The 60,948-nt window shown below is 41.2% G+C and overlaps 1 long non-coding RNA gene across 1 annotated transcript; it reads left to right on the forward strand.

Annotated features, from left to right (window-relative positions):
• Positions 1-17,517: 17,517 nt before the first annotated feature.
• On the forward strand, positions 17,518-54,790 carry LOC132400317 (uncharacterized). The gene is made up of 3 exons (XR_009514222.1): positions 17,518-17,632; positions 52,937-52,988; positions 54,605-54,790. It is a non-coding gene; the product is annotated as an uncharacterized LOC132400317 (long non-coding RNA).
• Positions 54,791-60,948: the final 6,158 nt, after the last annotated feature.

The raw sequence follows: 60,948 nt of genomic DNA on the forward strand, positions 1-60,948 counted from the left end.
AGCCCTGATAAATCACTTTCAAAAACAGAACAACACAGGAAAATAGGAGCAGGAGTAGGCCATTCAGCCCTGCAACTATTCTCTGTGATGATGGCTGATCCACACTGTTCTCAATGCTCCTTTTGTCCCAGTTCCCATAATGTGTCAAATATTTATTGATCTCCACCTTCAGCAAATTGAATGATCTGATCTTCAGCAACACAGAATTCCAGAGATTCACTATCCTCTGAAAGAAGTTTCCACGCACCTCATTTTTTTAATGTCTGGCCCCTTACTCTGTAGCTTTGCCTTCTTGTTTATAACTTATTTATTTATGTCTCTCCAATTTCCTTCACAATGGCTGGATGAACTCTTTTAGACAGTGCATCCTGGATACCACCCCGTTATATTTCTTGCCTGGCCCATGGATCCTTTGGTTCTTGTGCTGTTTAATTTGGGAACAGCTTCTGGATTCATCATGACCTTGGACACTTCTATCAAATGAACTCTGAATCCTTTCTAGTTCGAGGAGCAATACCAAAAGTATTGAAGAAGGTTTTAGCAGCAAGTAAGGGTAGAGTAATGTGGTGCTGGAAATAAGAGTCCTAATGGTGACACAGATAAGTAGTTCAATGCTTACCTCTGGCTTAATTATGACAGCAAGTCTGTGAGCAGTTGAATTGCCTTTCAGGTTATTGTCACCAGAGAGGTGCAGTCTGTGGCTAAGAGTGTGATGTGGTTCAAAAATGAAGGCTTAATATCTCACAGTATTTCACTGGGGAAAGCTTCTGTCCAACTGTAATGAATGTCAGACAAACAGCCTTGTAATTTAGATATGGCAAAAGTGTCAGGAGAGGTAGTGATGAAGAGGTATGTAATGGTGAAGACATCTTTTTTTGAGAGAGAAATCTGAAGTTTTTGAAAATTTTGTTTTCAAAAGTCTGAGATTATGTACAAAAGAGCACTGAGTGGAATCCTCATGAGAAGAAAATCTATAGCTGCTGATTCTCCATGTATAAGAATGGAGCCCCAAGATGGTGGGTGATGACAAGACACTGTGGAGAGGAATGAAATGATTAACCAGAACATGATAACCGAGTGATTATATTTCAGGATCAGAAGCCTAGACTAGTTAGCAAGGAATATCAGAGTTTAAATCCCTTTATCACAGCTGCAGAATCAAAATTCAAGCTATTAAACAAATCTGGAAATAAAAAAAATTCTTGTTTTAATAATTGCTTTGTGGAACAGTGATATTACTGTTAAAATCTGATGGGTTCTGGATGGTTTTGAGCCTATTGCTCATGCCTGGAGCTGCACTCATCCAGGCAGGTGCAAAGCATTCTATCACACTTCTATCTTGTGCCAGGTAGATTGTGGAAAAGCCTTGGGATGTCTAAAAGGGAATCACTTGCCACAGAATGTCCAATCTTTGAACTGGACTGAACACCAAAAATAAAACTTAACAGATCAAGAGGCTAGTGTGGAAAGAAAAAAAAATATTAATGTTTCAGGTTGAAGACTCTTTATCAGTTATGCTTTTGCAGGCACAATATTTAAGTGCCTGGTCAATGGTAACCCTCTGAATGTTAATGGTTGCATCATCAATGATGGTAATTCCATTGAATGTCAAGACAAAAGGCAAGGTGACTAGACATATTCTTCAAGGAAATGCAAATTGCCGGATGCCTATATGGCACATTCCTTACTTGCAATTTATTTGTCCATGCCGGAATGTTGTTTAGATCTTGCCACACATGGACATGGATTGCTTCCTTGCTGAGGGGTTACAGATGGAGCTGAACATTGTGCAATTGTGCATTAGAAAACATTCAACTTCTTTACTTGCATTTACTGGAAAATCAACATGGCAAGAACAGGGAACGTGGTCTTCTCCCATTAAACCAGGAATCCTTATAGTTTCTTTTCAATTGTAAACTTCCTTTTTTGAAGGTTCTCCACATGCTTTACAACTGGAATGTGAACAGGAAATGATAATCCATCTAGATCACCAGTGAAGCAGCTGAAGGTGAGTGGCCTGAAATTATCTCAGATATTTACCAGCCAGCATAAATGTCTTCCATGGGGCAAAATATGATTTCAACTCTTATATACAGTACTTTCTGAATTGATTTCTCCATGTTGTTACTCCCTATGCACATCAAAAGGTTCTTAAGTGTTATAGTCAAACCAGAGAGTGCAGCACGTTCAGGAACCGAAGTATACACTTGAGAACTGATTGGAATCCTCTCTCAGTGAGAGGTGTCCGCATACCCTATTCTCGGTATTGCCAATTTTCCAGTGAATGCTTGTTTTGTGCTGGTTCCTCAGCTCTATGCTCTGCCAAGGAAAATATACTCCTTTTTATTATACACTCATAGTTGTGTGGAACTACCAGTACTGGGATTAACAGCCTTTCATTTTCAGTTTAAAATTTATTCCATTTTGATAGGTATGGTACATTATTAAGTAGATGCACATTTAAACTGGATTTTCTTTGTAGCCATTGGCCTTCATCATAAATCCTATTTCAAACATGGCATAGCAAAAGGTGTTATTAATGGTGTTTGGGAGTAACCCAACAACACATTCTAATGAGGTATGATGTCTCCTGTTGTAGTGACTATTTCTTTGTGTAGTTGAATCTTTGCAAAAAGTTTGGGCATGGATTTCATTGACAAACTTTTAAGTGTTGAGCTCTATCAAGGGAGCTCTTGCTTCTGATCTGCACAATTAATGTGAAGAGAATTGGTAATGGATCCTTTTACAGAGCAACAACATTTAAAATCTTACTTTTGCACACTGTTCTGCCAATTCTTACCCATTGCAAAAGATCCCTGGAGTGAATTAAATATGAGCATGCAGTAGTAGGCTATTCAGTTCTTTGTACTTGCTCCTCAAGTCAATAAAAGTATAATCCATTTTTTATCTTAATACCATTTTCATGGTCTATCACCATTTCCTTTACATAAGAACATAGGAAATAGGAGCAGGAGTTGGCCATCCAGCCCATCGAGACTGTCCTGCCATTCAATAAGATCATGGCTAATCTGTCCGTAAGCTTAGCTCCATCTAACTGCTTTTTCCCCATAACCCTTAATTCCTCTACAATGTAAAAATCTAACTGTATCTTAAATACATTTAGTAAAGAAGCCTCAACTGCTTCCCTGGGCAGAGAATTCCACAGATTCACCACTCTCTGGGAAAAATAGTTTCTCCTCATCTTAGTCTTAAATCTTCTCCCCTGAACTTTGAGGCAATGTCCCCTAGTTCTAGTCTCACCTACCAATGGAAACAACTTTCCTACTTCTATTTTATCTATCCCTTTCAAAATTTTGTATGTTTCTATAAGATCCCCTCTCATTCTTCTGAATTCCAGAGAGTATAGTCCCAGGTGACTCAATCTCTCCTCATAGGTTAACCCCTTCATCTCTGGAATTAACCTGGTGAACCTCCTCTGCACTGCCTCCAAAGCCAGTATATCCTTCCTCATGGAGACCAGAACTGCACACAGTGCTCCAGGTGTGGCCTCAACAGTACCCTGTATAGTTGCAGCATGACCTCCCTGCTTTTGAATTCAATCCCTCTAGCAATGAAGGCCAATATTCCATTTGCCTTCTTAATAACCTGTTGTACCGGCAAGCCAACTTTTTGTGATTCATGAACAAGCACTCCCAAGTCCCTCTGCACAACAGCATGCTGCAATCTTTCACCATTTAAATAATAATCTGCTCCTCTATTATTCCTTCCAAAGTGAATGATCTCGCATTTACCAACATTGTATTCCATCTGCCAGACCTTGGCCCACTCATTTAACCTATCTAAATCCCTCTACAGCCTCGCCACCTCCTCTGTACAATTTGCTTTTCCACTCAGTTTAGTGTCATCAGCAAATTTCGCTATGCTACACGCAGTGCCCTCTTCCAAATCATCAAAGTAAATAGCAAACAGCTGCGGGCCCAGCACTGACCCCTGTGGCACCCCACTCACCATTGACTGCCAACCGGAGAAACACCTATTTATACCAACTCTCTGCCTTCTATCGGTTAAACAATCCACTATCCATGGCAATACACTTCCTCAGACTCTATGCATCCATATCTTATTTATAAGTCTCTTGTGCGGCACCTTATCGAATGCCTTCTGGAAATCCAAGTATATGACATCCACTGGTTCCCCTCTATCTACTGCACTCATTATGTCCTCAAAAACCTCCAGTAAGTTTGTCAAACAGGACCTGCCCTTTCTGAATCCATGCTGCATCTGTCTAATGGAACCATTCCTTTCTAAATGTTTCGCTATTTCTTCCTTAATGACAGCTTCAAGCATTTCCATAAAATAGCACACAGAATCCAAAATCTATTTTGAATGCAATATATGAAGGAGTAAATAATTCTAAAGATTCATCATCATTTGAATGAAAACATTTCTGCTCATTTCAGTCATAACTTGACAACGCCTTCTTTTAAGACAATGATCTTTCATTCAAGACTCATCCGCCAAAGTAAGCACCATTGCTACATCCATTTTGTCGAAGAACTGTTTTCTACTTCAATTAGGTCACTTTTCATTTTCCAAAATTTAAGATAATACTGTCATTGTTCCAAATAAAAAGCAACAGGCATCCAAGTTTTGGTGCTCCAATGCCCTGGAGTATCAATTCCCTGCAGTATTTTTAGCTGTCCCTGTTTCTTTATGATTCAGACTGCCAATTATTGCCTGCCATGGCATTGTAGTTTGTCTGTGTTTGAGTGTGAATTAATTCTAGACCTTACTCTGCACATGGGTTCACCACAATCCTTTAGCTCTCTCGTTACGGTACGATCAAGCCATCATGAACCCAGCAGAGTATGAATGTCTGTGAACTGCATTGGCCTACCAGGAAGTAATTGTAGGCAGATATTAAAACATGCTTCAGGAGATCCTCACACTCTCAAGAGACTCTCATGGGTAGAATCCAAGTTTGGCTGCAGCAGCTGTCAGTTCTGGGCATGCTCAAGCTGGAGACTGTCAATACTTGAGAGGGATCACTGCACTTACCTCACTCCTTACTAAGCACTTGTCTGGGCCTCTTTACTCTTGGAGAAGAATTTGCACATCTGTTCCAGTACAGACCTATTCAGAGACTTTGAGGAGGGTATTATATCATCCTGCTGGAAGTCGTGGATCTGTGATAAAGCTGCTCAACTTGCACCAGCAGAATTGGTCTGTGGCTGATTATTCCATAAAATTTCATACCTTAGCTGTGGGGGGGGGTTTGGAATATGGAAGCAGTAACCGTTTTATTCCATAAGGGATTGAGTGACAAGCTAAAGGATACCCTTATGACCTGAGACCCAGTGAAGGATCTGGAGTCTTATGGACCTGGTGATAACTGATTAATGTAATAAATGATTAATGCACCTATGTCCATCTTTAGATAAGTAGATCAAATGTGGTTTTATCATGGTCAGAGATCTTATAACAGAGCATTACAGGACAGGAACAGGTTCTTTGGCCCTCAATGCTATGCTGAACTAAGCTAGTAATCAAATGCCCAAGAAAACCAATCCCTTCTGTTGACACAATGTCCATATCTTTCCATTTCCTGCACATTTATATACCTTTCTAAGAACCTCTTGAATCCCCCATCATATTTTCCTCCAGCACCACTCAAAACAGTGCATTTCAGGCACCCATGATCCTCTGCGTAATTAAAAAAAAAACTTGCCCCACACATATCCTTTGAATTACCGATCTTATTTAAATGCTATTGGACATTTCAACCCTGGCGAAAAGGACGTCTACTCTATCTACCCTCTCTCATAATAATATAAACCTCTACTAGATCTGCTCTCAGCCTCTATCACTCCAGAAAAAAACCACACGTTTGTCCAACCTCTCCAATATAGTGTAGTATGACACCATTACTTCTGCACGCAAATCCTTGTAAAATAAAGGCCAGCATCATAGCACTTGCTTTCTAAACTATCTGCTGCATCTGCTTATCAAATTAGAGTGACCTGTGCATGAGGACTCAAAATTCTTTTAAATGTCATATTCCCCCATCTCCCATCATTTAATTCTACTGAAGCGAATAACTTACAAATTTTCAGATTTTACTCCATTTGTCACGTGGACATCCATTCATTCAGCATGTCTTGAAGCCAAGTACTTGGATGATTTCTACAGAGCTGGTCACCACACTACATAGAGGATGTGGTAGCATTAGGAAGAGTGCAGAAGAAATTCAACAGGCTGCTGCAGGGAATGAACAAGCATTGGATATGCTGGGTTTATTCTCCCTCGAGTTTGGGAGGCTGAGGGTTGACCTTATGGAGGCTAATGAAGGCATATATAAATTAAATAGCTAGAGTCTTTTTGCTAGGGTAGGTTAGCCTTAAGGTTTAAGGTTGGGGAGTAGATTTTTCACACAGAGGATGGTGGTAATCTGGAATGAGCTGCCAGAGGAAATGACTGAGGCAAATGTATTTAAAAGGCCTTTGGGCAAGCAAGTTGAATTAGTATAGATAGGCTTCATGGTTGGCATAGATGAGTTGGCTGAAGGATGTGTTTATGTTGTTACTGATTCAAGCAACAATAAATATATGAGTTAGGCAGGGGTTTATATAACAAATAACACGTTTATTAAACACTGAAAACAAACCTCCCAAAAGTAAACAAATCACTAACGTAACTGGAAATCAGCTGCTGTGCGGCAGCTTAAACAGTTCTTAAAGCAATGAAGCTTAAACAGTTCTTAAAGCGATATTGCAAAAACAGTTCTTCAAAGTAGTATTGCAAAAGTTCAAAATGCTCACAGTCCATTTAAGGAAGAGACTTTTTAAGACGATTTAAATTCTCTTTCACGTCGTGTTGCTTTGGTTCCCAAATCGAACTTTTCCCATGAAGAATTTTATGGAGATGAAATGTATGGCTTAAAGGCACTGACCTTTCCTTTAACACGAGAACAGTCAACGAATTCCTTCCGAATGTGGATCAAACAAGGTCGAACCTGTTTCACCTTCGAAATCGACTTCCCTCGATCTTTTAACTCCCGAACTCCGAACTTCACTCTCCACTGATTCTCAACTAGCAGTATTATAAAGAAACTGCTGGCAATGACCTTTTAAACTTTAGGCATTAGATAAAACTTCATCTTTCAACTAAACTGCATCATAACATTAAATCACGCAGTGACATGAAGCCAACATGGCAAATCCAGCCATAAACTGCCCCTCCTCACAGGGAGGAGTCCTCCTTTTATACCCTGTAAAAAAAACCTGTCACATGACCTCTACTGGCGGGAAAATGACATCACTCCACCATCACAAGACCATTACCTCAAGTCCAGTATAACTTCAACCCCAGTCATGGGGGTGTCATGGGTACATAACACCTCCCTCCAAAAAAACATTTTTGGTCTGACAAGAACAAAAATTTTAACAATTATTCACAAGAACAACAAATATATAAATTTCATAACATACATAATATACAATAAAGTATCATCATATAACATCTTACAACTCACAATACATTAGGAGTGTTACAATTGAAAAGAAAACCACTCCAAAAGAAATTTACATTGTACATTCAACATCGAGATAGACAATCAGCAACCACATTATTTTTACCTTTAATATGAGTTATCACAATATTGTACTCTTGTAACATCAAACTCCAATTTAATAACTTTCTGTATTTGTTTTTCATCTTACTCAGAAACACTAACGGACTATGATCAGTATAAACAATAAGTGGTTTTTGAGTTGTACCAACATATACCTCAAAATATTCTAAAGCTAAAACAAGAGATAACAAATCCTTCTCTATTGTCGAATAATTTCTTTGAAGCTTACTAAATTTCTTAGAAAAGTAAGCTACTGGATGATCAACCTCATCACACTTATTCCTTTGCATTAATACTGCTCCCACAGCCTCATCACTAGCATCTACAGCTAATGAAAAAGGTTTTTCAAAGTCAGGTGCCTTAAGCACAGTTTGTTGACATATCATTGTTTTCAATTTTTCAAATGCTTCTTGACAAGGGACTGTCCACACAAACTTCACATTCTTCTTCAAGAGGTTAGTTAATGGAAGGGCAACATTAGCAAAATTCTTACAAAATATTTGATAATATCCTACCATTCCCAAGAATCTTCTGAGAGTTTTTTTCCCTATTGGAGTGGGAATCTCTAAAATTGCCCGAACTTTTGCCTTAATAGGAGCTACCTTACCTTAACCCACAACATAACCAAGGTAAGTCACAGTGGCATGGCCAAATTCACTCTTAGCTAAATTAATAGTTAAGTTAGCTTTTGAAAGCCTTTCAAACAATTTCTCCACTGCAATAATGTGTGCTTCCCAAGTATCATTTCCTGTTACTAAATCATCAATATAAGCATCTGTATCTTTCAATCCCTGAATCACAGAGTTAATCATTCTCTGGAAAGTACCTGGGGCATTCTTCATCCCAAATGGAAGAACATTATATTCATATAACCCAGATGGAGTTACAAATGCAGAAATCTCTCTACCTCTGTCCGTTAATGGAACACATCAATACCCTTTCAATAAATCAATCTTTGTAAGGAACTTTGCTTTTCCAACTTTATCTACACAATCATCTACTCTAGGAATTGGATATGCATCCGTTTTCATTACAGCATTCACCTTCCTATAGTCCATACAAAACCTAATACTACCGTCTGGCTTTGGCCCCATAACACAGGGTGAACTCCAATTCGGGTTAGAAGGTCTAATAATATTATTCTCTAACATATATTTAATTTCTTTCTCAACAAGTTCACATTTTTCTATGTTCATCCTATATGGGTGTTGTTTAATAGGTTTGGCATCTCCATCTACATCATGTGAAGCTATAGTAGTCCTTCTCGGAACATCTGGAAACAAATCCTTATATTTAAAAATTAATTCCTTCATCTGCTGTTTCTGCTCTAGCTATAAATGTGCTAGTTTCTCATCAATATTTTTCAGAATGGTTGAATTTGGTAACCTAACAGAAACAATGTTGGATTTAGAATGAAATTCAGATGAATCATCTGTCATGTTCCTAGTTAAATCAAACTCATTCTCACTTACCTCAACAGTCACAGTATCAGATTGTTTCTCAAAATATGGTTTAATCATATTTATATGGCAAAGTTGTGTTGACCTTCTACGATCTGGAGTTTTTATCACGTAATCCACATAATTGATTTTAGACACAATTTCATAAGGACCATGAAATCTAGCTTGTAAAGGATTCGTTTGCACTGGGAAAAGAACCAACACCTTATCTCCAGGCTTAAACATCCTTGTCCTAGCTTCTTTATCATACCAAATTTTCATTTTCTCCTGAGCCAATTTTAAATTTTCCTTGGCTAAGCTACAAGCTTTATGTAACCTGTCCTGAAATTTCAAAACATAGTCCAACAAATTAGTGTGTATTTCCTTACTAATCCACTGTTCTTTTAATAAAGCTAAAGGTCCTCTAACTCTATGCCCAAATACAAGTTCAAATGGACTGAAACCTAAAGATTCTAGTACCAATTCCCTTACTTCAAATAAAAGTAAGTTTATACCCTCATCCCAATCACTTTCATTTTCCACACAATATGTCCTAATCATATTCTTGAGGGTAGAATGAAAACTCTCCAAGGCACTTTGCAATTCTGGATGGTATGCAGACAAAGTGATTTGCATAGCTCCCAATTTATAAACTATCTGTTGAAACAATCCAGACATAAAATTACTGCCCTGATCAGTTTGTATCTCCTTAGGTAATCCAAAATAAGTAAAGAATTTTATAAGAGCCTTTGTCACAGTTTTAGCTTTTATATTCCTAAGTGGTACTGCCTCTGGAAACCTAGACAAAGTACAGATGATAGTCAACAAATACTGATAACCAGTTTTTGTCTTTGGTAATGGACCAACACAATCTACAATAACTTTAGAAAACGGTTCCCCAAATGCTGGAATAATTTGTAATGGAGCTACTGGTGTAACTTGATTTGGTTTACCCACAATTTTGCAAGTATGGCACATTTTACAAAACATCGCCACATCTTTTCTTAAACTAGACCAGTAAAAATGTTTTAAAATCTTGTCCACAGTTTTCCTTACCCCTTGATGTCCACCTAAAGGCACACTATGAACTAAAGTCAAAATCTCATTTCGATAAACTTTAGGGACAACTACCTGGTAAACAATATTCCATTCCTCACTTGCAAGAATTGTAGGTGATCTCCACTTCCTCATCAGCACTCCTTTTTCCAAGTAATATCTTACTGGCACCTTCTCAATTTCACTACCTAGTAGAGCTTGTTCTCTTAATTTTATAATCTCAGGGTTTCTATCCTGCTCTGCTATCATCTCCTTCCGAGACAGAGATATATCTTCATAGTCAGACTTACTCCGAATCTTGTTCAAACAACAAAGGTAAGAAAGTCTCTGTCACATCCTCAAGACTCAAATCCTGAGTTGAACAGTCATGAGTAACACCCTCATTCTGTACATCAAACTTTTTAGCCATAGCTCTAGTCACAACACAGGAAGAATCTGTGTTAGAATTCATCTCTGGTTCCTCTGACTCCATTGTCAAATGCACTTCAGGAAAAACTTGTCCACCTGCCAAGTCATTACCTAACAATAAAGAAATACCCTTCACAGGTAAGCTATGCTGTAATCCTACTTTAACAAATCCTGTAACTAACCCCGACTTTAAATTTACTTTATGCAAAAGTACAGGCATAAAATCACTCCCAACACCTCTTATATAATTTACCTCACCAGAATCAGACTCTTCATTAAACTTCAATACACTGTCTAACATCAATGACTGAGAAGCGCCAGTATCCCTAAGAACTTTTATATGCACCAGAGTAGATCCTTCTTTCAAGTATACAAACCCTTCAGTTATAAAATAATCATATCCTTTTCTAACTTGGTCAGACTCTAACAAAACCTCATTTGCGTTTATCGAACCCTGTAATTTTACAGGTGCTTCAGTATGTTGTACACAAGCATCTGGAACTGCTTCCTTCTCTTTCTTTTTCAATCTGAAACAGTTAGCTATTACATGGCCAGGCTTCTTACAATAGTCACAAATAAGACCAAACTGTCTTTCCTTCACAGGTTTTCCTTCCTCCTTACCTTTCTCATTAACTTCTGATTTAATTGCTAATTTACCTTGAGTCTCCGTGTTATTTTTCCTTTTAAAAATTCTGCCCTGAGGAAATTTATTCTTATGGATTAAAACATACTCATCAGCTAATCTAGCACAGTCCTGCAATTTATCAGTATCCCTCTCATTTAAGTAGGTCCTTACTTCAACAGGAAGGCTTCTTTTAAATTCCTCCATTAAAATCAGCTCCTTCAATGTCTCATAGGCCCCATTTACATTTTTAGAAGAAACCCATCTCTCAAAACACACAGCTTTGTCATAGGCAAATTCCACATAAGTTTTTTCCATAGACTTCTTCAAACTTCTGAATCTTTCTCTATACGCTTCTGGGACTAATTCGTATGCTTATAAAATATGCATTTTCACAATATCATAATCAAGTGCTTGCACAGCAGTTAAAGCTGTATAGACTTGTTGTGCTTTGCCTTTAATTACACTCTGTAACAACACTGACCATTTATCTTTTGGCCACTCTGAAATCTGAGCAATCGTTTCAAAATGTTGGAAATATCTTTACACCTCTGTTTAACTAAATGGTAGGACCAATTTAATTTCTGGACTAGCAACAAACGGTTTTCTAGAACCAGAAGACTGATTCCCAGACCTTAATTCCATCATTGCATATTCAAAATCCCTTTTTTTCTGATCAGCTTCTAGCCTACAATGCTCCAACTGCATTTGTTCAATTTGCAACTGCATCTCTATATTACTCATTCATCAAAATCACCTAAATCCACATAGTGTGACGTGATTTTTCTTTGTATTACAGCCTTTGATGTAGTCTTCAAAATACCTTTAAGTTGCAATCTACTAGCTATCTCAGACACCTCAGTTTGCTTCGCCTTCGCTAACAACTCCACGCCTGGTGAAGCCAGAAACTCATCAATATTCATTGTTGCCAAATACCACTCACAAGCCAATCAAACAAAAGAACCAAGTATTCCCCTTTTCCAAAACACCGACCCAAAAGTTAGCAAGCATTTAAATTCAAACGATCCAATCCCAGACGAGCCCCCATATTTATGTTACGGATTCAAGCAACAATAAATATATGAGTTTGGCAGGGGTTTATATAACAAATAACGCGTTTATTAAACACTGAAAACAAACCCCCAAAAGTAAACAAATCACTAACGTATTCGGAAATCAGCTGCTGTGTGGCAGTTTAAACAGTTCTTAAAGCGATGTTGCAAAAACAGTTCTTCAAAGTAGTATTGCAAAAGTTCAAAATGCTCATAGTCCATTTAAAGGAGAGAGTTTTTAAGACGGTTTAAATTCTCTTTCACGTCGTGTTGCTTCGGTTCCCAAATCGAACTTTTCCCATGAAGAATTTTACAGAGATGAAATGAATGGCTTAAAGGCACTGACCTTTCCTTTAACACGAGAACAGTCAACAAATTCCTTCCAAATGAGGATCAAACAAGGTTGAACCTGTTTCACCGTCGAAATCGACTTCTCTCGATCTTTTAACTCCCGAACTCCGATCTTCACTCTCCACCGATTCTCAACTAGCAGTGTTATAAAGAAACTGCTGGCAATGACCTTTTAAACTTTAAGCATTAGATAAAACTTCATCTTTCAACTAAACTGCCTCATAACGTTAAATCACGCAGTGGCATGAAGCTAACATGGCAAATCCAGCCATGAACTGCCCCTCCTTACAGGGAGGGTCCTCCTTTTATACCCTGTAAAAAAAAACTGTCACATTACCTCTACTGGCGGGAAAATGACATCACTCCACCATCACAAGACCATTACCTCAAGTCCAGTATAACTTCAACCCCAGTCACTGGACAAGGGTACCACTGTCACGTGTCACGGGTATGTAACAATGTTTTCTATAGTTCTATAACTATGACATTACTAATAACATTAACGATCTTTAAGGCCACTTTTATTTTTGCTTTCCTCGGAAATTTATTTCTACGTCAATAAAGCTTGAAAACCAGAAGTGCCAGAAATCTGAAATAAAAGTAAATAATCCTGGAAACTCTCAGGATTCTCTGCAGAGAACCTTTGATGCCATACTGAAACTGAAAATAATTCAACAATATTGTTGCCCTGCTTGCATTACCATAAAATTCTCCCTTTAACATTGTCAATGATTATCTGAAGCGCTTACTCAGCCAAAGTGATTTGTGCTATCCTTAGCAAAATTTTTCTTGATTACATTATGCTCCACATGTTTCATGGATGTTAATGATATGCTTTTTGGCATTCCCATTGCTTTGGGATCCAGTTTGCCTCCCCCAGCAGCATGAACATTGTTTGAGATTATTATTCCAGGAAGTTACTTGTATAAATACATTATCAAATTGTTAGTGCAGCAGTGGATGAGATATAAGAGGAAATCATGGATAACTCATCATCAGGGACCCAACATTGCGATTGGCTGAGATCAGTTAAAGTTAATTAAAGTTTATACCTCTTAAAGTGGAGATGCATTGTGGCTGCAGCAGGCTAATTCAAATATGTACTGAACTTTTGGAATGTTGAAGATATCCAAAAAAGCATTTGGGACCGTGTTACCCTGCATTCAATTTTGATTAGGAAATTATTTAGAATCTGTTTGTACACAGTTATAGAGATTACTGACTGCTCTATGAGCAATGTCAGAGAGTGGTTAAACAGGTGTTCCTGCTCTCTGATATTGTTAGATGGATAGGACAAAGTATACATAAGTTCATAAGTTCTTTAGGTATAAATCCGCTAAACAAAGATGCAACCCGACTGTGTTGTTCAAGAAAGGAGGACAAAAAATAGGAATGACAGATCAGGTATTAGGCAGAAAACACATGATAGAGAAGGGGAGATGTTTTCAGGCTGAAAATAGGTGATTAAAATGATACTGCAGGATTTGGGGATGGCACACAAGAGGTTCTGCAGATACTAGAAATACCGAGTAATACACACAAAATGCTGAAGGAACTCAGCAGATCAGCAGCATCTATGGAGAGGAATAGAGTTGCTTTCTCTGGTGAGACCCTTCATCAGGACTGGAAAGGAAGGGAAGATGCCTGAATAAGAAAATGGGGGGAGGGAAAGGCGTATAAATTGGAAGGTGATAGTTGAAGCTAGTTGAGGTGGTAGGTAGGGTTGAGAAGTAGGGAATGAAGTGAGAAGATGGGAGGTGATAGGTGTAAAAGCTAAAGGGCTAAAGAAAACAGAATCTGATAGGAGAGGAGAGTGGACCATGGGAGAAAGGGGAGTAGGAGGGGTACCGGGGGAGATAATTGGCAGATGAGGAGAAGAGGGAAGAGGCCAGAGGCAAGAGTGGGGAATTGAAGAAGAAGGAAAGGGGAGGGAGAAAACCTCCCAAAAGTTGGAAAACGTGATATGCCTTCGTGATAGAGGCTACCCAGACAGGGTAGCTCCTCCAACCTGAGAGTGGCCTCATTGTGGCAGTAGAGGAGGCCTTAGATGGCAAGTTGAAAAGGGAATGTACAGAGGAATTAAAGTAGTTGACTATTGGGAAATGCTACATGTTGCAGATGGAGCAAAGGTACTCAAGAAATTGGTACCTCAATCTACACTGATGGCCACAGTGTGCCACCAGATACAGTAGATGACCCTGACAGATTTGCAAGTGAAGTACTGATTCCCCATTTGGAGACAAGGGAAAATCTGCAGATGCTGGAAATCCAGGCAACATACACAAAATGTTGGAGGAACTAAGCAGGCCAGGCAACATCTATGGAAAAAAATACAATGGTCTTGGGACCCTGAGTTGTGGTGAGGGAGGAGCTGAATGGTCAGGCGTAACACTTGCGGGAATAAGTGCCAGGCAGGAGGTCAGTGGGTAGGGGCAAATGGACAAGGGAATTACAAGGAGTGCAATCCCTGTGGGAGAGAGGTGAAGATATATTTTGTGGTAGGGTTCTGTTGAAGATGACAAAAGTTGTGAAGAATGATCTGCTGGATGTGGAGGCTCATTGTCTGGTAAGTAAAGAGGAGGAAATCTATCCCTGTTAAGGCAACAGGAAGATGGAATGAGGATCGATGTCCAGGAACCCTATTTGTTTACAGTCTTTGCCAATGATTTGGAAAAAGGGATTAAGTTTATAATATCTAAGTTTACTGATGATGCAAAGCTATGTGGCAACATGAGATGTGACAAGGCTTCTATGAGGCTTCAGGAATAAGGTAGTGAAACAACGTATGCAGCAAAGATTTGCCATATAGATCCCTGGGATGGCAGGACTAATGTTTAAGCAAACTGATTATATTGCTGTGAGTTTTGTCATTGACACTTACAAAATTCTTGTGGAGATTGTCAGAACAGAAGCAGTGATGAAGCTTCCATTAGGTGTGGTGCCTAGAACAAGGAATCACTTTCTCAAATACTGGACAGAGGAGAGAAGAGAGTTCTTTAGGTCAGGGATTTCATGAACTGTGACAGAAGTTAGAATAACAGTCAGGGTCAAGGATTTCCAAAAGTGTCATGTGGGTCAGGGGATTCCTGAACTGAGACTCAACTTGGATTGTGGATTGTCCACTTCCTGCATATGGAGTACAATTTGGGATTTGCTTTGTCTGACCTGGATCATTTAAGTGGTTCTGGAATTTCCTGCTGTGGAACTGGATCAGGGATATCCTGAGAATGGATTATGGATCAGGCAATCCTGATCAGTATCTCAGCATATGGAGTGCTGCTCTTTAATTCCCAGTACTGTGACTGAGCAGGGGCTCTGGGGTCTGGGATTTCCTGACTTCATGCTGGGTGCAAACAGAATGTGTGCTGGGATTTCCTTACTCTGAGCTTGATTGAAATGGCTTTCTGGATTGAACATAAAATTTTAGTTAATCATTACCTGTCTGAATTTTTGGCCAAGGATTTAATTTCAAGTGACCAAACATGGTATTTAGTTCCTGGATTTCCAAAATTGTAGCTGGAGTGGGATTGGGGCCATGATCACATGAACAGTGACTAAGCAAAAACTGTTTGCCATGAATTTCAGTATATGTGACTGTATGGAGAATTTTGGTCAGAAATTTTTTACCCAATGTGGATTAGGGAATTATAAATGGACATTGAATATGGAATTTCGGTCACCTTTTTAACCGGTGACTCAGTATGAAAAGAGGGTTCAGGATTTCTTGCGTGTTTTACAAGGATGTGATGTAGGCCAAGAAATTCTTGAATTTTGGTCTGACATTTTATGTAGGTCATGACCTCCTGAAGTGTGACTAAGTAAGGAATGTTTGCCACGGATTTTGTTGCTAAGGATGGAATTTGGGCCTGGGATGCCCTTCCCATTTACTACACACAGAGTGGGAATTAGACAATTCCTGGAGCTTGACTCAGCATGGAATGTGCATCGGCGCCTTGCTAAACTGACACTGAGAGAAGAAAGTGGGTCAGCACTTTCATGAACTGTAACCATGGGGGGATTTTGGTCCGGGATTACCTGCACAGTGGCTATATAGAACATTAGTCAGTAATTTCCTTACCAGTCGCTGAAAATCAAATGAGAATTCCTGAACTGTGAGTGAACATTGAAACCTGGTCAGGATTTTCCTGAACTTGGATTTGGTAGGAATGTTGGCCAGGGGTTATCTTTCCAATGACTAGGCAGGAATACTTGACAGTGATTGAGAACAGAATATGAAATCCTTGAAATGTGGCTTGGATGTCCCTTGACTTGTGCCAGAGTGCTGAACGAAGATCTGGAATTTCCTGTCTAGAACTGAGTGTGGATGGTGAAATCTCATTCCATGAAAACAATATCCTGTTCCGGTCTATGCTTCCAGATGAAAGTGTAGGCCCTGTCCTATAAGATGTCTATTTTCAGTCTTTACTGAGGGTGCTAATAAGAGAACGTCGAGGTTTTTGAGCTCAGTAAGTGAAAACATTCACATTATTCACTGTTGGGTTTGGCCATAAGATTCCCATTGCTGTAGGCCCCTAATTTCATACTGAGGGGGGCCTGAGTTTGATTTGTTTGTGGGGCCCTTCTCTCATTAGTTTTCTTTTCTTTCTTTCTACCTTTCTGTCTTCCTTTCTCTCTTTATTTTTCTTTCTCTCCTTTTCCTTCATGAAATTAAACCTAAGAATGAAAAATGAGATCACGTTTCCTCCGAACATCTACAGTTCTCTCAATGTTACGGCTTATTCACTGGGAAATTACTTCCTTGATTCAACTCCACTTGTTAAAAAACCTCTGCACCTTTTACTGAACTAAACAGAGGTATACTCAAAATTACCACTTTCATCATTACATTTTTTTTAGATGGAGTAAGCAAGTTTAGCCATTTATAAATCCGAGTACATTCCAACCCACTTGTTACTAATGTGAATCATTGACTACAGTTGAAGGAAAAGGCATGAAAATAGCTGGGGCAGCAGATGGCACCTCTAGTAAAGCTGGATCTTCACAATCAAACCTCAGGTACTGTCTGTGGTGAGGTGATATATCCACCCTGTGACTGGTTATGTCTCCTCCAAGTTCTCTGTTTTTCTCCCACATCACAAAGACTTCCAAATTGGTAAGTTAATTGACCCTGGTATATGTAAGTGGCAGAATCTGGGGGAAATGATGGGCATATGAGAAGAATAAGAAAAAATTGGCATAGGATTAGCCTAATTAGTGTTTGCTAGTTGTTATGGACTCAGTGGAGTGAAGGGTTGCTCCTAAGTTTGACTCTATAACTTACTCAAAGTTTAATGTTCACATAATAATAAACAATATGAAGTGGTTTTAACCCTGAGGTGTGAAAAGGAACACATTAACTTAATAACTTCAACATATGTAAAGATCTTTGGAATGTATAAAGCCAACTGATTCAATTTTAAAGCTTCAATCTTGCTGCACAAATTGAGTCCTCAGGCCTTCTGGGTCTACAGTCAGACTGGCAGGGTTCTGGCCGTACGTACAAACAGTAGTTGATGGATGGCAGAACAAAGCATTCAGAATGAGCCTCCTTCTGTAATGCTTTCCACAGTGAATGAGGTTGTCTATGGAAACTGCCAACTATGGCACCAAAGCAGTACAGAAAAATACATAAACATTCTGATCTTCTGGAAAATATTAGGAAGGTAATCTGCTTAACTCCTCGCTCCTATATGGAATGGAATCCAGACCACATCAGGGCACCTCTCCAGTCCTGCATTACCACTTTCCAAAGGGGAGAAACTAAAGGACTTCTTCAAAATATGAAATGAATTGACTCCTGATGTCAGTGTTTGCCAATACATTAAAGGTGTGGCCCTGACCTGCAAAATTCTTAGCAAAAGAGGTTTACATCATAGCTGGCTTTTTGTGTCTTTCAGACTACTTCTCAGATTTTCCTAATTTGTATCACTTTGTGTTGATTTTCTTTTCCTCCAAGATTTAAAGTTCCTCTTTTTCTGAAGTAAATTCTTTATTTTGGCCTGAACCTTCCAGGCACTCCACTAACCGCAGACTGGAGAGTGGTCAAGTGATCTGTCTTTGGGCTGGTGCCAATGTCACTCCAAACAGCTACGAGGAGGAATGTAGGAACTGCATGTTAACTATTCTCATCTCCTCACTACTCTCCTTTCACTCTGGGATCCAGCATGCTGCTCAGGGGGAAAGCAGAAGTCAAGGCTTGTGTTTTTACATAACAATGTAATTGGTATGAAGTGGGTACCATCTGTGAAATCATGAGAACAAACCAGTGGTCCAGGATTCTGCCACATCACATGAGGAAAAATTTTATTTTACAATGTTGTATGACTACAGGATACATAGAGACACGGAGAGCATTTTATTGCTGACGTTTATGTCTTCTTATTTCGCACTGAGTGCTCACCAGAAGTAGATGGGAGCCTCTATAACCCATGCAAATTAGAGTTTGAAAGTGTCAATCAAGTCTTTTATTTTAATTGTTGATTTTTGGTACATTACAGTGCTGCTCATCCAGAACTGCCTTTGAGAAGCTGGTTGTGAACCACTTCTTGAGTCACTGCAGTCTTTTTGGTGATATCCACAAAGCTGTTAAGCAGGGAGTACCAGAATTAAGACCCAGTAGCAATGAAGGCTTGGTGACGCACCCCATGTGCTTGTTTCTCATGTGTTGTTGTTAGCGCATATTCTGGAGTCAGGGTATATAGCAAATATGAAGAGCTGAATGTGGATTGTAAATTGCATTTAAGATGCAGCTCTGAGCAACAGTCTTCCTGGAGCTGCAGACTGGGTTGATAGCAAACCTGGAAACATCTTTTCACTTGATGTCTACATATGCATGAATGCAGCTAGAGGGGAACAATGACTCAGGTCGTAAGAGCAACACCTTATTTTCCATCTGTGTAGCCTGCAACCTGATGGTATGAACATTGATTTCTCAACTATCCAGTTATTGGCCCCCCACTACGCTTCTTCACCATTCTCCATTTCTCTCACCTTATATCCCTACCCACCCATCGCCTTCCTCTGTTGCTCTTCCCCCTTCCTTTTCTTCCTCAGTCTTCTGTCCTCACCTATCAAATTCCCCTTCTCCAGCCCTCTATCTCTTACACCGATCAACATCCTAGCTCTTTACTTCACCCCCTCCATCTCTCCTGGGTTCACATATCAGGAGGTAGAGGAAGTAAAAGAACTTTACTTCAAGGTTGAACAATAGTTTGTGTCTCACTGTCATCAAGTTCTTGCTCAGATGAGAAAAAAACTTAATTCTACCTCTAGATGTATTTTCCTCAATATGCACTATTATTGCTATGTTTATTTTTGTTCATTTTGTTGTGTAAATTATAAATAATCTGTGTTAATTTAAGTTTTTTTAATTCTGTTTGCCATATTTGTAATGTACTGTGCTATTGCTGCAAAAAGCTAATTTTCATGGCATCTACTGTATTCCTTGGATATGTACTCCCATGACAACAATCTTTGACTTGGGTAACTCTGCATGGAAACTGGCACACCAGTTCACCAGGTCTGTATTGACCATCAAGCACTAATCCCGTTTTATTCTTATCAACTCCATCTAGATTCTACTGCTTACCTACACATTAATGGCAATTTACAGGTGGACAACTAATCTTCAGGCCCACCTGTCTTTGAAATGAGGGGAAACTGGAGTATCCAGAGGAATACTCCTTGGGAGTCACTGGGGAAATGTGCAAACTCCACACAGACAGCACCAAAAATTAGGATTTAACCTGGGTTTTTGAAGTTACGCAGTGCCTGCTCTACAAGCTATGCCATCGTTCTAATTATTGTTGCAGCTGGATAGACTTGGTGATCCTGCGTAATGTCATTTGTTTTTTTTTGGCACTGGAAGTCCAGATGATACAGGGAACAGAAATGAAATGGAGGTGTCATGCCATAACCCTGGGCATAGAGCTATGTAGTACACTTTACATGGTCACAAATTAGTAAGATATAGAAGAGACAGGATCATTCTAGATTGCTAAATTCATTCTTTATTGTCATATGAACTGAGGTACGGTGAAGAACTTGTCCTGCATGGTGCATATACAAATCAATTCAGTATAACAACACGTTGAGGTTGTGCAAAGTAAAACAACAGAATATAGCAAAATAAAGTATTGCAGTACAGAGAAGTGCAGTGCAGGTAGACAGTAGAGGGTAAGATCACAATTAGGTAGATTGTGAGGTCAGAAGTCTATCTTATTATACTAGGGAACCACTCAATCGTCCTAGAACAGCAGAATAAAAGTTACCCTTGACCTGGGCTTTTGTATCTTCTCCCTGATGGGAGAGGGGAGAATAGATGGGTGAAGATCTTTGTTGGCTGCTCTACTAAGGCAGGGAGAACTTCAGAGAAAGTCCATGGGGGTGGGGGGGGGGGTGCTGTTCTTCATGACGTGCTGAGCCACGTTCACAATTCTCTGTAGTTTTTTGTGGTCACAGGAAGAACAGTTGCCATATCAAGCAATAAAGCATCTTGATAGGATGCAAATTATGCTGCTTCAATTAAAAAATAGTAATGGATAAAGGGGATGTGCCAAATTTCTTTAACTAATGGAGGAAGCAGAGGCACTAGTGAGGTTTCTCAGCCATTGCATCAATGTGGGTGGACCAGGACAGGCTATTGCTAACACGAGGCTACTGCTGATGTTCTCTCCTGGAAATTTGAAGTTCTCAGTCCTCTCAAGCTTATTTAATGAAATTGAAGAAAATGTTGTTATCATAATATCACACTACGAGGATCTCTGTCTCCTTTGTGTACTCTGGCTCATCATTGCAATCCCAAGTCAATATGCATGCAGTTTTTGACAATGTGGAATATCTGCATTCGATGCTGAGCTGTAAGGGTACAAGAGAGTGAAATGCAATGGGTGCTTTTGGCAGAGAGAGTGTTGATGACCCCCCTTCTGCAACAGTAGTCAGCAAAATAGGAGTTGTTGCAAATACCTGCAGTTCAAGCTCAAAAAGCCTCAATGCATGCAGCTTATGCCATAATGAATGTATGTCCTCTCACAAACATTACCTCTGTTTTTGTATCACTGGATACTGCCTGGCCTGCTGGGAACTTCCAGCAATTTCTGTACTTATATTCACAAACCAGTCCTTATGCTGCTCCAAGTCTCTGAGGTCCTGTGTCCATAGCAGAAGGCATGATACTGCAGCAAAGATAATTCCCACAGTGCTTCGCACTTGTCTCTCAAATGGAGAAACCTAACAACTTTGCAGCATTAGGCTACTGCTGAGAGTTGTCTCTCTCCTCCACATCCTCTAACATCTCCTTTTCTGTGTACTTGCTGCTATTTCTCCCAGTTGTGCCGTCTTTCCACAGAAATCCCTATAGATGCATCAGCTCTGGGATTAATTGGTTTACAAGGACTTTATGAATCTATGACAGGAAATTCTTCAATATCTGGCCAGCATATCTCTTTTAGTAGACTTTATTAAGTTCAGAACAATTCTCAAAAAAAAATCAAAGGTTTTGAGCAGTGTCAATCAATGATCCAAAAGCATGAGAAGAGATAGCTCACTCAAGTTTGCTGATTGAGTACATAAGGCATCGATTCATGGCAGTTTGTTCTTTTGAGGACTGGCCAATTAGTGATCAAGATTGATTGGCAAGAACAAATTAAAATAAGGCAGTAGCAAGTAGACGTACATTTTTGGAATGGCCATAGCTGGAATAGAGTGTTAGAGTGAAGATTTTGAGGCCTTAAGTCTTTGAAGCTTCAGTGAGGAGAGCTTGGGTGAGAAAAGGTGAAAAAGTTGTAGGTAGTTTCTTTCCTTCTTCATATTTTCTCAGTTACTACAGTGCAGGTGCCAGGCAGATTGGTTGCATGCTCCTCTTGTGGGACGTGGGAAGGCAGGGAGATATATAAATAGTTACACCCAAGGTAAATATGGAAAAAGATCGGTCTGCTCTGCAGGTAATGATTATAAATTGATAAAAAAACAATTTTGATAGCATCGGAAAGGATCTGCAAGTGTGGATTGGGATAGCTGTTTTCTGGCAAAGGTGTACTTGGTAAGTGACAAGCCTTCAAATGTGAAATTTTGAGAGTACAAAGCTTGCATGTGCCTGTAAGAATGAAAGGCAAAGATAACAGGTTTAGAGAACCTAGTTTTTCCAAGAGATATTGAGCCCCTGCTTACTTAAAAAAAAAAGGTGCATTGCAGGTATAGGCAGTTAGGAACAACTGAGGTACTTATGTGGAATAAGAAGTGCAAGAAAACACTTAAGAAAGAATTCAGGAGGGCTAAAAGAAGGCCTGAGATTGCCCTAGCAGAAAAGGTGAAGGAGAATCCTAAGGGATTTTACAAATATGTTAAGTGCAAAAGGATTGCAAATGACAAAATTGGTTCTCTGCAAAGTCAGAATGGTAATCTGTCTGGGCAGCCAAAAGGGATGAGAGAAATCTTGAATGGATTTTTCATGGATTGTATATAGATAACAGAGGAGAAGGTGCTTGCTGTCTTGAGGCAAATTAGGGTTGATAAATCCCAGGGCCTGACCAGGTGTTGTCTTGAACCCTGTGGGAGGCAAGTTCAGAAATTGCAGGGAGAACTAGCAAGATACTTAAATCATCATTAGTGCCAGGTGAGGTACCAGGGGATTGGAGGATAGCTAATGTTGTTCTGCTGTTTAAGAAAGGCTCTAAAAGTTAACCAAGAAGTGATAGGCTAGTGAGTCTGACATCAGTAGTGGGAAAGATACTGGAAGGTATTTTAAAGGACTGAATATATGAGTTTTGGATAGCCATGGACTGATTAAGGATAGTTAGCATGACTTTGTGTATGTTAGGACCAATGGGATCTGGGAAAACATGTCCATAATTCATTGAAAGTGGCGGCATAGGCCGATAGGGCCATAAAGGAAGCTTTGGCATATTGGCCTTTATAAATCAAATTTCTGAGTACAGTGGTAAAACACAGCAATGCTGGAGGATCTCAGCAGGCCAGGCAGCATCTGTGGTAAAAAGTAAACAGCTGTCGTTTGGGCTGAGACCTTTCATCAGGAGAATACAGGAGATGGGATGTTATGTTGAAGTTGTACAGGATGTTGGTGAGGCCTAATTTGGAGAGTTTTGTGCAGTTTTGGTCACCTACCAACAGGAAAGATGTAGAAAAAGTAAGTTCGAAAGAGTACAGAAAAAATTGACAAGGTTGTTGCCAGTACTGGAGGATCTGTGTTAAGAGGAAAGATTAAATAGTTTAGGACTTTATTCTTTGGAATGTAAAAGATTGAGGGGAGATTTGATAGAAGTATACAACATCTTGAGGGGTACAGATATTTGAAATGCAAGCAGACTTTTTCCACTGATGTTGGGTGGGACTACAAACAGAGGTCATGTGCTAAGGATGACAGGTGAAAAGTTTAAGGAGAACATGAGGCATAACTTCTTCACTCAGAGTTGTGTGAGTATGGAATGAGTGCAACTGGTGCATGCAAGCTCAATTTCAATGTTTAAGAGAAATTTGGGTAGGTACATGGAGGGTAGGGGTGTGGAGGGCTATGTTCCATTGCAGACTGATGGGAGTAGACTGTTTGAATGGTTCAGCATGGACTAAAGGGCCTGCTTCTGTTTGGTCCATTTCTATGACTTTTTCAGTGTCTGTATGTCATGGCAACAGCCTGACTAACTTTAAAAATCAATCAACATCTAACCCGCAAGCAATTTTTCCTCAATTTAAAAAGAACAAGCAGGGGAGATTTCCGGCTGGTGAATATGGACTGACAGAGGGTAATAGGAGGAGGATGGTGCTCCAGTATGGCAGCACTGCCGTCAGACAGTGACACACATTGATGGATGATATAAGCCGCTGATTTGTCATGTTTCTGTGTCCTCACTGCAATCTATTCAGTAGTGCAACAATGGATACTGAGCAGGTATGATTCATAACCAAAATCTGAAAAGTTTTTCCAATGTTTCCATTTCTTTTCTCTCAATTTTGGAGTTGTTAATTATTTTTTCCTGAATTCAGTCACATTTTAAATTTTCATAAAATCACGTTTCAGGATCTGAAGAAACTTTTGAATCTTTTCCTTTTTCCCAACGACCCAGAATAGGCTTGCCGCAATGTCTTACAGCAACCACAGACAACACCCAGTTTTAGGACAAATACCTAAAAAAAAAACTTAAGATTCAATTATATCAGAGCTTTCACTTGACATCTCTGTAAAATATAGTTTAGATACTGAGTATTGCAATTAAGCACTGTCAAAGAGCTTATTTTCTTTAAATTGGTTGTATTGTGGAATTCACTCTCTGAACCATATCCTTCTAAATACACAGTATTTCTTCACCATTGACACCAACATACAGTATGCTGACGTATAGCTCTTCACGTAGAACTGCTCATCTAAATTTGTGCAGCTTTGTTCTCCTCCTGGGCACACCACTCACCATTCTCTTCCCTCTGATGCTGGAACTCCAACACTTCAGAGCTGCATTCTGCTGGCGAGCTAGCATAGAGTTAGCAAAACATCCTACACCCTCCTCTGAGTCTCTCTAACCTCATCTTTATAATGTTAATCCCAGCAAACAGGTTGCTATTGAAAATGGAGAAACCAGCCATGAAGACCATCACTGTATTGCCTAATGAGGCAATCTCTATGCTTCAGGACTGTTTTGAACAGTCTAACTGGCCGATTTTCAAGCAGGCAGTCACAAGCAGAGAAGACACAGACCTCAAGGAATATGCCTCATCCACCGTTGGCCACACCAGTAAGATGCTGGTAGCTCTAGAACCATTATCTTTCAGCCCAACCTGAAGTCTTGGCTGAACACAAAGTTGCACCCCCTGGGATGCTGTCCTCAAATCTAGTGACAGAACAGTTCTCAGAACACCCAGGAGAAGTGTCATCTTAGGCATCAAAAGGAAAAAGACTACCTACAAAAAAAACAGGAACACCTGTCCAATAATGATCATCAGAATAAGTGGTTGTGCATCAAGAGCATTAAAAACTATGTAAAGAAAAACAATGTCAACTATACCAGGGAGGCGTCCCTCCCTAATGTTCTAAACAATTTCTATGGAGCCTTTGAGGCATGTAGCACAACATTGGCCGTGAAAGCTATCTCCTAGGTGAGTAACCACTGTCTGTAACAGCAGCAGATGTGAGAAGGACTCTGCAGATATCAAACTCCGTGAGGGAGAAAGGCCAGGCAAGATCCCAGGCCAAGTACTCAGGGAGTGTCTACTTTCTGAAGAGGCTGACAGTAGCTGGAACTATACTCATATCACTCTACAGATGCACAGAAGAGGGCTTCCTAACAAGCTGCATCACTGTGGGATGAACACTGTACTGCAGCATACAGGAAGACTCTAAAACAGATAGTCAGAACTGCCTAATGAATCTCTGGCACCAGCATACCTACCATTAAGGAAGTACATTCAAAAAGGTGCCTGAAAAAGGCCAGTAACATCATGGAGGATCTCATGGACCTTGCTCATGTCCCACTCCCATTAGAGAGGAGGCTACATAGCATCTATGCTTGGACCAACAGACTGAAAAATGGTTACTTTTACCAAGCAGTAAGGCTGATCAACACCTCCACCTACCCCTTCACACCTCTATCTACCACTACACCATCATTTTCAGGTTCAGTCAGTTTATGTACAGACACTCCTATGCCTTGTGTCATTTTATAGACAGACAATCAATCAGTATATGTAAGGTATCTTATATTTATTGAGTTCTTTATCTTACTGTTTTTTGTGCTGCATTGGATCTGGAGTAACAATTATTTCATTCTCCTTTACACCTGTTAACAGGAAATGACATTAATCAATCTTGAATGTTGAAAGGAAGATGTTGATAAAATTAATAGATTAAATATTAGGCAGATGAGATTCACTGTGTCTTTTAATGATGAACATTTTACCTACTCCATTAGGTCAAGTCCCAATACGTAGAAACACGCATATTGTCCTTATTTTCTCTCCTCAAATTTTTTGGACCTAAGTTACCTTTCTGAAATTTTCACCACTTTTCAGGAAGGAAATTTCTCATTTACAGGCACGTTAAGGTGAATCACATTCCCTAAATCTCATTCATTGAGGAGTAGATAGGGAAACAGATCCTGGAAAGGTGTAATAATAATAGGGTTGGCATGGTGGGAGGTTTTAATTTCCCAGATATCAATTGGCATCTCCCTAGAGCGAGGGGTTTAGATGGGGTGGAGTTTGTTAGGTGTGTTCAGGAAGGTTTCTTTGCACAATACGTAGACAAGCCTACAAGAGGAGAGGCTGTACTTGATCTGGTATTGGAAAATGAACCTGGTCAGGTGTCAGATCTCACAGTGGGAGACCATTTTGGAGATAGTGATCACAATTCTGTCTCCTTTACCATGGCATTGGAGAGGGATATGAACAGATAAGGTTAGGAAAGTGTTTAATTGGAGTAAGGGGAAATATGAGGCTATCAGGCAGGAACTCAGAATCATAAATTGGGAACACATTTGCTCAGGGCAACATGGCAAATATTCAGGGGATATTTGTGTGGTATTCTGCATTGGCACATTCCAATGAGACAGGGAAAGGGTGGTAGGGTGCAGTAACTGTGGAGTACAAAAGCTGTTGTAAATCTAGTCAAGACCTAAAGAAAAACTTACAAAAGGTTCAAAAAACTAGGTAACGATAGAGATCTAGAAGACTATAAGTCTAGCAGGTGAGAGCTTAAGAATGAAATTAGGAGAGCAAGAAGGGGCCATGAGAAGGCCTTGGTGGATAGGATTAAGGTAAACTCCAAGGCATTCTGCAAGACTGTGAAGAGCACAAGGATAAGACGTGAAAGAATAAGACCAATCAAGTGTGGCAGTGGAAAAGTGTGTATAGAACTAGAGGAGATAGCAAAGGCACTTAATGAATATTTTGCTTCAGTATTCACTATGGAAAAGGATCTTGGTGATTGTAGTGATGCCTTGCAAAGGACGCAAAAGCTTGGGCATGTAGATATTAAAAAAGAGGTTGTGCTGGAGCTTTTGGAAAGCATCAAGTTGGATAAGTCACCAGGACCGGATGGGATATACTCCAGGCTACTCTGGGAGGCAAAGGAGGAGATTGCAGAGCCTCTGGCGATGATCTTTGCATCATCAATGGGGATGGGAGAGGTTCCAGAGGATTGGAGGGTTGTAGATGTTGTTCCCTTAATCACGAAAGGGAGTAGAGATAGCCCAGGAAATTATAGACCAGAGAGACTTACTTCAGTGGTTGTTAAGTTGATGGAGAAGACCCTGAAAGGCAGGATTTATGAATATTTGGAGAGGTATAATTTGATTAGGTCAGCATGGCTTTGTCAAGGGCAGGTCGTACATTACGAGCTTGATTGAGTTTTTTGAGGATGTGAGTAAACACATTGATGAAAGTAGAGCAGAAGATGTAGTGTATATGGATTTTAGCAAGGCATTTTATAAGATACCCTATCCAAGGCTTATTGAGAAAGTAAGGAGGCATGGGATCCAAGGGGACATTCCTTTGTGGATCCAGAACTGACTTGCCCACAGAAGGCAAAGAGTGGTTGTAAACGGGTCATATTCTGTATGGAGGTTGGTGACCAGTGATGTGCCTCAGGGATCTCTTCTGGGACCCTTACTCTTTGTGATTTTTATAAATGACCTGGATGAGGAAGTGGAGGGATGGGTTAATAAGTTTGCTGATTACACAAAGGTTGGAGATGTTGTGGATAGTGTGGAGGGCTGTCAGTTTATAGCGGGACATTGATAAGATGAAAATCTGGGCTGACAAGTGGCAGTTGGAGCTCTAGCCTGATAAGTGTGAAGTGGTTCATTTTGATAGGTCAAATATGATGGCAGAATATATTATTAATGGTAAGACTCTTGGCAGTGTGGAGGATCAGTGGGATCTAGGGGTCTGAGTCATAGGACTCTCAAAGCTGCTGCACAGGTTGACTCTGTGGTTATGAAGGCATACGGTGCATTGACCTCCATCAATCATTGGATTGAGTCTAGGAGCCGAGAGGTAATGTTGCAGCTATACAGGACCCTGGTCAGACCCCACCAGGAATAATGTGCTCAGTTCTGGTTGCCTCACTGTAGGAAGGACGGGGAAACCATAGAAAGGGTGCAGAGGAGATTTACAAGGATGTTGCCTGGATTGGGGAGCATGCCTAATGAGAATAGGTTGAGTAAACTTGGCCTTTTCTTCTTGGGCCAACAGAGGATGAGAGGTAACATGATAGAAGTGTGTAAGATGATGAGAGGCATTGATTGTATGGATAGTCAGAGGCTTTTTCCTGGACTGAAATCGTTGCCACAAGAGGACACAGGTTTAAGGTGCTGGAGAGTAGGTACAGAGGAAATGTCAGGGGTAAGTTTTTTACTCAGAGAGTGGTGAGTGCGTGGAATGGCCGGCAAGAGTGGTGGAGGCGGATATGATAGGGTCTTTTAAGAGACTTTTGGATAGGTACATGGGACTTAGAAAAATAGAGGGCTGTGGGTAAGCCTAGTAATTTCTAAGGTAGGGACATGTTCAGCAGAACTTTGTGGGCCGAAGGGCCTGTATTGTGCTGACGGTTTTTTATGTTTCTATGTTCCTTGATGAAGCCAAGCAGAAGCAGGATCCAGAAAAGAGGAAGAAGTAACTAAATATATGGATGAGAGTAGTGTGACTGATGTGTATACAGGGATTTGAATAATGGCTTTGACTAGTTCTCACGTGGAAAGATGGAACAACAAGTCAGAACCCACGATTCCAGAAGTTAGTAAATCGAATCTAAAATTATCTGAGTGCAATTTGTAATTGGAAAAAGAGAGTGACAGTGAAGGGTTACTTGTGCAATCAGAAGACAATGATGAGTGGTGTACCAAAATGATTGGTACAGGGACCAATGTTAGGTGTCTAAATTAATGTATTGAATGTGAACATGAGAGGCAAGTTTGCAGATAACCCAAACATTGATGGTGTTAATGATAGTGAGGAAGTTAATCTTAGTCTGCAAATTAATATTTTTTATGCTAGTAATATGAACAAATGGTAGCTTACCCTATAAAGTACAAGGTGCTGCATCTGGGAGATCTAATAAGTCAAGGACATAATGTAGGTCCCTAGTATTAAGGGAATGAAAGGACCTTGATAGATAAGTGAATAACCGAATGTGGCAGCACAGGTAGATAGATTGATGAAAATGGCTTACCAGGTAGCTGCCTTAATTAGCCAAGCATGGACTTTAAGAACATGGAGGCCTTGGTACAACATCACAAAGTATTAGTTTAGTTGCAGCTGGAATAGTGCCTGCAGTTCTGCTCACTACACTTAAGAAGGATGTATAATGGCACTGGAAAATTGCAGAGGAGAAACACCAGATCCTGTCTCGGATGGAATGTTTCACCAATGAAGGGAGACTGGATTTGTTTTCTTAGGAGCAGAGTAGACTGATAGAGGAATCTGATAGATTCCTTATATAACATTATGAAACTTAAATCAGGTAGATAGTAAAAGCTGTTCCCTGTGGCAGAGGCCTTATGACCAGAGGACGTACACTCAATGGTCACTTTATTTGGTACAGGTGTGGAACCCAGTGTAATCTTCTGCTCCTGTAAGACCACAAGACAGAGGAGCAGAATTAGGCCAGTCAGCCCATTGAGTCTGCTTGGTCATTCTATCATGGCTGATCCCAGATCCCACTCAACTCCATGCACCTGCCTTCTGACTGTATCCTTTGGTGCCTTGACCAATCAAGAAATGATCAAATTCCGCATTCAATATATGCACAAATTTGGCTTCCACCGCAGTCTGTGGCACAGATTTACTACTCTCTGGCTAAAAATACTCCTCCTTACCTTGGTTCTAAAGGGTTGCCCCTCAATTTGGAGGCTGTGCCTTCCAGTTCTGCATACCCCCACCATAGAAAATATCCTCTCCACATCCACGCTGTCTAGTCCTTTCAACATTCAGTATGTTTCAATGAGATTCCTATGCATTCTTCTAAATTCCAGTGAGTACAGGTCCAAAGCTGCCAAACACTCTTCATATTTTAACCCCTTCATTCCCATAATCATCCTTGTGAGCCTCACCTGGACTCTCACCAATGACATTGAGGTTGATACAGATTATCCACATCAAAGTTCGATGTGGTGTGCATTCAGCAATGCTGTCTGCACGGCGCTGTTGTAGGATGTGGTTATTTCTGTTCCAGTGATCTTCCTGACAGCTGGAACCAGTCTGCTCATTCTCCTCTGACCTCTCTCATTATCAAGCCATCTTCACCCACAGAGCTGCCGCTCACAGGATGCTTTTTGTTTTCTTCACACCATTCTCTGTAAACTCTAAAGTCTAGTGCATGAAAATTGCAGGAGATCAGCAGTTTCTGGAATACTCAAACCAGCTTGTCTGGCACCGACAATCATTCCATGGTCAAAGTCACTTATATCACATTTCTTCCCAATTCTGATGTTTGGTCTGAACAACTACTGAATCTCTGTCCATGTCTGCATACTTTATGCATTGAGTTGCTGCCAGATGATTGGCTGATTAGCTATTTGCAGTAATGAGCAGGTGCAGAGGTGCACTTAATAAAGTGGCGCTGTGTGTAGGTTTAAGGTGAGGCCTAAGAATTCAGAGAAAGATACTGTTTTTTCAATCTGGAACACACTGCCTGAGAAGGTGGTGGAGGCAGGCGCTCTCATAACATTTAAAAATCAGCTTGAATTACTAGGGCACACTGAGGGTTAGTATAGGATCTGATGCACGGCATGGAAATAAAGTGGACCGAAGTGCCTGTTTTGCAATCTGACTCTGACCTCACTGCAGAAAACATCAAATCTGTGTAGCGAGCTCCCTCTGAGGGCTGCAGCAGGTTCCATACCTGTGTCAAACTATATGTAGATTCTGGAGCTGTGATTCATTTTGACTAGCCAACGAAAGATAGGCAAATTAAAACATAAAAATCATTCAGTATAAATGCATGGCTGCCACTGTGGATGATAAGCTGTAACTGCTGGGAGTGTCAGATTAGGGCGCCAAGGTAGCATAGTGGTTAGCGTGATGCTTTTACAGCTCTTGCCGTCAGAGTTCAATCCCAGTGTCCTCTGTAAGGGATCTGTATGTCCTCCCTGTGGAATGCATGGGTTGTCGCCACAGTCCAAGACATACCAGGCAGGTTAATTGGTCTTTGTATGCTGTCTCAGCATTAGTTTAGGATTCTCTCAGTTCTGTCAGTGGTGCTGGGACAGCACTGCTCAAAGGGACAGAAGGGCCTACTGTATAACTCAATTAATAAATCCGTACTGAGATGTTCAAACCACTGAAGAGCTTTGATAGGATGGACGGGCAAAGCTATTTCTCCTGGTTACAAATCCATATTGTCATTGCGACAAATAGGATATGTTCTTTGTAGGAAGCATTATATCCCTTGAGAGCACACACCAGCTTGGGAAAAAACAAGGTGTAACAGAGAAATGGAACAGAGGACTATTAATTTGATATTTATTTTATTTATTTAGAGATATAGTGCAGAACAGACCCTCCGGCCCAACAACCCATCTGCTTAACACTAATCTAGCAATAGGACAGTGAACCTACTAACATATACGTCTTTGGACGTGGGAGGAAACCAGAACACCCAGAGGAAACCTGCACAGTTCAAGGGGTGAACATACAAAATCCTTACAGACTGAACTCCAAACTCCAGAGAACACGGAGCTAAGCTACCACAGTGCCCTAATTACTGATCATCCTCCCCTCATCACCACACCAATGGGTTACCACAATGAGGAGGGAGATGTGGAGAGCTGTTGGATTGGGGATTTTTTTTGCCAGATGGAGTACCAGATGAAGAAATAGTCGAGCTGATTTTAAAATTCAGGCAGATGTTGTGGCTGGATGTAGCCTCTTCCAGTCATACATAAATTTTAAGCTGATAACTATTGGTCGTCACTCTTGTGAATGTTGGCGCATCCCTCACCCAGCAACAGTAACTGGAAACTGTCCAGTTTGTACACAAATCCTAGTTCTGGAGAACTGGGTGAGAGCCCTGTGTAAATACAGTAGAAGACTCATGTTCACTGTTCATCTAAGAACTGACAGGCATATTGTACAATAATGCACTGGGTGGAAGCATATGCACAACTCACAACAACACACATGGAGTCAGAGTTCACTTTTAGAGTCTGGTCTGGTGTGATGACCTAATGATGCGAAGGTCTCTACTGACCTTTATGTTCTGTGTTTTATTTTGTCAATAAAGTTAGTTGGTACGGTTTCCATTGAACTCAAAAAGTGCTTCTTCCATTTTACTTACAAAAACCTACACTGGTGACTCCCGGGCTCTAGGATGATATTTAACTTATACAGTCACGTTGAAACTGCTGGAACTTTGGGAGAAAATGCCTCCACTTGGTTTGAACAAACCGAGGCCCAATTCAGGCTGCAAGAAATCATCGCAGATGACACTAGATATTACTATGTGTAGCATCACTCAGTAGTTCCACAGCAGCAAGAGTGGCGAGACTGCTTGAAACCTGCCTGAATGAGTAAATAAGGCAGGCTGAAGACTCTCCTATTACAGTCTTCGGACTATCGGAGTCCATGCGCACTAGACATTTGCTCTCCATACCCGACTTAGGGGATGCTAGGCCTTCAGAGCTAATGGAACACATGCTGTCTTTCCTGGAAAATCACCATAGTTGTTTTATTTTTAAAGAACTCTTCACGCAGCAAATGCCTGATCATATTTGATAGCCCTCGCTAATACACCTGTAAATGACTATAGGGAGCTTGCTAGAATGGCTGATAGTCTATTAGGCAGAAGTACATAGTTCCTCCTCCTTTCCTTGCCTCAATAAAGCTGGTCAGCAGGGCCTCCCATACATGCGTGCCCACAGCTGTGAAACAGACGACACTGGGTCTGTGCTTTTACTGGGCTCACTTTGGTACATAAGCCAGAAAGAGCCTTGCAGCTTCAAAAGTGTCACATCTCTGCACACTTTTTGAGTGCTTAAGCTAACGCAGGTTGATTATTAATGCTGCCAAGTGCCAGTTTGGGTTGACCTTCTCGGCCTTTGCATATCCACAGAAGATGCAAAACCCCTCTCATCAAAATTAGTCACTATTATGGACTTCCCACCAGCCTGCACTTCAAAAACAAACTACAGGAGTTTTTAGGAAGGATGAGTTTCTGTCTTCATTCCGCGAGCTGCTGAGCTTGTGCTCCCCCTGAGTAGTGCCCTTAAAGGCGATATGTATAATCAAGTGCTTGACTGGTCAGCGGACAGGACCAGAACATTTGATGACAGCAAACGAACTCTTTCCAATGCAGCCCTCCTGGTCCACCTGCTCTCCAATGTACCTATAGCCATTACTGCTGTTACTTCAGACTATGCTGTGGGGGCTGTGTATGAAGGGTTTGTCAAAAGGGTGTGGCAGCCATTCACCTCCTTCAGGCAGCAGCTCTGTTCCCACAGCCCCCCCACCCCCCGAAAGGAAGTATAGTATGTTTGACCGCACGCTTCTCTGACTTTATCTGGCTGTTTGCCATTTTCTGTTTACTCCACTCATGGAACATAGGACCTGAACCAGGCAGCTTGGACAGGCTCACAATGTCAGTTTGGTGAATTCTGGGGGCAGCCTGTGTACGGTGATCTTCTTCTTCGGTTGTCCATCGGAATTTGATGACAACGTCCACTCCTTTAACGGTGAGATCTTTGATAACTATACAGTCCTATCCTGGACCCACAAGCTCTATTGCAGGTGGGACATGTGTATGTGGTCGTGATGGCAACCATGGCATTTCTCCTGGCTCTCTTCTGCTGTCTTCTGGTTGTTCCTTCCATCTCCAGAATATGAACCCCATCTCTACACTGCTGTCATCAAGTGTTATGGTCAGTAGCAACATCCTCCAGGTCCTTAGGTCTGATCGTGCACTTCCTTAAAGCATTCTTCATCTGATCCTTAGCGCTTCTTCGTCCCTCCGGCTGAGTGTTGACCATGATGTAGCTGGCCGTATAACACTCTGCGGGGTAGCCGACATGGGGGCATCCTTATCATGTGCCCCAGCCACTACAACTGATGCTGGGTGATCGTGGCCTCAATCCTTGATGTAACTATGAAAATGGACAAGGGAGAGCCAGTGGATGTAGTGTACCTGGACTTTCAGAAAGCTTTTGATAAAGTCCCACATAGGAGATTAGTGGGCAAAATTAGGGCACATGGTATTGGGGGCAGAGTACTGACATGGATTGAAAATTGGCTGGCTAACAGGAAACAAGGAGTAGTGATTAATGGGTCCCTTTCAGAATGGCAGGCTGTGACCAGTGGGATACCGCAAGGTTCGGTGCTGGGACCGCAGCCGTTTACAATATACATTAATGATTTAGATGAAGGGATTAAAAGTTACATTAGCAAATTTGCCGATGACACAAAGCAGGGTAGCAGTGTGAAACATCAGGAGGATGTTATGAGAATGCAGGGTGACTTGGACAGGTTGGGTGAGTGGGCAAATGTATGGCAGATGTGGATAATGTGGATAAATGTGAGGTTACCCACTTTGGTGGCAAGAATAGGAAGGCAGATTACTATCCAAATGGAGTCAAATTAGGAAAAGAGGAAGTACAATGAGATCTAGGTGTTCTTGTACATCAGTCAATGAAAGCAAGTACAGCAGGTACAGCAGGCAGTGAAGAAAGCTAATGGCATGCTGGCCTTTATAACAAGAGGAATTGAGTATAGGAGTAAAGAGATCCTTCTGCAGCTGTCCAGGGCCCTGGTGAGACCCCACCTGGAGTATTGTGTGCAGTTTTGATCTCCAAATTTGAGGAAGGATACTCTTGCTATTGAGGGAGTGCAGCGCAGGTTCACAAGGTTAATTCCCGGAATGGAGGGACTGTCATATGTTGAAAGATTGGAGCGACTGGGCTTGTATACTCTGGAATTTAGTAGGATGACAGGGGATCTGATTGAAACATATAAGATTATTAAGAGATTGGACATGCTGGAGGCAGGATGCATGTTCCTGCTGATGGGTGAGTCTAGAACTAAAGGCCACAGTTTAAGATTAAGGGGTAGGCTATTTAGAACAGAGATGCGGAAAAACTTTTTCACCCAGATAGTGGTGGATATGTGGAATGCTCTACCCCAGAAGGCAATGGAGGCCAAGTCTCTGGATGCATTCAAGAGAGAGTTAGATAGAGCTCTTATAGATAGTGGGGTCAAGGGATATGGGGAGAGGGCAGGAACGGGGTACTGATTGTGTATGATCATCCATGATCACAGTGAATGGTGGTGCTGGCTAGAAGGGCCGAATAGCCTACTCCTGCACCTATTGTCTATTGTCTACTTCTGCAGTTGGTCTTTACAAGTATTTCAGTGTGAGGCACCCGGTCACGCCAGGGGTATGGGGGTGCATGATTGGCATGAGGGTAATCTAATGGGTGGAAACACACACATAATTCACCACCACTGACATTGAGTTGAGGTTCACTTTAAGAGATTGGTCTGAAGTGAAGGTTTCTACCGAGCTTTATGTTCTGCTTTTTTTTTGTCAATAAAGTGAGTTGTCCTGTTTTCCCTTGAACTCAAAATGCCTCTACCATTTTTTTACTGAAAACATACAATAGTATGTGTGGGAAGCAGCCAGGAAGTACTTGAAGTGCTTGCTTGCTGAAAAAAAGAGTGAAAATTAGCCATGTTTTTACTTTTAAGGGAAGGTGTGAACGTACAATACATCGATGTTGTCCCTTTCATCTCCTCATTAAACTCTTTCATGACGAGGATGCTTCTATGAGTGACTCTTGAAGTTAAACCATTACAGCTCACTACCCAGTATGACCTGAACACATGCCTGCAGTAGGCTAGATATAAGATAAGGAGAAGGTAGAGTGATGCAAACATCATGACTGAAACTAAGTATAAAAGATTGACGTAAGACTTCTGTATTGGTTATTTTAGACAAGCAATTGTTTAATTTCACTGTGCGTGAATACCACTTATTGTCATCAGCTGTCTGAACTTCAAAACTATGCTTTGCAGTAGTTGTCTGGCTTGTTAGGCAGACAGCAAGACGAAATATCAATGAAGTCTGAACTAGGCTCATGTGTAGATAACACTGGCCACAGCATGTTTTCAACTCTCTGCTTTTGTTTAAACAATCACCAGTGCACGGTACATTGGTTTTGCTACTAGGGAAAGCTCGCAGATGCATTTTGAAACTGACGAGTGTTAACTCATGACTCTTCAATATTTTTACAGAGCTTCTTCCCAATCTTCATGCTATAACATGAGATGAGCTCAGTATCCTCTATGCTTGCTTTGACTGTCAAAACACAAAGGAACCATCACAAATTCCAATAGCCCCCAATAAAACCGTGATTTCGGTCTCTGAGGCAGGTGAGTGAGCAGCCTTCAGGAGGATGGACCCACGAAAAGCATCCAGCTGAGATGGGGTACCTGGCCAACCACTAAAGACCTGTACTGATCAGCTGGCTGGAGTGTTCACTGATATCTAACCTCTCGCTTCAGCTGTCTGAGGTGCCCACCTGCATCAAGCAAGCTCCAGTTCTACCGATGCCTAACAAGAACTTGGTAACCTGCCTCAATGACCATCATCCAGTAGCACTTACACCCACAGTGATGAAGTATTTTGAGAGGTTGATGACAAAGTACATCAACTCCTGCCAGGGAAGCAACTTAGATCCACATTGATTTGCCTACCAGCGCAACAGGTCCACAGCAGATACCATCTCATTGGCTCTTCACTCAAATCTGGAACACCTGGACAGCAAAGATGCATATATCAGGATGCTCTTTACTGACTATAGTTTAGCAGTCAATTCTATCATTCTCTCCAAGATGATCAGTAAGCTTTAAGACATTGGTGCTAATACCTTCTTGTGCAATTAGATCCATGATTTCCTCACTTGCAGATCTCAGTCAGTCAGATTGGACTCCAGATATGGATTCCTCCACCATCTCCATCTGCATAGGTGTACCACAAGGCTATGTGCATAAACCCCACCACCCCGCTCTACTCGCTTTACACTTATGACTGTATTGCTAGCCACAACTTCAACGTCATACTCAAGTTTTCTGACAACATTGGCCGCATCAAAGCTGATGACAAATCAGCAAATAGGAGGAAGACTGAAAATCTGGCTGAGTGGCCCCACAACAATAAACTCCTTATTCAATGTCAGCAAGACCAAGGAGCTGATTATAGACTTCAGGAGGAGGAAACCAGAGGTCCAAGTGCCAGTCCTCATTGGAGGAATCAGATGTGGAGAAGGTCAGCAACTTTAAATTCTTTAGTTTTATCATTTCAAAGGATTTGTCCTGGGTCCAGCATTTAAGTGCATTTATGAAGAAAGCACAGCAGTGCTTTTACTTCCTTAGGAGTTTGCGAAGATTCAGCAAGACATCTAGAACTTCGACAAACTTTTATAGATATGTGGTGGGGAGTATATTGACTGGCTGAATCACAGCCTGGTATGGAAACATCAATGCCATTGAATGGAATATCCTACAAAAAGTAAAGGATATGGCCCAGTACATCACAGGTAAAATCCTTCCATTCCTTGAGCACATCTTCAAGGAGCGCTGTCACAGGAAAGCAGCAACCAGCATTAGGAACCACCTACAATCCAGGTCTTGCTCTTTTCTCACTGCTGCCATCAGGGAGAAGTACAGGAGCATCAGAACCTACACTACCAGGTTCAGAAACAGTCATTACCCCTCAACCATCAGACTCTTGAAACAAAGGGAATGCCTTCACAAACTTCATTTGCCCTATCATTGAAATGTTCCCACAAAATATGTATTCACTTTCAAGGACTTTTTATCTCATGCTCTCGATATTTATTGCTTATTTATTTATTATTATTATTTCTTTCTTTAGTATTTGCAATTTGTTGTCTTTCGCACACTGGTTAAACACCAGTTGGGCTGATCAGTCACTGATTCTATTATGATTATTAATCTACTATGGACTTATTGAAAATGCCCACAAGGAAATGAATCCCAGGGTTAAATATGGTGACATATATGTACTTTGATAATAAATTTACTTTGAAGTGTTAGACATGTTAATACTGGCAGACAATGATTAGAAAGCTATGCGTAAGAATGTCAACTGAGGACGTTTCTGTTATTTCTCCATTTAACCTCTGAAGTTTTGGACCTAAAAGCAAAGCAACCCCTGCAACAATTCACGATATGAACTTTGTTTAATCAATTCCATATCATTATGAATAATGGAAAACACCAAATGTGAAATTACGTTTACATAACATGGTTCTTTTCAGAGTGTTAGATTTCGTAAGGGAAAGGCACTTTGGCACAGTCCAAATTCTGGATGTATAAGTTCTTCTTCTTAATGAAATTCCTGGCTGCAGCAGGGCTGACTGTGGACTCCTGCTCTGACATGAATTAGGAACTGCAGACAACGACTTTGCTTTACTGGCAATTCTCTGGTTGTCTGTTCCAGGGGAAATTGAGCATCACAGGAGACTGAGCAGATTTAAGATGGTTCATCTGAGGAGGCAGACATTATATTGGAAGTAATTTACTAAAGCAGATGAAGTGCATCTGTTGATTAGTCTTCAAAGAATCTTGTTAAATGTCACTTAAATTGCATTCAGCCGCAATGCTCTTTTTCAGCCACAATGTACTGAGAGTCCATCATATATCTGGCAAAACAGACTAGATACTTCCCTTCTGGACTGGATATGAAAATTCTTGGTCTAGTGTCTTCTGGCTAAACTATTTTTTTTTCTGGTGGCAGTCTTTCTCAGTGTATCCTTCCAAAACTCATGCATTGAAATCCTGTTTCTCTGTAAACCCATTCTGATTACATTATAAAAAACACCTTTCGTGTGTTAGGTAAAGTTTGGAAATTTAAAGACTGGATATTATTCTATGTAACACAAAGTTCCACATGGTAGGCTTATTCAGAAAGTCAGAAGGCATGGGATTCAGGGAAGCTTGGCCAGGTGGATTCAGAATTGGCTTGCCTGCAGAAGGCAGAGGGTTGTGGTGGAGGGAGTACATTCAGATTGGAGGGTTGTGACTAGTGGTGTCCCACAAGGATCTGTTCTGGGACCTCTACTTTTTGTGATTTTTATTAACGACCTGGATGTGGGGGGTAGAAGGGTGGGTTGGCAAGTTTGCAGATGACACAAAGGTTGGTGGTATTGTGGATAGTGTAGAGAATTGTCGAAGATTGCAGAGAGACATTGATAGGATGCAGAAGTGGGCTGAGAAATGGCAGATGGAGTTCAACCCAGAGAAGTGTGAGATGGTACACTTTGGAAGGACAAACTCCAAGGCAGAGTACAAAGTAAATGGCAGGATACTTGGTAGTGTGGAGCAGCAGAGGGATCTGGGGGTACATGTCCACAGATCCCTGAAAGTTGCCTCACAGGTAGATAGGGTAGTTAAGAAAGCTTATGGGGTGTTAGCTTTCATAAGTCAAGGGATAGAGTTTAAGAGTCGCGATGTAATGATGCAGCTGTATAAAACACTAGTTAGGCCACACTTGGAGTACTGTGTCCAGTTCTGGTCGCCTCACTATAGTAAAGATGTGGAAGCATTGGGAAGGGTACAGAGGAGATTTATCAGGATGCTGCCTGGTTTAGAAAGTATGCATTATGATCAGAGATTAAGGGAGCTAGGGCTTTACTCTTTAGAGAGAAGGAGGATGAGAGGAGATATGATAGAGGTGTACAAGATATTAAGAGGAATAGACAGAACGGACAGCCAGCGCCTCGTCCCCAGAGCACCACTGCTCAGTACAAGAGGACATGGCTTTAAGGTAAGGGGAGGGAAGTTCAAGGGGGATATTAGAGGAAGGTTTTTCACTCAGAGAGTGGTTGGTGTGTGGAATGCACTGCCTGAGTCAGTGATGGAGGCAGATACACTAGTGATGTTTAAGAGACTACTAGACAGGTATATGGAGGAATTTAAGGTGAGGGGTTATATTGGAGGCAGGGTTTGAAGGTCGGCACAACATTGTGGGCCTATGGGGCTGTAATGTGCTGTACTATTCTATGTTCTATGTTTATGTGTGGCATGGAATTACAATTAAGCAAGATGTCGATTGTGCAAGCCAGAGAATGTGGGTACCAGTTTCCCTGTGCCACTTGATTCACACATTCACACATTGATTTACTTGTAAATTGTTTTCTCACACATGCCCAATAGTCCTGTTACTACTCCAATCACTCATCTCCACTCAGGGTGACTTAAACTGCAATTAACCTACCAAGATGTCTTTGGGATGTTAGAGGAAACAGGAGCACTAATATGAAACTCTCTTGGTCACGGGGAGAGTGTGCAAGCCCCACATTGACACTATCTGAGGTCAGGACGAGAGGTAGCTTGCTGAAGCAGTGCAAAAATATGGTTCCTTGATGTCGACAAGAAGAGCAAGCAGTTACATCCAACAGTGTTAAATGTCCCCAACACAGACTTGCAAAATCTTTTTCATATGCGTGGATCATAAAACATAAAGTACCTATGAAATAGAAGCAGTAACAATCCTTGTGTTCCCACCAGTTGTCTTCACAATTCAGTAAGATCACAGTCTGGTGTCATTTCCCTGTACTGACTTCATATCCCTAATGCCACTAATATGTAACAACTATCAATCTCAGTCTTCAAAAAAAGTCTCAGTCTTCTTCTCCCAGAGAGTTGTGGAGGTGTGGAATGCACTGCCTCGGAAGGCAGTGGAGGCCAATTCTCTGGATGCTTTCAAGAAGGAGCTAGATAAGTATCTTAAGGATAGGGGAATCAAGGGGTAGGAGGACAAGGCAGGAACCGGGTATTGATAGTAGTTGATCAGCCATGATCTCAAAATGGCGGTGCAGGCTCGAAGGGCCAAATGGTCTACTTCTGCACCTATTGTCTATTGTCTATAACTCAGCGGCAGAGCTTCTGTTTCCGTCTCAAAAATTTACATTTTAGGGTGAAAACATTTCATAGAAACATAATACAGGTCCTTTGGCCCACAAAGTTGTGCCAAACAAGTCCCTACCTTAGAAATTACTAGGCTTACCTATAGCCCTCTATTTTACTAAGCTCTATGTACCTATCCAAAAGTTTCTTAAAATACCCTATTGTATCCACCTCCATCACTGTTGCCGGCAGCCCATTCCACCACTCTCTGAGTAAAAAAACTTACCCCTGACATCTCCTCGGTACCTACTCCCCAGCACCTTAAACCTGTGTCCTCTTGCAGCGATCGTTTCAGCCCTGGGAAAAAGCCTCTGACTATCCACACACGAGGGAAAATGCCTCTCATCATCTTATACACCTCCATCAGGTCACCTCTCATCCTCCGTCGCTCCAAGAAGAAAAGACCGAGATCACTCAACCTTTTCTCATAAGACATGCTCCCCAATCCAGGCAACATCCTTGTAAATCTCCTCTGCATCCTTTCTATGGCTTCCACATCCTTTTTGTAGTGAGGCGACCAGAACTGAGCATAGTACTCCAAGTGGGGTCTGACTAGGGTCCTATATAGCTGCAACATTTCTCTTTATCTCTGCCTCGAGGGACCAGTATATTACTTTGAAATTGTGCTCCCTGGTTGCAGACATGCCCAACAGTGGAAATATGAAGTCAACATATACTCTGTCAATGCCCTCAAGAATTTTACACACTTCAATAAGAACACCACTCATTAATTTAAGAAAGCACCATACATTAGCATTGTTCTGTAACTTCCTTCTTGGTGAATCCAAAGCTCACAATGACAGAAAAAAATGGAACCACAATATTGCAGAAAACTAAATAGATTTGAAATAAGATTGTAATTACTATGTGGAAACAGATTTTCTATTGGAAATAACTTTCTTGACTGATCTATAATGTTAACCCAAGTTTCCACTGTGCGTATGAGGCCTCCTTGCTGAACTAAATATTCTGATGCATTGCCATTGATTTGGATACATGGATCCCCTCCTCAAAAGATTTAAATTTCTCCTTTCCCCACCTCCCATTTATTCACTGCATCCCCCCCCCCCCACCCCTGGTTACTGAAGGTCTTGCTCCAGTTTGTGACCACCAGCTGCTGGCCTGACCACATTCCTCTGCTTCGGTCTGATTGTAAACCCGGTGCCGGTCGTGAATGAAGTTGCCATCTGTGCAGAGCCAACATGACGGGCGCAAGTCATGCACATTACTTTAAGCAGCCATTAAACTCAATTTGGCACACTACAGATTGCTAGGTTAATGTACCTTTAATTACACAAAATAATTTTAGATCCTTTTCCTGCAAAACCTGTCACATTCGATGAGCATGATATTGTTTCAGATACTGATAATGCTGCCAAATAAAGAAAACAATTCTACATGATACTTATTAAACTGATATTATGAGTAAATAGCCTGGTCTGGGACCAGCATGGTTTCCATGACCTCCTGCTGAGCTTAATGTGGCACATTTATTATAATTAGCATATTATGTGCATTTATTAGAATATATTACCATAAACAAACAGAAGGTTGAGACAGTGGGTTTACATAATATGTCTTAGCCTGTGTTTGGCTTTAAATTAGCACTGGCAAGAAATCAAAGTGCTAACTTATCAGATTCGTCATGTTAGTTCAGTGAATGGTCAACTGAATAAATAAAGATCATTATAGCAATGCAATAATATTTTAATACTTTTGGGTGGATTCATTTTTCCTGCTTTTCCTGATCCTTTCTGTCAAGTGTTCTGGTCCTGTGTAATGAGACAGGACTAATAAAAAATGTCCTAGTAAAGGATGCCCTTGGAATGAGTGACCATAACATGGTCGAATTCCATATTCAATTCGGGGATGAGAGGGTTGGATCTCAAACAAGCATACTGAGCTTAAATAAAGGAGACTATGATGGTATGAGTGCGGAATTGCTTAAGATGGACTGGGAAAATAGATTAAAGGGTTGATCAGTACTTGATCAGTGGTGTATATTTAAGGAGTTATTTTACAACTATCAAGAAAAATATATTCCACTGAAGAAAAAAGGGTGTAAAAGAAAAAATAGTTATCCATGGCTAAGTAAAGAAATAAAGCAAAGTATACGACTAAAAAGAAAGTTATATAAGGTAGCTAAATCTATTGGGAAGATTAAAGATCGAGAAGCTTTTAAAGATCAGCAGCAAATAACAAAAAGATTGATTAAGAAGGGGAAAATAGATTATGAAAGTAAATTGGCGAAAAACATAAAAGCAGATAGTAAGAGTTTTTGTAGTTGCATAAAAAGAAAAAGGGTGGCTAAAGTAAATGTTGGTCCCCTAGAAGATGAGACCGGAAAATTAATGGTAAGGGACATGGAGATGGCGGAAACACTGAACAAATATTTTGTATCAGTTTTTACAGTAGAGGACACTCAAAATATCCCAACAATGGATAAACAGGGGGCTCTAGGGGGAGAGAAGCTAACTACGATTCAAATCACCAAGGAAATGGTACTTGATAAATTAATGGGACTGAAGGTGGATAAATCCCCTGGACCGGATGGCTTGCATCCTAGGGTCTTAAGGGAAGTGGCGGTCGGGATTGTGGATGCATTAGTGATAATTTTTCAAAACTCGCTGGACTCGGCAATGGTCCCGGCAGATTGGGAAAATGCTAATGTAACTCCTTTATTTAAAAAGGGCAATAGACAGAAGGCTGGGAATTATAGGCCAGTTAGCCTAACATCTGTGGTTGGCAAAATGTTTGAATCGATAATTAAGGAAACAGTAACAGGGCATTTGGATAAACATAGCTTAATAGGACAAAGTCAGCATGGCTTTACAAAAGGGAAGTCATGTTTGACAAATTTGTTGGAGTTCTTTGAGGACATAACATATAGGGTAGATAAAGGGGAACCAGTGGATGTGGTGTATTTGGACTTCCAAAAGGCATTTGACAAGGTGCCACACCAAAGATTATAACTTAAAGTAAAAAATCATGGGATTGGGGATAATATTCTGGCATGGGTGGAGGATTGGCTTTCTAACAGAAAACAGAGAGTTGGGATAAATGGTTTATTCTCAGACTGGCAGTTGGTGACTAGTGGTGTTCCGCAGGGGTCGGTGTTGGGACCCCAACTCTTTACAATCTATATTAATGATTTGGAGAAAGGGACTAAGTGCAACGTATCGAAGTTTGCTGATGACACAAAGATGGGAGGGAGTGTAATGAGTGTGGAGGACTCCCTGCAGGGGGACATAGATAGGCTGAGTGATTGGGCAGACATTTGGCAGATGAAATATAATACTGACAAGTGTGAGGTCTTACACTTTGGCAGGAAAAATAATAGAGCAAGTTATTATCTAAATGGAGAGAAACTGGAAAGTGTTTCTGTGCAAGGGGATCTGGGGGTCCTGGTGCAGGAAACATAAAAAGTTAGTATGGAATGCTGGCTTTTATTGCTAGGGGGATGGAGTACAAGAACAGTGAGGTCTTACTGCAGTTGTACCGGGTATTGGTGAGACCATACCTGGAGTACTGTGTGCAGTTCTGGTGTCCATATTTAAGAAAGGACGTACTGGCTCTTGAGGCAGTGCAGAGAAGGTTCACTAGGTTAATTCCAGGGATGGGTGGGTTGATGTATGATGAGAGGTTGAGTAGATTGGGACTCTACTCATTGGAGTTCCGAAGAATGAGAGGCGATCTTATTGAAACATATAAGATTGTGAAGGGGCTTGATCGGGTGGACGGGGGGAGAATGTTCCCAATGATGGGTGAAATTAGGACTAGGGGGCATAATCTTAAAATAAGGGGATGGCGTTCCAGGACTGAGATGAGGAGAAATTTCCTCACTCAGAGGTTAGTCGGGCTGTGGAATTTACTGCCCCAGAGAGCTGTGGAAGCTACTACACTCAATAAATTCAAAACGGAGATAGACATTTTCCTGGATAAAAATGGCATTAGGGGATACGGTGAGCGAGCAGGTAAGTGGACATGAGGCTAGGTTTAGATCAGCCATGTGATCTCCTGGGCCAGTTTTTGATAGCCTGGATGGGTCGGAGAGGAACTTTCCAGATTTTTTCTCCTCAATTGGCAAATCGTTTTTTTTCCCCCCGGGTTATCACATGGGTTTTGGCGGGATGAATAATAAAATAAAATGGGCAGCATGGTGCCCTGTTGGTTGGCACTGTTGCCTTGTGGGATTCGGTGATAACTAGAGTTAAGATTGGATCAGCCATGAACTTGTTGAATGGCGGAGCAGGCTTGAGGGTTTGCTGTCTGTTGGTGGCTTCTGGAATAGAGAGTGCAGAAGGGTCCTAAGAAAATAAACCAGGGCTGTCTTGGAGCTACTTTGAGCCCCAGTAGAATCCATGGGCGACGATCGTGCCAACATTCGTCCGTTTGGGAGGCCCTCAGAGTGGCCTTTAAGGAGGGGTGAAAAGCACTCACTCAAGCCATTAGACTGTAGATGATACACCCTGGTATGATGCGATTTAATGCTGAGGTTCTGGGACATTGCAGGCCAGAGATCTGATGTGAATTGGAGACCACGATCCCCAGAAATATCAGACGGAGTGCTGAACTGAGCAACCAAGGTGCTGACGAACATCCGAGCCATTTATGCAGCTGTCAATGACGCTGGAAGGGCAACTTCTAGCCACCTGTTGGTATGGTCCACCATGGTAAGGAGGGGAGAGAGGACCAATCAGGACTGCATTGATGTGGTCGAGCCGTTGTTCAGGAACCTCGAACGGTGCGGATGGCGCCCAAACACGATGGTTAATTTTCAGTTGCTGACACACATCACAGGCTGTTCTCCAGTCTCATACATCTTTCCTAAGGCTGTGTCCTACAAACATTAAAGTAACTGCTTTCTGTGAATCTTTCCTGTCTAGATGTGAGAGACTATGAATGGAGTTAAAAACAGTAGGACTGCAGTTTGCAACAATATGGGGAGAGGGCAAACTGTTGAGACATCGTGCAGGAGAGAAATGTCTGCATCCCAAACTGGACATCAGCGAACCGCAGGCTGGAGACTGCTGTCCTGTAAGCCTGGACCTCCGGATCAGTAGCTTGACTCATTGCCATGCCAGCATAGTCAACCGTGGGTCATGAGAGGCAATCAGAGGCCGCAGGATTACCTTCCCCTCCACACACTGTATGTCAGTTGTGAATTCCAAAATGTAGGCCAGGTGGCGTTGCTGCCATGCAGACCAAGAGACTGATGCTTTGGCCATCGTATTCACAAGGGGTTTGTGGTCAACGAATGCTGTGAAATACCAGCCATCCAATAGAAAATGAAAATGACAGCCAGCCAGATAGAGACCGAGAAGTTCACAATCAAATGTGCTATACTTCCTCTTGGGGGTAGGGTGGGTGGAGCTGCCACACGCCTCCAACCAATTGTTCATGCATAGCACCCACAGCACAGTCTGAAGCATCGTTTGTGATGGCTATAGCTGCTTTGGGGAGTGGGTGCGCCAGTATGGTCACATTTGAAAGAGCTCATTTGATGTTATCAAATGGTCTAGTCATGTTTAGCAACCACTCAAGCATGCAAATAGGGCACTGCCTTTAATGGCACTATACAAAGGGGACATAAGTTCAGCAGTTCACAGAATGAAAAGGCGATAAAAATTCACCATACCTAAAAATCTTGCATTACCTTGATAGTGTGGGGACAGTGGAAAGTCCATAATAGTGGGAATTTTTGACAACAGGAGTATCACAAACTTGTGTGGAGATGTGGTGGCTGAGAAAGTCAATATTAGACAATCTGAACTGGCATTCAGTGGGGATCAGCCCATGTTGGCTTAAGCACTTGCTGGAATTTAGAAGAATGAGAGGAGAACTTATACAAGTGTATAAAATTATGAATGGTATAGATAAGACAGAGGCAGGGAAGATGTTTCCACTGGTAGATAAAACTAGAACTAAGGGACATAGCCTCAAGATTTGGGGGAGTAAATTTAGGACAGAGATGAGGAGGAACTGCTTTTCCCAGAGAGTGGTGAATCTGTGGACTTCTCTGCCCGATGAAGCAGTGGAGGTTACATCAGTAACTATGTTTAAGACAAGTTTGGATAGATTTTTGCATAGTAGAGGAATTAAAGGTTATGGGGAAAAGGCAGGCAGGTGGAGATGAGTCCATGGTCAGATCAGCCATGATCTTATTGAATGGTGGAGCAGGCTCAATGGGCCAGATGGCTTACTCCTGCTCCTTCTCCTTACGTTTTTATGAAAAGTGTGCGGAGATGTGATATGTTCGGTTTTGGATGCACTGGTGGCAAGTATGTCGTCCAGGTAAACAAAATGAAAATCTAAGTCTTTTAACACAGAGTCCATTAGCCACTGGAAGGTCTCCTTGGGTGAAGTCCAGGTGCTATCCAACCTGTATATAGAGTGCCAAGCATTTCCATGTTAACAAACTCAACCTTCACACAGACCAGCTTTTCTGAGTTCAGTCTACATAGCCAGGTGTGAAGCAGCATGCCAGTTCTGAAAATGTGGTGCTTGACCTCATGCTTTGCGACTGTAGTGGAAAATGTGGGCTCAGTGAGGTTTGGGAATTCACCCAGCAGGCGAGTGAAGTCACATGCGGTGGTGTTTTTGATAGACAGAGTCGTCATTGGGAACTTAATAGGAGAACAGGGTAATGACCCAAAGTCTTTTGTGTCCACAAGCCTAAGATCTACTAGCAATCTTGTGCCTGTGCCGAGTAGAGGCGTAGTAACTTTAGCCAAGGCAAAAGTCCCATGTGTAGCATTGCCCACTGAAGCAGAGCATCCCATAAGTCCAGATCCACTGCTGCTGGTGGCTCCAGCGTGGGTCCATCACTCCTTGCCTTATAGTCGATGGGCAATGCTGGCAGCACACTCACTTGAGTGCCAGTGACACACATCACACTGAAAGGATGTCCATAATGAACAATAGATGACCCTGGCAGCGAAACTCATGGTGTTCACAGACCTCCAACGTCCCATAGCATGGCACTGTCAAATTGCATGGTGGTCATCACCTACTGGCATTCATGTCGAAGTGTGCATGACAAAAACATAGATCTGGCGTTGCCTGGTTCAAAGCCACAGCTGTGAGTCTGCTTGAGGCTCTGCTGACAGGGCTTGAGATGGGGAAAGGAGGAGGAATGGTTCTCCCCTACTTGGCGGAGTGTAGACTATTGGCCATTTAACAAGCTCCCTATGGTCCTTCACGGGTATATTAGTGAGGGCTGTGTGAACTTGATCAGGCATTTTTTTGCATGAACAGTTCTTTGAAAATAAAACAAGGAATATGATTGCCCAGTAGAGACAGCATACAGTCCATTAGTTCAGAAGGCCTAGTGTCACCCAGGCGGGGCAAGGAGAGCAACAGTGTGGTGCACTGTTAGATTCAGGCAGTATGTAATAGGCGAGTTTCGGAGTGACATATTAGGTGGGTCTTCTAGTAGACTTACTACTCTTGCTGCAATGGTACTGCTTAGTGATGCTACAATGTTGCGATATTTTGTATTTTCCATGCTGATTTCTCACAGTGCAAACTTGGCCTCTGCCTGTGCAAACCACACGGTAATGTGCTGCTCCCAAAACTCCAGCAGCTTCAAAGTGACTGCGTTGGTCGACATGTCATTGAGTAATTCTGGAATCATTTAAGAGTGCCAGGATACTAATACAAGATTTTGTGAATAAAACATGTGAAAGTCATTTTATGTTCTTAACAAAAGCTGCAGCCCTTTATTTCTATTATGAACAAACCCCAAAAGTAGTTGTCATACACTGATGTCATTATGTCAGACATCGTTTTTAAAGTAAACACAACTCAATGACAAATATGTGAATTGTGAATTATGTCCAACAGTTTGTGTCATCTATCACCTATTACATTACCCTTCGCCCATTGTGAATCCATCCCATTTTCCTGAAATGCATCCTTCTTTATGCATTAGTGTAGAGAGTCTCAGAAAAGATGACAATGGATCCTATTTCCAAGCCTCTGCTGATCAAAATGTTCACTGTGATTATCCTGTCATTATCTGATGCTTAGACTCCTACTTGTTGAAGATTATCACTGCTTGAGTCCAATGGTGCAAATGTCATAGATCATTCCATCCCTCATATAATGGATTAGGCAGGAAAAGCGAAGAGGACTGAGTGCAGGTAGAACAATTATTTTATAAAAATATGAGGGTAAAAGTTCATCTTCAGTCATGATTTCAAGATACAGGGGGCTCCTTGCAGCCCCATAAGGAATTTCTTTCCTAGTTACTGATTTGTATCTGTCTCTTTCTCTGCCTCTGTCTGTTTGTCTCTCTCTCTCTCTCTCTCTCGCACACAAAGAATGGTGATACAAAAGAAGGCAGATGCTGGCATCTAGAGCAATAAACAATCAGTAGCTCAAGCAGCATCTATGCCTGGAAAGGAAATGTTGATGCTTTAGATCAGAACTCTGCACCAGTCTTGTTGCTCAATTGGCTGAGTTTCTCCACCAAAGACTTTGTTGAGTAAAGTACTCTACCTCCAAAGTTCACTTTCAATGGAATGAACAATTATACAGGTCCATAAGCAATGAGGACAAGGGCATAAATCAAGATCCCAGTAAGTTTCTTGGTCTTTTCTCACAATGCGGTGTAGTGTTGTTGTCAGCCATAATTATTCGATTGCAAATTATTACATTTGGTACCAAAAATTCAATATTGTTTTAGTACAATTCCTCAGAAATTACTCATCAAAGAAAATATCAAATGATTACTAGCTGAAGTGGTTTCTGTTTCCTAGGTGTAAGAGAAAGTGTTGAATTCACTATATAATTACGCTCAAAGATTTCCAGCAGTAAAGGTTATAATGTGATAATTACTACTTTTAAGCTCTCTTTGGTGTATTGCTGATGTGATTGACAGAAACAAAGAACAAAAAGCTACTATCTTGTCTCTGATGTGTTTTATTGTTAAAGTAAACTTGGTCAGTAAACAGGACAGAGCTTTAGTTCCTTTGTGAAAATGAAACACCCTCACGTTTCAAAAACACTAGATTTGAGAGGAGGATGGTACTGACACATGCCAAAATTCCCACAGGACACTCTATTATCATTTCAAGTACCTCAACTGCCGTACCAGCAAATTCATCTTTAAATACTGCTGTGCCTCTGTCTAAAGCACACTTGGCATCCAATGTCTGCCTTAATTATATAAAAAACATGCTAACAGCAGCCAGAAGCTCTTTTAATAAAACTAGTTCTCTCAATTGTTCTCCAACCTGGTGGCATGAACATTGACTTCTCTAACTTCTGTAAATGCCCCTCCTCCCCTTCTTACCCCATCCCTGATATATTTAGATTTTTTTCTCCCCCTCCCTTTTTTTCTTTCTCTCTCTGCCCATCACTCTGCCTGTTCTCCATCTCCCTCTGGTGCTCCCCTCCCCCTTTCTTTCTCCCTAGGCCTCCCATCCCATGATCCTTTCCCTTCCCTAGCTCTGTATCCCTTTTGCCGATCACATGTCTAGCTCTCAGCTTCACCCCACCCCCTCCGGTCTTCTCCTATCATTTTGTATTTTCCCCTCCCCCTCCTACTTTCAAATCTCTTTCTATCTTTCCATTCAGTTAGTCCTGACGAAGGGTCTCGGCCCAAAACGTCGACAGTGCTTCTCCCTATAGATGCTGCCTGGCCTGCTGCGTTCCACCAGCAGTTTGTGTGTGTTGCTTGAATTTCCAGCATCTGCAGATCTCCTCGTGTTTGTCTCTCAATTGTGGTGCATTTTTGAAAACCACCATGCGACCTGACCAGGAATTGCTGGAGGCCAAAATTGAGAATAGTCCTTAAATAACTGAAGTCTATATTTGCCCAGATATATAGCCATGAGGAGCTGTAGGCTCCTACTAACATCCCTACAATAAAAACTGTTTTCTGTTCCTCTTCATCTCACTTCCTGTCACTTGCCAAGGATTCTCTGATCTCTGGAAGTTCTGAGCGTTGCATACTGAGACAAGGATCAACTGCTGCTAGAAGATCATAAAACCAGTGTAAGATGCCCTTTGATCCACTTGAAACTTATTTGCCTTCCGTTGTAAAGTAACTAGCACCTGGAAGGTGAAGATTGCCAAGATCGCCAGGAGTAGTAGTATTGCTGCTGGTAGTGGTGTTGGTTTATTGTCATTAACACTAAGATAAAATGAAAATTGTTGGTTGCTTGCCATCCAGGCAGACTATAAATAAACCGAGGTAGTAAAAAGCAAATAGAGTGCAGAATATCAAAGTTCAAAGTAAATTTATTATCGAAGTACATATATGTTACAATAATGACCCTGAGATTCATTTTCCTGTGGGCATTCACAATAAATACAAGAATCACTGCAGAATAAATGAAAGACCACTCCCAACAGAACAGACAAACGATTAATGTGAAAAAAGACAACAGATTTGTCAAATACAAAAAAAAATAATAATTTCCAGTTTTAGGTTTCTTGTTTAGTGGATGTTTGTAAAGAGTAAGAATTTCAGGTTGTATACTGCATACATTCTCTGATGTTAAATTGAACCACTTGAGCTCATTTGGGAGTGAAGCCTTGTTGTCACCTATGTCACTTGGTTTCACTTTGTAAAAGGTTAATAGCATTCAAGCCCTGCCACAGCTGTCGAGCAGCCTTCAGTGATTCTGGTTTGGTCCAGAATTACCACTTCGTACGCAAGTTGGTTTCCTGAAGAATTCCACTGAGCTAGCTTTCAGCAGATAGCGGATCTTATGGTTCATCCAGAGCTTCTGGTTGGTTAAAGACTCTATATGATCTTGTGTGGACACACCTGTCTACAATTGTTTTTATGAAGTCTATGACAACTTTGGTGTATTAGTTCAGATCCTCAGATGAGTCCTTGAACACTGACTTAAAGGAAATCATATTTTACTTACAGAGAAAGTGCAAACGAAGTTGACAAATAAAGTGCAAGAGATGCGATGAGGCAGATTAGGAAATCAAGAATTAGTCGTTTGTGTATGAGTCGTCTATTCAAGAGTCTGATAATAGTGAGATAGCAGCCCTCAAGCTTTGTGAATGTGCAGGAAAAATATTGAGGAGTTCCCTGTCATAGGTTAGTTCAAAAAGAACCTGCGCAATTTGTAACCCCATCTTCAAGCAGAGACTTACTCATGGAGATTTTCTTGAAGTCACCAAGAAGCATTTTCTAAATTCTGTTTCTACTTGAATGGCCTTCAATGTGGGTCATGTGCCTTTGAAAATCCTAGACATACATGAATTGGTATGTCTGTGAACTTGTATGTGTTAAGGGTTATTTTGTGCAGACAATACTGGATGAAAATAACAGCCTTTGAAAAATCACGCAGCTAGACCAAAATAAAAGACGCTGTCCAGTTGTGCGGTCTGCTGCCACTCTGGGCCAGTGCCAGTTTTGTTGTTCATGAGATGTGGGTATCAGTGACAAGGCTAGTATTTTTTGTCCAGCCCTGTCTAACACTGACCTTGAGTGTTTTTCTGGGAAATTCTAATGTCTTTGTTCTGCTTCTAGTTTGCTCCAACCTAAAGATGAGCCTTCAAATGAGAATAAAAGATCTGGAAGGGTGAGTATCAGTCCAGAATATCTGCTGTAATATCCTTGTCCAGAATCATGGCCACATTGCTCTGACTCGTGCCCCTTCTTCTAGTTATGGTCCCTGAATTAGTTCTGAGTATGGACCATAAGACCATAAAATATAGGATCAAAATTAGGCCATTTGGCCCATCAAGTGTGCTCTGTCTTTTAATCATGGCTGATCCATATTTCCCCTCCTCAACCTCATTCCTCAGCCTTCTCCCTGTAACCTTTGATGCTGTGTCCAATCAAGAACCTATCAATCTCTTCCTTAAATACAACCAATGACCTGGCCTCCACAACTGTCTGTGGTAATAAATTCCACAAATTCACCACCTTCTGGCTAGAGAAATTTCTCCACATCTGTTTTAAATGGACACCCCTCTATCCTGAGGCTGTGCTCTGTTGTCCTAGACTCTCCCACCATGGGAATTGTGTGTTTGAAGATGTGTGTGTGGGGGGGGGGGGGGGTGCTATGGAGACGCTGGCAGAATAAAATCAATTTGATGTAGTAATAGAATGACTTTGCAACAGATAAGAACACTGCCACCCCAAGCTTAAAGAATGTCAAAGCTGTCATAATAATAAAGTCATTAAATGTTTTATATACAGAGGCTTCCCAAGTACCTTACTTACAGAAAACCAACTTCATGCAAGTTCTCCCAGGCATTTTCAAAGCATTTTTCAAGCTAGTAATAATAACAATAAATGTTTCACGTTATTTATTGATGACTGGATAGAATATATATTTCATTCATTTAATTATAGGTAGTATTAATGCAATTATTCAATGAAATGAAAGAATTAGGTACATGTCAAATAACATGGTATGGGTAGCATCAAAAAGTGGACATTTCTGACTTAACAGAGAAATCATCTTATGGACGGTTCTCAGGAGCTCAGTAAGAGCATGGGGCTGGCTATACCTGTGAAACTTACACCATTTGGCATAAAACATTACACCAAGATGGTGGCACGATGCAGCTTGCAGCGGCCAATCCAGAGCTGATTATCTGTTATTTGTGAAGTGGGGTGCTGTGCGCAATTATAATCGATGAAAATGGACTTGGGAGCACGGAGGAACATAGGGAAATCTCCAGGAAGACTTTCTTTGTTTCTGCTGCTGCTGTGAGGTCCGGGACTCTGCTGGGAAAAACAGGCCGCCAGTCCTCGGGGTTGTGTTGCCGATGGCCGTTGGCGGGGCCGTCTTAATACACTCGGCAGAGGATGGTGCTCAGAGAAGCTGTGCCGGAAAGCATGGTCATCGGCTCGGAGGTTCGATGGACTCGGAGTCCGCTGCAGTCAGGTTGCTTTTGGTGTGTGCTGTGTCTGCGAGGCTGGGTTTGACAGAGCTTTCATTGTGTGTTGCGTCTGAGGCTGAGTCGGGCGGCGCCGTGGAAGTCCATAGCAGAGGTATTCCCTTCTGCTGCCAGCGTGGGATGGCGAGTCTGTCGGGACTCTGGGGACTTGTGGAAACTGTGGTGATTTCTTTTGAACTTATAGTCCTTTAACATCTTTGGACTATTTTTACTGTGCCCATAGTCTGTTTTTTTTTAATCAATTATGCTATTGTTTGCACTGTTGTAACTATGTTGTTTTGTGCAGATCTTGCAGCTTTAGTTTTCGGTCTTGTTTGTCTGGTGGATTTGGAGCTCCTTTCCAGGGAACGCGCTAAGATAGTAGCACGATATTAATACGCAGCAGCCTCTCCGGACTCTGGATTGGGGATTGCCAAATGTTATGTGGATTTTCTAGTGTAGTCTGTTTTGTCATATGCTTTTGTGATATCATTCTGGGAGAACATTGTCTCATTTTTTAAAACTGCTTTGCATTTGTGGTTTCTAAATGACAATAAACTGAATCTGAATTTGGAACATGTCAAAAATAAAAATATGATTGAAATAAGATGTTTTATTATATTTAATGCACTGCACTAAAATTAGGAACTTTGAAATTAATTTAAGCAAATAATTTTTAAAATTCTAGATACTTTAGGCTGACATGCATGTACCAGATTTCATCTGTCAGAGACACTGTGGGCTGATTTCCCAGGCCAGAGATGATGATATACTGTTGCACTCCATGGTGCATGGCAAAAGGCTCTGACATGGGATTCAGCCCATTCCTGTGCTGAAATCCTCAACTTAATGACATTACTTGAACAAGTCTCAGCACAAGCAGTTGCATCAAATTGCAAGTTTTGGGTCAATGAATCGGGTTATATTCATCCTCTGCGTGTGCTTCTCTTCCAATGCAATCCTTCAATATCACACCTAAATTTCATAGACGCCTGTACGCCAGGTCATATTTAATCATCATTACACAGAAACAAATTATGTCCATGCAGATTAAAAACAAGTGAAATGAGCTGTAAAATTATCAGTGAGGTATAATTGAAGATAAATCAAAGACTGCAGATGCTGAGGTATCAACTAGGGACACTGAAAATAATTGGAGGTCCCCGGAAGCAACTAGACAGGGAAGACTAGACGACTAGTACAATGGAATTACTCCAAGTATTTTTAAAGACTGTTTAGCTAATACCTGAGCTTTGTGAGTGGCAGAAAATGGTGGTCTGGATGTTTGTCTATTTTTACTGATGCTTTTCTTGCAGGGCCAAGTAGGCAGAAGTGAAACATTGGAAAAGGACTCATTCCAACATCCTCTGCTCAGTTTTGCATCCAGATTTTTTACTAATCCAATTGAATGACACTTTTATATTTGGTGCTCCTTTAGTGGAAAAGATTTCACTGCAATTGTTTTCATTCCAGTACATTAATAGTTTTCTGGGTGGTGCATGGTATGCATGAAAAGCATTCTATTGAAGTGCAAAAAATTTGCTATTTGTGGTTGTGTTGAACATGCTTAATCATTCCCCCTTGGGTGTCTGACAATTTCCCCTCAATTTAAAATCTGTTTATTGGTTTAGCTCTTACTTAGTTTTCTTTAGGTCCAAGAGAAGTTATATTAAACCTTATGACATGTTATATATCTTACCCTCAGGAATATTGTGTGTGTGGCTGTCCACAATTTTATTTTCATGGGCACAGTCAACATTCTTGATTTTAACTGCCTTTTCTGTGTTTTGTTTTCATAGTGGTTGAAGATCATTTTGGGGAGCTGATTTGCAGTCCGACAAAACCTTATTTTGTTCTCAGACTGATTCTTGCAAGTATTCTTGCTCTGTTGAAAATATATTTTAAAAAATACTGCAGATACTGGAAGTCTGAAACAAAACCAGGTCATACTGGAAATAGCAGATCAGGCAGCATCTGTGGAAAGAGAACTTATTTCAGGATGAACACTTCATTAAAACCAGGGCTCAGAATTCATTTATGATGGGGACATGGGGACTCTCTCAATAGGAATTTTTCTCAACTTCATTAAAATACTTTGGCAGAAAATGGGCATAAAACTTTCTATCTCTCACCCTGTAAAAAACTGACTTTCTAGTTTTTCTATTTCCTTCTTATGTGATAAGAACAATCCCAGTTTTGTAATTGATTTGTCATAACAAAGTTCTTCAATCCTGCCACCATTCTTTAAATTTCTGCTCCAGTTTCTGCATGCAGTTGGCATCTTCCTGGATGTCGAAGTGCCCTGAAACCTATACTATGCTTCAGCTTCCTTAAATATTGGACTGTACTTCTTTGCTTTTATACATTTCAACTCAATACATTATTCCCAGAGACTCTGAAGACATTAGAAATCCAAAACAACATACACAAAATGCTGGAAGAACTCAGCTGGTCCTGCAGCATCTATGAAGAGGAATAAACAGTTGATGTTTAAGGCTGAGACCCTTCATCAGGACTGGAAATGAAAGGAAAAGAAGCCAGAATAAGAAGGTAGGTGTAGAGGAAGGAGTACAAGGTGGTAGCTGAGACAATGAGGGTATCTGGAGGAGGAGAGAATGAAATGGGATGCTGAGAAGTGATTAAAGAAGTGATAGTGATTATCCAAAGGATATGGTTTGACTTTACAACAGCCTTCTTGATTTGCCTCACTATTTTCCTGTCCCCTCTATAAAATTATGCCTTTTGTTTTATACTGCTTCTCTTATTTCTTCTTATCATAATAAACCTGTTCGTGCTTCTTTGCATTAACGTTTTATCTGCCATGTGCCTGTTTACTTCTGTTACTGTTAACATTCTTACTACAGATCCAAGCAGGCAAAGCCCCTTTAATTCTGTGCGCATCAATTACTCTCACAAATTGATTACACTGACCGCATGGCCAGGCACAGCTCAAATGCCATCCATTAATCAGACAACGATACCACTTCTGTTGGCAGAATCTCAGATGGTGACGAGGAAGTGGACATGAACGAGATAGGTCTGTTGGTCAAATGTTGTCGCAATAACAAACTTATACTCAATGTCAACAGGACTAAATACAAATGTTTGTAATTGATTATAGACTTCAGGAAGGGGAAATTAGAACACACACCAATCTTCATTGATAAGACGTGAAAGAATAGGACCTATCAAGTGTGACAGTGGAAAAGTGTGTATGGAACCTGGGGAAATAGCAGAGATACTTAATGAATACTTTATTTGAGTATTCATTATGGAAAAGGATCTTAATTACTGTAGAGATAACTTGCAGCAGACCGAAAAGCTTGGGAATATAGATATTAAGAAAGAGGATGTGCTGAAGCTTATGGAAAGCATCAAGTTGGATAAGTCATCGGGAACAAACGAGATGTACCCCAGGCTACTAAGGGAGGAGATTGATGAACCTTTGGCGATGATCTTTGCATCATCAATGGGGACGGGAGAGGTTTCAGAGGATTGGAAGGTTACAGATGTTGTTCCTTTATTCAAGAAAGGGAATAGAGATAGCCCAGGAAATTCTGTGAGTCTTACTTCAGTGGTTGGCACATTGATGGAGAAGATCCTGAGAGGCAGGATTTATGAACATTTAGAGAGGGATAATATGATTAGGAGTAGTCAGCATAGCTTTCTCAAAGGCAGGATGATTGAATTTTCTGAGGATGTGACTAAACACATTGATGAGGGAAGAGCCAGTAGATGTAGTGTATATAGATTTCAGCAAGGCATTTGATATGGTACCCCATACAAGGCTTATTGAGAAAGTAAGGAAGCATGGGATCCAAGGGGACATTGCTTTGTGGATCCAGAACTGGCTTGTCCACAGAAGGCAAAGAGTGGTTATAGACAGATCATATTCTGCATGGTGTTCAGTGACCAGTGATGTGCCTCAGGGATCTGTTCTGAACTCTTACTCTTCATGATTTTTTATAAATGACCTGGATGAAGAAGTAGAGGGATGGGTTAGTAAGTTTGCTGATGACACAATGGTTGAGTCTGTTGTGGATAGTGTGGAAGGCTGTCAAAGGTTACAGTGGGACATTGATAGGATACAAAACTGGGCTGAGAAGTGGCAGATGGAGTTCAACCCAGATAAGTGTGAAGTGGTTTTTGGGAGGTCAAATGTGATGGCAGAATACAGTATTAATGGTAAGACTCTTTGCAGTGTGGAGGATCAGAGGGATCTTGGGGTCCGAGTCCATAGGACACTCAAAGCAGCTGTGATTGACTCTGTGGTTGAGAAGGCATATGGTGCATCGGCCTTCATCAATCGTGGAATTGAACTTTGGAACTGAGAGGTAATGTTACAGCTATATAGGACCCTGGTCAGACCCCACTTGGAGTACTGTGCTCAGTTCTGGTCGCCTCACTACAGGAAGGATATGGAAGCCATAGAAAGGGTGCAGAGGAGATTTACAAGGATGTTGCCTGGATTGGGGAGTATGCCTTATGAGAATAGGTTGAGTGAACTTGGCCTTTTCTCCTTGGAGTGAAGGAGGATGAGAGATGATTTGATAGAGGTGTACAAGATGATGAGAGGCATTGATCATGTGGATAGTCAGAGGCTTTTTCCCCAGGGCTGAAATGGTTGCTACAAGAGGATACAGGTTTAAGGTGCTGGGGTGTAGGTACAGAGGAGATATCAGGAGTAAGTTTTTTTTTTACTCAGAGAGTGGTGAGTGCGTGGAACGGGCTGCCGGCAACAATGGTGGAGGCGGATACGACAGGGTCTTTTAAGAGGCTTTTAGATAGGTACATGGAGCTTAGGAAAATAGAGGGCTATGAGTAAGCCTAGTAATTTCTAAGGTAGGGGCATGTTTGGCACAGCTTTGTGGGCCAAAGACCATGAATTGTGCTGTAGGTTTTCTATGTTTCTGTGAGGATTCAGTGTAGTAAGGGTGAGCAGTTTCAAGTTCCTAGGTAGCGTAATCTCAAAAGATCTATCCAGGGACAAAACATACAGTGAAAGCACACCAACAGCTATACTTCTTCAGATGTCACCAATGACCAACACATTTCTACAGATGTACCATAGTGAGCATTCTGACTGGTTGCATCACCGTCCGCTATGGAGGCTCCAATGTACAGCATTGTAAGAGGCTTCAGAGTATTGTAGATTCAGCCAGCTCCACCAGAGGAACAAGCCACTCCACCATCAACTGCATCTTCAAAAGCCCGTGTCTCAAGAAGGCAGCATCCATCATGAGGAACTCACATCCGAGAAAGGAGAGGAGACACAGGAGCCTGAAGACTCACACTCTGTTTTAGGAACAGCTTCTTCCTCTGTACCATCAGAATTCTTAATGGTTGATGAACTCATGAATGCATCCTCACTATTCCTACTTTGCATAACTTATTACTTTTTTATTATTATTGGAACATAGTGCTTTACTATGCCTGCACTACGCTGCTGCCACAAAACAAATTTCATGATTTATGTCAGGGACAATAAACCTGATTCAGATTCTAATACACTGTTTAGAAGGGAGTAGTCACTAAAAACAACTAGATAATCCCCTTTAGGCCTCTATCATTGTTTAGACTTATTGAAAGAAAAGTCTACTCAGCCTATCCAGGATGAACTTTTCATTTTGGTGTACTCAGTAGTACCAATTCACTGGATACACTTTTAACTCCAAGCCGACTAACTGAGACTAGGTGTGTCTATTTCTTTGTTCTTTAGACCATTTCCTGTTTCACATGCAAACCACTTCAAATCTGGAAATAACTAATACTAACTTTGTAATAGATTTAATTTCAGATAAGTGGGGATATTCAGAGCACAAATGTGGTAAGTCATTTGGCCTAATTTAGTTCATTCCTCATAATAAAATATCTCCATCGTTCCTGTTACTGATATCTGGATAGCATCCAAAGGTTTTGCCTTCATTGGCTTCCAAAGAGACCACCTCAAATCCAAATAAGTATTTCTTTTTGGAGTATTCTGGTACCAATCATGTGTTAACTGACATTGTTTAACCCATAACAATGCTACAAATCAGTTTATCTTGTTCCATTTATACAACTTATGACTTTATAGCTTCATGTGGGCTCACAGCAAACAGTCAATTGTACAGAAAAGTCAACTCACTCACAAAACAGCCTATCTGAAAGGCAGAGGAAAGTACAACAACTCCTCCCAATAAAAACAGGGCAACTCTTCCAGAACTTTTATATAAGGAGAGAATGGTCAAAACAAAATATGTGCATTAAAATCAGTCCCAGGCACTTAAGAGGAGAGCAGACTCCAAGTTTGATTGACAGTGGAATTACCCAACCATATCTACTTCTTCTGGTACAAGCACTGCCACAAAACTCAACAATATCTTTTGACCCACTCTCTGTGCGCCTCTTCAAGGACTCAGTGAAAATAAATATAAAGTGAGGCGTGACACAGGCTGCCAATATTTGACATCTTTTACACAATTGCAAAGTCAAGATCTGCCCCCTTGTGTTTTCCACCAAAACACTGACAGTGTTTTAAACATACATGGCTGTCCGTAACCTCATCCACCCAATCTTAACGTAAGCTTAATGATGGTATGGATCAGTTACCAGGCAGATCACAAAATTAGCTCACACTCTTCACAAGATCACAGGGTTTACTTTGCTCTT

This window comes from Hypanus sabinus, chromosome 10 (assembly GCF_030144855.1).
Source record: "Hypanus sabinus isolate sHypSab1 chromosome 10, sHypSab1.hap1, whole genome shotgun sequence".
Taxonomy (NCBI): domain Eukaryota; kingdom Metazoa; phylum Chordata; class Chondrichthyes; order Myliobatiformes; family Dasyatidae; genus Hypanus; species Hypanus sabinus.